Raw genomic sequence first — 72089 nt, 5'->3', positions numbered from 1 at the left:
ACATAAATGTGGAAAACTACTGATTTTTGAAAGTATATACTTACTATCATTTACTACTCACTCAGGGTGAAAGAATGAAAAGGAAAAAGAAAACCCATAAAGGAACTCATGGGAGAGACAAACTTGGAAACTTTGTTTTACCACCTTGGAAAGGAGAAGTCTCATAAAAAAAAGAAGAGAAAAAAGAAAGAAAGTCTGCTAAAGTGGAGAGACTTATTCCTTGCTCAGCTCAAGTCTCTGTTCCCCTTGCTGGCTGAGTGGCTCTGATGGTTCTTTAGTCTTGATGTAATGATGCCAGAGAGGCGCCTATATCTGGAAATGAGTACATTTCCACCCAAGGACTTTTTAAAGTACCTTTTAAAAAAATACTTTTTAAAGTACTTTAAAAAAAATGTTTTGATGAATTTTCATTAAAGTCTTATTTGCCCTTGGAATATTCTTTTCTAATAAACTGCGCTAATTTCTTCTGCCTAAATGAAATCACCCAATTATGTAGTTAGGTATGAGCTTTGAAAAAATCCTGGGTACAGAACATTATTATAAATCATTTTTGCTTCTCTTCTGTCCTCAGGCATTAAAAATAAAAATGGGATAATTCTCACTGGTTCTCAGACATCTTCAGCAACATACTGTCAAATATTATGGCAAAGGAAATGGTTAGATATCCACAGTGTTCACAAATATAGGCGTTCCCCAAACATCTTCTAACACAAAAATACAAGTACCAAATATACTGTTCCACATCTGAAATATTTTCAAAAACAACTCTGGCTTGCATCTGTGGTTGTGACTTTCACCCAGGATAGAAATTAGAGCCAAAAGGATCAATCAGTTCACTGCTGTTAAGAAGACAAAGTGTCCTAACAAAAATGAGAATTAACCCAATGGAAAAAATATGCTTACAGAATTATTTTAATGCCTCTAAGTTTAGCATTTATTTTCATCTTGTATTCTATTTCCCTCATTTTATCTCCTCACTGCTTCCACTTCAAATTATTTTTTCCTAAGAATCTGATGATACACTTTAGGATTTCTTTTCTTTATTTTTTATAATCAATTCTTAAATGTGAGAACCAGGCTAGAACATGTTCTCTACATCTGTAAAAATTCCCGTGGTTTAGCAAAATTTCACTTCTCTTTAGAAAGGTGCATTCTTCTCCTGTCTTTTTGGGCTCCAAGACTAGATACGCAGATAGAAAGCAGGTTAGATAACTAATTACCAGCAAATGCATCCTAAGGATTCTTTATTAGTCCTACATATATGTCATGTACTAAAGAAATAAAAACATTGTATAATAAATCTTTGTCATACAATCAGATCAATCTTTGGCTACAAAAGCTGATATAAATTGCAACTTTAAAACATTTATTTAAAACTCAAGTTGTATGAAAGTGTAGAAGTATAGGGAACAGAAACAAATAATAGTAGGGAGATAATAAATGAGCAAACAAGAAGTTTTGTAGAAAAACCTAGAGGATAAAGCATAGAAGTACAAAGAAGTATGAGAAAAATGGGAATATATAATGAATTTAAGATACTATATATGCTATATTTGCATGGAACTTTTTTTGTTTTGAGACAACATCTTACTCTGTTGTCTAGGCTGGAGTATAGTGGCACAATCATAGCTCACTGTACACCGCAGCCTCAAACTCCTGAGCTCAGGTGATCCTCCTGCCTCAGCCTCCCCAGTGGCAATGACTACAGGTGCATGCCACCACACCCAGCTAATTTTTTTTATTTTCTGTAAAGACAGGGTTTCACTATGTTGCCCAGGCTAGTCTCATATTCGTGGCCTCAAGTGATCCTCCTGCTTTGCTATCTCAAAATTCTGGGATTTTAAGCATGAGCCACCATGCCTGGCCTGCAGAGAACTTTTAAAAACCTGCTTGTTAACAAGATCTGGTCCAACAGTTTTTACTAGATTTTTCCATTCTTTCTCGTATAGCAATAATGTGTCCAATAGTAGATAAAGAAAAGAATACTGTTTCTATATTGATGGACCAAGTTTTGATTTTTATTGATGTTTACTTTTCCATGCACTATTTCATTGTGGATAAGGCAAATTTTTTTCCTAAATCTAGACTTGTGGGCTGTTTTGGTCGGTAAATTGTTTATTAAGTTAATGAATGCGTGAAATATGGCATATAATCAGCATATAAAAAATGAATTAGATAGGACACCTATTTCTATTGTATATGTATGTGCATGTGTATTTTTTCTTCTTTTGAATACCCAATTATTAATATTTAGAAATGTACTGATTGTGGTAATATGCTGGAAATAATATTTCCCCAGCGTGAGTTTTGACAAGAGATTTGGAAAAGAACAGGTGGTCTTCTTGCCAGATCACAGGTGCAAAGAAGAGGGGACATAGTTAAGTCAGAGTCGAGGGACCAAGGAGGCAGGTGTGAGAGACAAACCAGCAGCAAAAAGGGTCATTGGGAGGAAATGGATAGATACAGGAACTAAGAAAGGAAACAGGCAACGAGAGAAAGTAGACAGTGAGAGGCAGGCCCTGCTGGGAGACAGCTGCAGAAAACATCTGTAGACACTTCTCCATCACCCCCAGGAAGGAGGATCCCTGCCGCAGAAGCACACTGAAAAGGCTGAACCACTTGTGGTATTTGGTTGAAGGGCACACACAATGCTCCATGCACCAGCCTCTAATTACTCTATGACAATCCCACTTCCACCGCCCCAGTGGAAAACATCTGTCAGAGCAGCATTTAACATTGATTGAGAAACATAAGGAAATTATTTGATTTCCTCTCTTTCCCCACACCGTGCCTGCCTTATTTCACCCTCATTTGTCTGATGAGAAAGAGAAAAGTATTTCTTTTTCCAAGGGGAGATAAGACTCTGATCCATTCAACACGCAGGTGTTTTGCTTTGCTTTTTTTTTTTTTTTTTTTTTTTTTTTTACCTGAGGTTAGAAAAATTCTGCCAACACCACCCTGTCAGACTGGCACTCACTACAACAACTGTTATGACAAAAGCACTAGCAGCTAGAAGGGTTCACTGTCTAAAGTGCCGGTACTGATGGCTGGGACGACCGCCTGGAAGACTGAACAAGTCATTGGAAGATCAACTGCAAGAACGATCGCTTTTCCTGCTTTGCTCCCTGGAACATCGTATCCTTCCTGCGCTCCACGTTATCCCATTTACGGCTCATTCGGGGTTAATGGAGCAGAGAGAAAACATTGAGAAGTCGGAGACAGAGTGAGAAATCTTGCAAATGGAAAGAGAATTCTTTATTCTGACAAGTGGAGTTCATAGTTTCGAAACAGAAAAATTGTGGTGTAGATTTCTGTGCACACCTCCCAACCCCTGGCCCATTCGACTCCTTCAATCGCGTGGACACTGGCCCTCGTGGAGGGAGTGCATTGTGAGGGTCAATCGCAGGAGCGTTTGTGTGGATGGGCGCTGTACAGAGCAGAGGTCTCGGGTCAGTGATGAGCTAAACGCTGCCGATGGTGCCACTCCTGGAGCTACTGCTTCCGAGAGCTGGTGCTTTTGAAGTGTGGCCAGCTGAAAGAAACAAGTGACCACAGAAAATATAATGGAGCCCATAAGAGGACTGTGCACAAAAAACGCACCTATACAATTACCTGATTGTTAGGCTTCCCATTTAATTTCAGAGGTCTCTATTATCTTGACAATGACTTGCTGAGCAGTGCTAGAAAGTGACTAAACGTTCTATGCTACTCAGTTTTTCAATTTATAAAATAAGTTAATAAAAGCAACGTGATATAGAATAGCATTCCATATAAGCAGGTGTCCTTGAAACCATTCACTTTATTTAAGAGATCAAATAGATTAGCTTCCTATTGACAGCCTCGCATGCTATCACAGAAAGTATCTATGAAGGACAATAAAATACCTAGGACATTCATAAAACCAAAGTTTAGAGTTAGTTGGCATTTGAGAAGGCCCCTTCATCTCTTCCCTTGCTCAGGCCCTCAAATTAAGAAAGATCAAGGATTCCGATTCTCCAGACAAGCAAAATCATCAATTTCTTCTTTCCATGCATAGTCAAGAAGTCACAAAGGTAAATTCACTGTGACCAAGACCCAACTTGAAAAACCGAGGCCAATAGAAAAGATAAACTAAAATCTTGCCCCATAAGCTGTCTAGTTATATTCTTCTTCCATTCCAACCACCTTGGGCTCAGTGCTTAATTATCTGGGACATAAGAAAAGAAGAAAGCTTTTTAAAAAGAGGAAAGAAGAACAAGCCCAAAAAAGGAAAAGTAGAAGAGAGAATAAAGAATAATAGTTTATGGAACACAAACCATCACTCTCATTTTTTTCCAGCCACATCTATAATCACAAACTACTTCACTCATAAAGACAAAAACTATTCGTATTATTTCTTATGAATATCCCCATCCAAACCAACATCTTCTCACTCCCACATAGTTTTTAATGAAATATGCAGACACAGTAGATGCTTTGTAATGTTATCTGACTGTAAGCTCGATGGTTTGAATGCAGTGATTACTCTTGGAAACAAATATCACTTTCCCATAGTTTAGTTTTATATAAACTTGGCAGAAGAACAGATTGAGAAAAATATAACTCTTGGAATATACTGAAACATAGCAACTTGCATTTGTATTTATTCATGTATGAGACTTTTTTATCTTTTCCAAAACTTGTTTTACACTCCTGTACAACTAATCTCATAGAGTGAAATTTCATTTGCACATAGATTTATATAAGTAGATTTATATAACTGATGTAAGTCCTGTCACCTTTATTAGATGGGAATTTTTTTTTATAGCAATGACTTATATTGTCTTTTGTCCCCAATTCCTAAGAAATGCTGTTTGATCATTGTTTAAGTCCAGTCTGTTAAAGTATTTCATCTCTTACCATTGCTAGTTTTATATTCCTGTTTTAGGTCTTTTGTTTGTTTGCTTTTGTTAATATGAACCATCTGTGCCTCTCATCCTGTGTTTTTAAATAAGCTGCCTAATTATAGGGTTTAAAATTTTTATATTTTACCCTCAAGCCTGCTGTTGGTCATTTTTGTCAAAATTGAATGCCTGCCCTTTAAAAGGTCATTTCTAAGGTTTAAACCTGTTGGTTTGTGTTATTATAGCAAATCTCACCACAGAATGTTTGGTGTTGTACAATAACCACCCACTCACTGCTGTGTATAATGAATAACAAAGTCAAAAGGCACTGTTTCCTCTTAGTTGTAAAGATCAACTTTTAAACATATACACATTTTGTGATTTGCCTTTTCACATTTTTCAAGCAGCTAGTACGATAATACTAAAAAAAAAAAGTTTACAAAGGCAACCCCTACTTTTTGAAAGGTATTATTATTATATAGGAAGTGTGGTAAGACAATGATGAATTTCACTAATACACTCAATAAATTATTTCTCTAGCCATAATTTACCTTGGCTTTGGAGATTCAACAACTAAATTATCCTTTATTTTTATTTGACACAAGATAGTGGTATATTATGCAGTGGAAAAAGAATGTATGTTCTTGCTGAAAAGAATTGGACACAGTCTAAAACATATGCATAATATAAAAATGCATATATGAATACAGAGCAATAAAAATAAATTTTGGAAAAAATATTAAAAAACTGTAAAGATAAGAAAGCATTTTTAAATCAGGAACAGGGATTACTTACAAGTATGTATTAAATTTCACCCTGATTTTCTAGGAAGCCAGTGCTGAAAAGGGGTATTTAAAGGGGGAACTACTATGCTTCCCAATCCCCATTTAATCTTTTAAGAGACACACACCATCACCTTTTCCTTGATAGCTGCAGAGTTCACAGGGGTTCTAAAAATAAATGCTGGAATTGCTTTTTGGTGTTGATAACCATGACCTAATGGGATCTAATGCTTTATCCTGGAGAAATGAAGGAAGAAATCCAGTAGTCCTTAATATAATTCACTGCTCCAATACAGTCTCCAATTTGGGGAGGTAGTCACAAGAGTAATAACAATAATGTTAAACATAACAAGCAAATAGCATATTGATCTACATATTGTAAGGATGTTAACTATGTAATTGTAGACAGTGAAAGGTAACCATCTCAAGATAATGGTCAGATATTTCAGTTTATTACTTTTTTTGGTACTTACTCTAAAAGGTGAAACTAAAAAATAATTCCACTATTTGTTTTATTTTTGATGCCCTAGAAATTACAAATATAAAAGTGTGTTTTAATCTTTAGTTACTCTGGAAGGTTTAAAATGTAGACAATGCTCCAAATATTATTAGAACAATGAATACAAAAATTACCATTAGAACTAGTTTACAAGAACATAAACCTTATGTTTTACCCAATGAGTGGCATCCTATGGTTATTTTTATTGTTTTTATTAAAGTGTTGTAATGGCAACGGTATGAATTTGGAAGCCAGACAAACCAGGTTTGTAACCTAAGTCCAATACACATTGTCTGACCCAGGGCACATTAATTAACTACTTGGTATCCCTGTTTCATAGCCTGCAAAACAGGGTTATGATCCAGACCAGGGGTCCTCAAACTCTTTAAACAGGGAGCCAGTTCACTGTCCCTCAGACCGTTGGAGGGCCGGACTATAGTTTAAAAAAAAATATGAACAAATTCCTGTGCACACTGTACATATCTTATTTTGAACTAAAAAAACAAACGGGCAAAAACACCCGCATGTGGCCCGCGGGCCGTAGTTTGAGGACGCCTGATCCAGACCATGAAGACTTTTGTGAGGGTAAACTTATATGTGAAATGCCTCTCACAGACTCTTATACACAGTTGCTGTTTAAGAAGGCTTATTGTCCATAAACAACCTTTCTACAATTACATAAGATGTAACAGCAGAAATATTTCTTCTGAGCTTAATTCTGGAGATTATTTTACTGATATTGCTAGTGATAAAGGCATTACGAGTAGTAAGAGGAAGTTTTATTCTTTGTCATCACTATCAGTGGAATTCTATTTTATTTTACAATTCCTTTGTTTGCCCTCTATCTCACTGTTAGCTTCTTCCATTTACCGATCATCTCCAACCTTTTGTCATAATGTAATCATGAAAGAGGAGAAGGTGTAAAGAAAACAAAGGCATGTAGGCCTAAAAGAAAATCCAGCTGCCAATAAACCAAATATTTTCAGCAAATCAACATATTTTGAAACTGTGACATTTGATGTTACTTCAAAAATTAACCTTTTAGCTTTTTTATTTGTGGTACCAACAAACATTCTAATCATAACCTTTGCCTTCAAAGACATGGTAAAAGTCAAAAATAAAGTGGGTAGGAGGAATATCTTTGTACACTTTGGTTTTTAAAAAGTGCCTTTCTACTTTGACACATCAAAAAGGCCTCATCAATTTATCTGTCTTTATTCAGCAAGAACATATACCTCTCATTCTAAAAGGGTCTAATTGAAAAACCAGTTTTTGCTGTTAAAATGCTTGCAGATAAAACACTATCTCTGTGAATAGAATATAATGTTAACATGTAATAATGGTGTCTGTCAGTGGTTCTCGTGGACGCCTTTTATTTTAGAGGAAAAGAAAGCATTGTGCATTGCCAATAGTAAACTGTGTATGGTAATTTAAATATTTAAAACATAAATCCAGATATAATCTTCTTATATAAATATAAAATCAAAAGCATATGAATTAAATATATTCAAAGTTGTAATAAAAATGAAATTAACATTAATTTCATGTACTGTCTGATGATGTTTTGCTTTAGCAAAATTACCAGATCCAATATATGTATGTCACCAGTGGCTAGAACACAGTTACTCCTAAGTCCAGTATAAACTATACAACTGTTTTGTGTAATGAATTAATTTTTTCCACTACTTTATGAGATGCCTATTGGCCATGTAAAAGGGATGGTTGGTAGTCAACTGGACAGAGGAGTCTGAAGTTCAGGGAAGTGGTTTAGGCTAGAGTTTATAAGCCTATAGTTGCACACAATTTCATGATATTGTGTGAGATCATGGGAGAAATGGATGTAACAAACAAATGAACGTAACGAATAACTTTAACAATAACTACTAGCAAAACGAACTAGTTTTATCCAAATGGTACCTGGTCTTAGTGACGTGTATGTGTGTCATGCTGAGCCACAATTTAAGAAGAATGAGGTCACATGGCTAAAGACTTATGATAGAACTTGTGATAAAATAATGATCCAAATCCACCAAAAGAAAAACGTGCCTCTGTGAGTCTGGATCCTCTTTTTCTGTTTACCACTTGTTTACGGATTTCTCTGTACCTTCAGTTCAGATTAGTGGGTTGTAAACTCTATGAAAAGGGCACTAGAGTACACAGTTGTCTCAGTGGTGGCCGTGGGGAATGGGCAGAACAGAGGGAAAATTGTGAGAGGCACTTTAGCTCTCACCACAACCTCAAGTGTGCAGGACTCTGCCTGCTGTAAAATATTAAAGAGCTGAAAAATATTTCACTTAAAGAATTGGTTCTGCTGCTAGAAAACAATAGTTCTTTTTTTATGTCAAGAAATAGAAACAAACTTGAGTTATTTTACATAATCCACAGTGTACTATAAGGAACCATGTCATAGAAACCCAGGACACTCTGGAGTCCAGAAGGGCAACACCTTATAGCACAGCAGAATCTTTAACCCACTGTTCTTAATTTGGTTACTTGTCAATTGCAGGCTTCACCATCCCTGTTCACACAGCTAAAGACAGACCCGCAATCTTTTCTCCTCTTTGTCACTTCTGCTTACACCGAGTTCTGCCTCCTCAGAACTTTGGCTTGTGATCGTCACTCAGGATTCCACATCTAACTCATGACACTTTTTAGCTTTGTCTGCCCTTCTTAATTACTAATCATTTCCTATTTCCCAAATCAAATTCCTAGTAGACAGAATATGCTAGACCCTGAGTACCTTAACATACTAGGCATTGCTCATGCCACTGGAGCCCTCCTGGAGCCATTTGGCCAAATCAAAGGTCCAGAGTTCCATCATCTGCACAGGTCAGATTCCTCAACAATCACCATGACACGTAAGATTGACCTGAGACAGGATCATAATTTGTTAGGCACCAGGATTGACATCTATAACGATAAACACAATTTATTCAACATATACCCTCAATGAGAATGAAAATAAAACCTGTATTTTAAATAATTTACAAAAGCACCAGAATTACTCATGGCACAATATCAGAGAATAGCTGTAACGATAACTACTAGCAAAACATATTAATTTTATCCAAATAATACCTGATGTCAGTGACGTTTACATATGCCATGCTGAACTATAATTTAAAAAGCAATTTATAAAAATCAATGTAGTGTATGGGTAACCCCTTAATGAGTTCTGACATATTTTCTATCCCAACTGGAAGAGATTTAAGTTTCTCAGATTATGGCCATATGAGATCATTAGGTCATATTCAAACAACCAGAGAAATCACAGCTGCCAAAACAAAAACAAACAAACAAAAAATGATGCACTATATGAATTTCACAAAAACACATCATATGTATTCCTTTTCATGAGAGTGGTTGAGGACGAACAAAAATAAATCAACTTTTTAGCCAATGTAAAAATCAATTTTTAGCAAACATTAATGCTCTGGTTTAAAATTGCCAGCTGGGGAATCAAATGTGGGAGCTTTTAACTTAGACTTAATAAATACAAACATTTCCATCCCCACAGCTTCCAGGACTTCAAAAAATGTTGGAATCCTGTATGTAGCAAAAACAAACTTCAGAAGAAAAGATAACTTTTAAAATATTTCAAATCAAAATAAATCTATTTGGGGCAGCGGTTCCTTAAAGGTTCTATTTTATGTGAGTGGTCATTAGGCACCTGGAATGTAAAGTGTAGGGCATCAAGTCTCTACATACTAATAAGTCTTCTCAAGCAGGTGAGAACTCCATATTTAATGAAGGCCAGATTATTTTAATTCATTGTGAACACCAAGGCTCAGTGTTTGAAGCATTTCGATTTCCTTCTCCTTCCCTAAGGAGTTAGGTCATATTTATTAGTCATTGAATTCTGTGTACACATTCAATAAGAAACTTCTACCCTATTTAACATATATTTGTTCTATTCACGCGAAAGATTGATATATAGAATTTGGCATAATTAGCCAAGAGCCTGAAAAAAGATACAAACAAATCAAAAGGAAAATTCAGAATGACTTATTCATGTGCTTGGGGAAACTGAAATCTAGAAAAAGTGTAAGTCATCTGTTGATAAATTTTGCCATGCTAGTATAAGTTGTTATTGAAATTTTTTTCACCATTACATTGAATAACAGCAATATCCCTACATCCATTTCATTATACTTTTATAGGATCAATAAGGCATTTTTAACTATGCAAAGAAATATTACATGGGTAGCATAATCCCACCTATAGGGACAAGTTATGTACATATTTTTATGTTTGTGGTTCATTTTAAAAATACATATTTAGGGATAAATAAAAGGAAGTACTGCATTACCTGGTCATTACAGAACATATGGAACTCATTATCTCAAAAATGGTATTCAAGTTGGAGCTCTGAAAAAGTTTAAGGGCTTTGATGACTTCACAAATTGACACCATTACAAGTTATTTAAAAGGTATTATTCCTGATCATGGAGAATTATAAAGATAGTACCATCAGCTCCTTCCAAAATGTATATTTGCCTCCTATTACCATAAACTAATAGCAATCATTGTATCTTAAAGTTGAAAAGAATGTTACTGATTTATATTCTCAACTTTCATATTTTACTGATAGGAAAAAATTAACTTTCAGAAGGGTATATAATTTTCCCAGTGTCAAATAAATGGTGGCAGAGCAACATAGGAATCTTTGAATATTTACCTAAATGAAATTTACAATATAGATGGACTGTTGCTAATTCAGCAAGCATGCTTCAAAAAAAATGAAAATAAAAATCACAGAATATTTCTTTTGAGGAAATGGTCTCATGATGAATAGATATCTACTTAAGTGGTAGTAAAAAAAAAGGTTTTCTACATTTCTTATCTTTTAACCTTTGCATTGGAATTATTTTGTGATGCTTTACATTAAAACAAGTGGGAGGATAAGCATTCTTCTATATTCAGGTCATGTGTTCTTAATTTTGCTATCTGGGAATGGCCTTAAAAGATCATTGGTCCTGCTACCAATGTAGTACAAGGGAGAAGAGGTAAGCATTAATTACAATAACATAAAATGCAACAAAAAAAATCATTATATTTGCCAGAAATTTCCCACAGACAATACAAACCAGAGGCATATACATAAAGCCTAGTCTTCAACCTTGATTGTTTGGCCCACTTGTATTTTCTTTTTATAAATTGTATTAATTACAAACATTAAAAAGTTGAGAGATTTCATAAAGTCTGAATTTTCAAATTCTCTTGAAAACACAGGACCAGAACTGAATATTTAAATGGTAGAAATCCACAGGAGGTGAGTAGCTATCCCTTTAGGCAGACTATATCCTCTCCAGATAGCCCACAGTCCCCACCACTCTCTATTGTGCACTCAAATTAACTGCCTGGACCTAGATTCCTATGAGATTGTAACCTGATTTAATAATCAATACCAATAACTACACATGGCAGGCCCGTTAGTTCAACTCCCTAGAGACATTGTAGTTAACTACATCCATTAGGATATTGTCAACAGCAAATACAATTAATACTCAACTAGAATTGATTTAAACAATATAGTGCTTATTTTTCTGCATGTCAAGAAGTTCTGAACTCAAGGTTCTCAGGTTGGCTAAGTCAGCACCTAAATGATGTCCCAAACAACCAGAATTTCTCAGCTTACAGTTTTGTCATCCTGAGCATATTGACTTGGTCACTTTAACTACCTTCTCCCACCATTCCAAGTTCAACAGCTTTGTTATTGGTGTCACAACAGTCAACAAAGTCCACAGTGATAAAAGGGAGGGTCTCCTCTTTTGTTATCTCCTTTCATCATTGAGAAAATATCTCCCTAAATGTCTTTAGTAAAATTACCCTCACATCTCATTTTCATCCCCTGTGGATGAAATGGGAGACTGACTTCCCCTGAAGTACCTGAGTATGGTATTAGGTACAATTCTCCAGAGAAATATAACCAATAGGATATATGTGTGTGTTTGTGTGTGTATCAAAAAAGATTTATTTTAAGGAATTGGCTCATGCAATTATGGAGAATGGCAAATCCAAAATCAGCAGGGTGGGTTGGCAGGCTGGAGACCCAAGAGCCAATGCTACAGTTTAAGTCGTAAAGCCAACTGCTGGCAAGATGTCCTCTTGCTGAGAGGAGATCCATTTTTTGTTCTATTCAAGCCTTCAATTGATTGGATGAGACCTATGTATATTCTGAAGGGGCCATCTACTTTACTCAAAGTCTACCAATTGAAATGTTACTCTCATCCAAAAACACCGTCACAGAAACATCTAGAATAATGTTTGACCACATATCTGGGCACCATGGCCCAGGCATGTTGAAACATAAAATTAACTAGTACACTAAACAAAACTGCAACAATCAAGGAAGAAAAGGTAGCAATAGAGGAATGACTACAGGATGTTAACAGTGATTTATCTTGAAAGACACATCCATTTGTTATATTGCTTAAATTTTGAAGAATCAAGAAGAACAATCAAGTTGAAATAAAATGTTAACTTCTTAAATAAAATCCACATACATCAAAATTGGCACTGAAATGAGCCTCTTAATGAGGAGTGATTTGGGCCATATGCCCAACTTGGGAAGCTGAGGTGGCTTCAAAAATGACTCTTTGAATCTCCTTTTATTATATGGAGGTTGATTCATTGCCATTTTCATAAAATCGTTCTTACACAATGAAAATTAAGTGAGTCTTAGTGCATTTCATCATTTGCAAGCACCACCTGGAAATTTAGACTCAGCTTTCTATCCAATCACACCCACTTTAATTGCTGTTTTACCCTATTAATAGCATTTGAGAGGCAGCATAGCATAGTAGTTAAAAGTACAGATTCTGAAACCAAATCACTGGGAATTAGATTCCAGTTTTCATTTAACAAACATGTAACCTTGAGAAAGTTATTTAACCTCCCTGTGCTTCAATTTTCTCAAAAATATTTGTTTATTAATTTAAAATGAGTTAATATATAACCGCTTAGAGCCTGATGCATTAATATGTGTTTTGTATTATCTCCCTTATAAAATTTTTACTTTGTAAATTGTGTTATGCTTATTTTTTTTAAGCAACACCACAATTTTTCAGAAAAGAGAAAGGGAAAACATTAAGTAGTCTCTCCAGAGATTGAGCATTCATTTTTCTTCGGATGTAGAGAGAAGAGAGCTCTCTCAAGATGGAAAGGGGAAAATACACAGCAAAGTGCAACAACTGATTTTAGAGAGCAAAGGGAGCAAGTTTTTAAGAGGAGGAGAAGCTGCAGGCAATTGATGTGGGAAATGAAACAATTCTTTGGTTCCAAAAATAAATTAAAAATAAAGAATGGTTTTAGGACCAAGAGAGCAAAGAAACTTAAAATGATTTTCTATGATTATGCGTTAGTTATTTACTGCTATACAATATTACCACAAACATAGTACTTATAATAGACACATTTGTTATCTCATAATTTCTGCAGGCCAGCAGCCCAGGAACAATGTAGCTGGGTCCTCTGCTTCAGGGTCTCATAGGGCTGTAATACCATTGTTAGCCAGGGCTGCAGTCTCATCTGAGGCTCAAATGGGAAGTGATCTTCTTCCCAGCTCATGTGTTTGTTGGCAGCATTAATTCTTTGTACTGCCACGCTGAGGGCCTTAGTGTCTGGCCAGCTGTCTGCTGGAGGCTACCTTCCCCTTGCCGTGTGTCCTTCTCCATATGGCAGCTCTCAGTATGATATCTCGCTCTTCAAGGCCAGCAAGGGAGATAATTTCAATCCTAGCAAGATGAGCAGTACAAGCCTAAGTAATGTAATTGCTCACACATAATCACATATGTCTTGTCATTTTTGTCATTTTCTATTGGTTAGAAGTCATGAGTCCTAACCATACTCAAAGGGAGGTGTTTACATATAGACATGAATACCAGCAGAGAGATCATGGGGCCAGCATAGAGTCTGCCTGCCTCAAATTACTAATACACTTTCTTCTTTCCCACAATTCCAATTATGTAAGGATCATGCTGCCTTTTCTCTTTGGCCATCAGAAAGCCCGAAGTCATTACTTAGCTTCAGTAATGATGTAAGGTCAAATAGTCTGTGCATCTGCAGTGAAATTATCCCTGACATTGACATTCCTTATAAATAGATGTTTACTGTTTCCATTAATTTATACCCTTTTTATCCTTTTATTTTAATATATTTCTATAATTTTTTAAATACTCATAGAACGAAACATGGAATCAATAATTATGCCATAAAGATGTTGTTAAAAAGAGCACCTAAGCTTTGGAAAGTCGTTAAACCACAATACTGCATGAGCTTTTTTGGTTTTCTCCATTGGTATTGAAGACATCTCCTAGGTTAGGGGTGGGGAACCTGTGACCTTAAGGCCATATGTGACCTTGTAGGTCCTTAAGTGTGGCCTTTTGACTGAATCCAACTTTTACAAAACAAATCCTTTTATTTTTATTAATACATTTTTGGTCATCTTTTATATTTTTATTTTATTTTTAAAATGAACATATTTAAAATACCAAAGAATTATTAGGCATCTACCCAAAAGAGCATAAGACATTCTATTATAAAGACATCTGCACCTGAAGGTTTATGGCAGCACAATTCACTATTGCAAGGACTTGGAAACAACCCAAGTGCCTATCAATTCATGACTGGATTATTAAAATTTGGTATATGTTTACAATGGAATATTACTCTACTCTAAGAAACGACAGCAAGCTAACACTGCTTATATTATCCTGGATTGAGCTTAAGCCCATTATCCAAAGTGAGGTGACACAAGATCATAAAAATGGGCTCCACATGTACTCGCCATCACATTGGTACTGACTGACTATCAATATGGTGCTCAAAGGGTGGTGGTGTTCACCAGGGGCTCGGGGGTGAGGGATAGACCCACATCTGAGGGATGTGGTGAACAATGTGGAGGAGAAGGCCATACCTCTAACCTTTGCTAGGTAAAGGCAAAGTTATAAAATCTAACCAAAATGTTATAAAAAATAAACGCATTTATTGGGTGTCGGGCAGATGGAGGGGAGGGGATGGGTTTATATATATACACATTATAAGTGCATTGTGCATTGTCGGGGAGATGGACACTCTTGAAACTCTGACTCGAGGGGGGAGGGAAGGCAATAGCAATGTATGTAACCTTAACATTTGTACCCCCATATTATGCTGAAATTAAAAAAATAAAATAAAACACAAAAGAATAAAATAAGTTTCAACAAAATAATCCTCCCAGATTGACAGGCTAATTAGAATATTAGTAAGCCATAAGGGCTAAATTGATGGCTACTGTACTCATGATTTAGTTCTAACTTCCCCCTCCTGACAGGTGACACTACCACATGAGGCTGGTTGGTGAGTGTTTATCGGAGTCAAGTACACCAGTATGTTAGCAACTTTTGCCAATGGTGCATGGGGTTTCTGTTTAAACTGGAATTTGTGAATAGTTGCACAGCTCGATAGTATTTTTCAATTCTCTCTGCTGAAGAAGACCAAGAGGACGTTGAAAGAAGAAAACAGATTTTTTAATGGGGATTAAAGGAATTGCAATATTATCTTGTTTCTGCTAAAGATAAGATGATTTTCTTGCTTTGTGGTACTGTACTATTAATATCAACATTAAAGAAATTCAATGCTCATCAGCATTATGACACTCATAAGGACCAAAAATATTTTAAATTAGAGGGAGAGGCATGAAAGCTTGTATTGCAGAAATTAAAAGATGAAAAGCAAAACCAAAGAAAATTCTTTCAAGTAGAAATAAGACCTAGAAATAATACCACTGAAGCAGCTTATAAAGCAGTTTACATACTCAGGAAAAAAGGGAAGCATTCAGTGATGCAGGAATTGTGAAAAAATACATTGTCAAAGTTGTAGGATGCTTAGACCTTGATAATGTTTCAAGGTACAAACAATTGCCTCTTTCAAGGAGAGTCATAACTGATTGGCAGCATGAATTAGGCTTCAACTTAACAGAACAACTTCATGCAATAGGAATATATATATATATATATATATATATATTTCAAAAGGAAAATATATTTTATTCAATTGCTTTGAACTAATCAACTGACACTACTGACTCAGGGCAGGTTTTATACTTCATTCAGGTCATAACAAAAGATTTTCTTTGTTACAAAGAGTTACTTGCTTTGGGCACTCTTGCAAACAGAACACGGGGAATAGATATCTTCAACAACTTTCAAGATAAATGTGAAGTTGGAGTGAATTTGGTAAATTTAGTGAGTGTATGTACAGATGGTACAACTTCCATGACAGGAAAACATGGATGGTTTATTGAACAGATAAAAAGAAATTATTAACAAATACAGATGCTATTATTTCTGTTCATTGTATCTTGCATCAGGAAAATCTCTGTGTTAAAGCTACTATTTTAAGTGACATCTTGCAACAAGTTATAAGTATTGCTAACTATATTCATGCAAATGCAACATGGCACTGTCAGTTTTGTAACATGCTATAATGTTGAAGGATGAAGTATTCAGTGTGGGTTTGCCATATCATTCAAAAGGGCATTGGCTATTACAGAGATAGGTGTTAGCCAAAATTTTATCTCTACAAGAACAGATAGTTAAATTTTTTGAAGAACAAAATAAACAATGTGAATTACTGAAAGATTTATATAGGCATTCAGCATTTCTGTGTGCTATCATGTCAAATAAAAATGACTTGACTAATTGCTTTGCAAGGTAAAACTAAGTCAATATATGAAATGTGGCCAAAAATCCAAGCATTTAGAAAAAAGTTATGTTTTTTCAAAACACTTCTTCTCCAAAAGGAAATTCCAGATGAACATTTTCCCAAGTAAGCAAAGGTCATTGATGAGCAGGATGGTATATAATCATTTAAGGAATACACAGCTGTTATAGACCTATTAATTAGAGGATACAAGGAACAGTTCACTGACTTTGACAAACATGACAACACACTCAAATTAGTTTTTCAGCCTCACCTAGTTGATATCATCAAGGCACCTAAAAAACTACAGATAGAATTGATTGAGCTCTCAGTAGATGACATTTTAAAGTCATTGTTTAATGCTAAGAGAGATCCTATTGAAATATGGAAAAATGCAATATGATACCCATGCCTTTGGTAACATGCCCGAAAAAATGCTTTCTTGCTTTTCAACCATTTATTGCTGTGAATCTACATTCTCCTAAGCCAAATCAAGACACCCCTAAGGTCACAAATCACTGACACCCATCTATAGGATCAATTGAAACTGAGGACCTCCATGCTGCAACCAAATAATCAATTGCTTTCCAACGAAAAGCAGACACAACAAAGTCCTTAAAAGGTTAGTTAACTTTAAAATTAACAAATAGTTTTCATTTTTTGAAATTTTTAAGTAATAGTAGTTAGATTTTTATAAAAGAACGTCCATTTTTAAGTATATCTAATTGAAGTTTCTTGAATGCTACCTTATTTGATTACAGCTAAATTAACCTGGCCATCCAACATAAAAAGGTTCCCCACCCCTGTCCTAGGTGAAAACAGATTCCCACCCCTCACCTTGGTGCCACTACTAATCTGCCAAATTAAAGCGCAAGTCATTCCATTCACTGCACTAAGTCAGTACAACTTTCATTTAATCAACAGAAATGTCCCTTTCTGTTTGCCTTATAAAAGCACTCTCTTAACACTTAAGCTAAGAAATCTAATGCAAGAAATATGATTCTATCAGTATTCAGAATTAGTATGAAATGTGCTTCGGTTTGTAATATGCATTCTATAAATATGTGCATGATTCAAGGCAGTGGAGGAGAAATGACACTGTTTTAGAAAAATATTACTTTGAACTAACTTTCATGATATAGTTGAAGCATTTTTGACTTACTTAATTTTGATCAATATTAGTATACAATTTTTAAAAGAACTTTCGTGGCAACTTTATCAAGCATATTTTTATCTCATGTTCTCCATGTATTTCATTCAAATCATGGGAATGAAACACAAGAATAATTAATATCTTTGAAGACACCTATAATTTTTATGTCAGCTCCTTTCAGCAGTTTTGTTTCCTGGTGAATAATAATTTCACATAGTGAGAAAATGAGAGACATTTAAAGGTATGCTTTCATCTTGTATTTTTCTCACCTTTCTGAAAAAAATAAATGAACTAATCCCTTTCTGGTGTTAATTTTACTTACTCATAGAATCAAATGATACCCCTTGATGTTCAGTGCAAGTTATAGTTGTGTTTGATAATGGTGATTATAATCTTCTCTGAGGAGACTAAATTATTCAGTTGCATGGGTTATTTTACCTCACTTTACACAGAGGCAGATTAAGAAAGGTTTAAATTATCTCTTTCCTGGTAAAGGACAGTTTCTTAATAATCAGCAACCCAGTTCCTATGGCCACATCTTCCCAATGTGATGTAAGCATCCTGATTTATAATAGGGTAAGGCTGATCCAACACTCAGCAATATGCAGGGAATGTTCTTTAGAGTGTCCCTGTGATTTTTAAGAGGGAAGAGTTATGTGCATGCCAAATCTAGATGTCTTTTAAAGAGGAAAAAGGACACCACAAGCCTGCCTCAGAGGGCCAGAGACAGGGGCGGGGAGGAGGTAGGGGTGGTCCACAATAAACCCAGACGTGCCTGCTTTGGGAAGTTAATCTCACTGCCTGCACTTCACATGGGACTATTTGTCAGCAGATTGCTTTCTGTTCATTATAACTCTCATATTCAGAAAGAAGAGAATTGGCCAAACCAGTAATATAAATGCATTGTATGCTCTACCCTCCCTCTTTATGATTAATTCTACCAGTGGTACAAATTTGCATGAATGAATGTCAGTGTGTTTTCTGCCCTGAACATTTCCTGCTGGCTTCAGTTCAGCCCTGCTGACATTTATTACAAATAATAGCTAAATATTCCTGATTTAATAGCTGCAGTGGCCCCACATCTGAAGGTGATGTCTGTAATAAAAGCAGACAAGACGAGCTTATAACAAATACTAATCAGATTGTGTTTGCACACATAATGGATAAGCCTCACAGATATACCCACAAAATGTAATGGTTGTTTGTTAAATGCAGCTGCTAGAAGTCACAGTTCAAGAACATATTGGTTGCTTTATTTCCTTTTCATTTCTCTCCTTTCCCCATCTCCTTAAAAGTACCCAAGGCCGCTGTGCACAATCAAAATTGAATATTATCCCCTTTTTTATCTGGGAAAAATGGGACACTAAACACAGAAGACTGCCTGTGTCCTTTTATTCATCTTTTGTTGCTCCTTCTAAACAAAGGGCATTGTCCCCTGATAAATTCCATTTTCCGCCTCTTATTCAAAGGTAGTTTACACACCAGCTACGATGATTCTCACACAATGCAGTGACTGGCAAAGATACAAATAACTTTCAAAGTTCTTTCAACCTGTTGACCCAGGTGTCCCTTCTGAAAGATATAAACTAGCCTTCCACACCTCTTACAATTGATAAAGGAGACTATAAAACCTGAGATTACAAAAAGAAGACACACACTGCCTACTAAAGGCAGGTTTAAAAGGCCTTTGGGAATAAAAGGTTCGTTTCTCTTTATCCTACCCAAACTTCACAAGCCTCCATATGAAAATTGAAGAAGGTCAAATTAGCATTGTCTTTACCTTGACATTTAAACACTTAAGAATTTTACTCACTTGGCATTAATTGTGAATAACTTTATGAAAATACAACTTTTTAAATATATTTCCAGTTTCCTTTCCAGGGTAGACTTTACAGAAAAATTATAATTAGAGGTGATTACAGCCACTAGAATTTTTAAAAATATTCCACTGCAATACATTATTTGATTGGCAGACATTCCCTATTGTACATAAACTATTTGACACTTCAGAGCAAAAGTATTAATCACGAATTATTTTAAGGTCTTTCACATCCTGAACCCAAAACGTACATAACTTAAAGTTTCAGCACCATGGATATCACTAGGCTGTAGGTAGGAATAGAATATCGTGTCCTACTCAGGCTCATTTGAAGATGTCCCAAGCTATGGCTTCTAACTGCTGCCATCCTTACTCTCCTCCCATCTTTCCAGTGGGCCATAAAGGCAGTGAATGGGTCCTAGGCCAACTGATGCTTCTTCTCAAACCCCGCCTTTGTGCTTCTACATTACTACCCGAGTCTCCAACAATGGTCCCATGTAAATCAAAATAATGTATAGACAGTCAAGAAAATTTCAAATATTTTGATAGTCAGAAATAAATTTAAATTGCCTGCCTTATCAAATTGCTTGGTGCAGTCTCCCAATCAGAATTTACTTTTTCATTGTGCTATTCAAAGGGAGTAGAAAATTAGGTAAAAACATATCTACGGTCACCAGAAATTTCCACAAGAGTCACAGATTTAGAGAATGTTAGACCTCAGGAGGGAATATAGAGATCATCCTTATTTTACAGATGAGGACACTGATGCCCAGGAATTGGAAGTGACTTGCCAAAAGTCACACCACAAATTAGGTCAGAATTCTTATTGTAGTCCCTGCCTTAAGTTCTCACTCAGTGCTTCCACCATTACACTATTCTCCACTCACCCGTATCTTGTTTTCTGGTTCACGAGAACCAATCGCCGACTGTTACTTGCTTCATCTCTCCTAAGCCACAAAGTTTAATCAGTAGGTTTGCTGGATTCTCAGTCTGTTAGATCCATTTGGCCAAGCATATGGCCCCTGTATTGTTTTGTCTTCCAGCTATGTGGTTCACAGATAACCTTGATGGTGCCATTGGTTTTTAATATGTCCCTTTTCCTTCTCAATGAGAAATCCTGCTCAGAATGACAAAGAAGGATTTCATATACATTCCTTCATTGTAAATTGTAACCTTTTCATGGCCCGTCTTTAGTAGGCAGGCATTTAGGTTGCTGAACTTTGTGTCCTCATCCTTGCCCTAGTTTTCTCCCATTTTTATCACTAACAATTAGGTTCCTTGCAGAGATTCCAGTTCATATGCTTAGAACATTGTGTTCAGATTCCTCTGTCTCCCACTATTTGCCTTCACATATATTCAACTTAATCTAAATGGTCATTATGGTTCTAGGTGCATCTTATATAAATCTATCTTAGCATCTGTACCCTTGCTATGCCCTGTGCTAGTAATACCATTTCCCTAGCTCATTTCTGTTTTGTTCTGATACCACCTCTTCTTTGAAGCTTTTCCTAAATGCCAACCACATGTGATCTCTTTGTACTCTAAGCACCTAATAATGTCCTTCTTGTCACTTGTGTTTTCATAGCACTTATATACTTGCCTACCTGTATTACAGATATGTGCACCAGGTGCCCTAGACCATGTATTTTACAATTCACCCTTACACTGCACACCACATAGCTCAGGGCCTTACTCTTCATTGGAAAGAAAAAATAGTTTTATATGTATGGTAAATTATTTATTAACCAGAGCCATATATTTTAATTGTTAGCAAAAATAGTCCTTGTATCATAAAAATAATATATCTTTGTAATTCTCTGCTAAAACTGAAAAGAAGCATATATTACTCAGTGTTCTAAGAGCTATATGAAAACTGAAGGGAAGGCATAAAGAATTTTATGCTCCAGCATACTGTTTTTAGCATAAGCTATGTGCCTAAAATCAGAAGGTTAAATGAGGGAAACAGGAATCATATGCAGGTAATCTAAGGATGGACCAAGCTAAGGAGCGTATGCAGTTGTGGGTCACATCAGTTGTGGGTCGCATACAGCAATGATGTGACATACAGTCCTCTAGAGGTGTTTTCTTTTTTTAAATGAACATATTAGGCTTAGCTAGAGGTCCAGTGAACTATCCACCACATGACAGAGCTGACTTAGAGGTGTTTTCTGATCAGAGGTACCCTCAGCGGACCCAAAAGAGAGGCAAACCCTTAAGTCTCCCTCCAAACATACCCAGCTTCATGGTTCCAAGGAAGACAGGAGGGTATGTAGTAAGGAAGGACAAACATTCAGATAATCCAAAGTCTAGTATCTATAGCCAGGTTCAGAATTTTAGCAGAAAAGAGATCTAAAGAGATGAGATTATTCCAGCAAAAGAATCCAAATAATCACACAGGCAATTTCTAAAGCCTAGCTTAAAAAATTAGGCAAATGGCAAAGAAAGAGAAAAGAATATTGCGTTTAGACAGAAAGAAAAGCTGAGCAGCAAGGACTCAGGAGCAAGTTGTGATGGGCATGGAGTAATCTGCATCCACTCTCCACATTTCCCTTAGCTTCTGTGTTATAGAAAGGTGCTCTAGAACACATTAACTCTTACAACCACTGTAGAAGCAGTTATTTATTAATATTATTCTTTTTTATTTCAGTATATTATGGGGGTACAAATATTTAGGTTACGTGTGTTGCCTTCCCCCTTTCCCCCCTCCGGGAGTCAGAGCTTCAAGCGTGTCCATCCCCCAGATGGTGCACATTGCACTCATTATGTATGTATACTCCCATCCCCTCCTCCCTCCTCCCATCTTCCCAACACCCCATAAATGTTATTCCTGTATGTCCACTTAGGTGTTGATCAGTGAAACGAATTTGCTGGTGAGTACATGTGGTGCTTCTTTTTTCATTCTCGGGATACTTCACTTTGTAGAATGGGTCCCAGCTCCATCCAGGAAAATACAAGAGGTGCTATATCACCATTGTTTCTTATAGCTGAGCAGAGCTCCATGGTATACATATACCACATTTTATTAATCCACTCATGTATTAATGGGCACTTAGGTTGTTTCTACATCTTTGCTTATATTTAGTTAAGAAACTATTGATTTGGGCCTTAAACAATGTGCACAACTTTTTAAGAGGCAATTCACCTTACCATGGAGCAGTCACCCAAACCCATGCTTCTCAAACTTCAATGTGCTTGTGAAATCATCTGGGGGTCTTATTAAATTGAAGATTCTGATTCAGTAGGGCTGGAATGGGCCAGAAATTTTGCATTTCTAATAAGCACCCATGCTGCATGCTAGTTTATAGACCAAAACTTCATTAAGAAAGACCTAACTACTTAAGCTGGAGCCTGACATACAGAACAAGCATATTTTTAAATAACAACTTGATGTTTAAATTACATAATCCATATACATAACTTATACACATACTGTATGATTTAAATGTTACATAATCTGCAATAACATGTTATATTATTTTAGAGCTCAGAATATATATTGTTACATTCCCTTGACAACATACAACGAAAAATTTTGAATCACTTGTTTTCCATATTTGTCTCTTGCCTCTGTCTGCTTATATTCTTTTTAATAGGTTCCAAATGAGAAATGTTCACTTCACAGATTTTAATTACCTGAAATCCTTTTTTCCTTATTGATTACCAAGAGTAAAGTGGTTTTTTGCATTAACCTTTCAAAATGTCCAATTTAATTTATGAATACAATATTTTTTCAGCTCAGTGTACAGAGATGATACACATTGTTTCATATCATACTGCTTTTATGAAAAGACCATTTTAATTACCCCACAAAAATGTGCCTTGGATGGCAAATTCTGAAAGCTCATGAACAGAACTGCCCAACAATTTGTTGGAAGAGCACATGGCGTCTACAAATCCATTGTATCTGTGGTAGACAAGGCATTCTCTCAACTGCTGGGGAAATTTGTTTTGACATCACATTAGGATTAAATCAGTTATGCACTATTCCATAATGGCTGCCTTTATTTTGTATTTTTGAAAACAAAAGCTTGATTTTCTGGACTCCTACTAGCGAACTAAACATTGGCATTGAGCCTGGAGACATCTCAGTGGGAGGAAGGGGGCTGCTATTCATGAGGTCATCCTGAGGCATCTGAATCCAGGGCTTCCATTATTCCAAATGTGGTGGCTATTCTGGGAAGCTTCAAGGTCACCTAACCAACACGGCTTGATTGCAATCCCTTCTCTGATGCCTTCGGCAAGTGTTTGCTCCATTTTGCATTTTCCTGGCTTTGAAATTCACACAGCAACTTTATCCCCCCAACCCAATCAGAGGGCTTTCAAGCAAGTCAATCTGCAAAACACAAAATCAGGGGGAAAAGAAGCTAAATCAAACTCAAATAAAAAGCAGTGATAGAAGGCTTCAACAAAGTCCACACAGGGAATCAAGCCTGCTTTTAAACAAAAATATTGACATAGCAATTTAAAATAAATACCAGCTTCATATGCTGAACACTTTATTATTGGCTCACAGGACTGCAAATGTAAGGAACATATTCTTCTCTGAAACATTGCCAAAGGCAAACCTCTTAAAAGCCAAACATTGTGACATGTTCTTAAGTAGCTTGCCATCATGTCGATTGTTGCATTTGGTATAACATAACGCCTGCACGTTCATTAAGCTTACATTTCGCAATTAAGGTACATATGTTTTCTTCTCCAAATGTCTGAAAGCCAGGTGGAACAAGTCAATCGCTCTGGTGACATTGAGCATTTCTACAACAATGCTGAATTCCAGCTTAGTATTTTGCATAGTCTGCCTATTATACAGGAAAACAGAATTGCCAATATGTCCTTTTGTGTAAAGCTGTAAAAGCTCAGAAGATCTTAGCAAATACTGGCTATGTTGCTGCTAAGGTACAGGAAGCAGATGTCTACAATTATCCTGTTAAAAAAGTTTCATTGTAAAAGACCCTTCAAATAAAGCACTGCTGCTGGTAATTGTACATTAATTGGCTTCATTTCTCTCTGAAGGTCTAGCAGAGCACCACCCTCTGATTTGCTACCTACCAAAGCACACTGTATGCTAAAAATATTGGGGAGGGGGTGCTGTCCTTGTTTCATTGCTTTCTAATCTTTAGGTAAAATGGCTAGAGAAGTAAATCAAGAAGATTCTATGCTGATAACCAATATTTCTTCAAACTTTTAAAAAGCAAAATAAAAATGATTTCCTTATGACTTGGGATGGGTAATACCTAAGGATAAGAGGCAGAAACTGAGTAAAGAGGCTGACCTAAAGCTAAAAAGGTAAGTTTCAGTTCATTGGAAACAATACCGTGAGCACTTGGGCAACTGATATGTTAGCTTTTCAGTAGCTAAACAAAATATGGGTTTTACAAATAAATCCTGGCAAAGCTAGAATTGTGTGACCTCCCCCAATCTACCTCTCTAGGTAGAGCACAGTATAACTCTCATCATAATGTCAGGAAGAGCTAATTAGCTGAAAGCTACATCTCAGGTGAAAGGGCAATGGGAAGGCAAAAACAAGGATTGCTTCAAAATCACTCTCTCTGTGTCTACTGGACAGGGGTTTGGGAAGATTGCTTAAAGTGCAAAAGCACTTTCTGATATTTCTGACAGTTAAAGTACCCTAAATTGGAATGCACTCCGGTATAATAGAATCAGGAAGAAAAAAATTGCAAGGGAGTGTTGATGGTTAGGAAGGTGGTTAGTCTTTGCTGTAAATGCCCATGCTACTTGAAGTATCTTTTTAAAAAAAAAAAAACTTTGAAAACATGAGAAAAACATGATGTATGAAGCTTTTCGTGTTTAACCACTCACTGCACAGTCTACCCAGCCTCCCACATTTACACCCAGCTCAACAGCACTTTTTCCTGTTTCTCTTTTGTTTTAGGAAAAGGTTTAGAAGGATATTGGTGATTTATGATTCATTCTAGATAGCAGAAAAGGCAGAAATAGAGATAGGTAGGGCCTGAACATCTGAGGAACTTATGATTTACCACCAAGGACAGTGAAGTTGAAAGAGCACTGAAATAGGAGTCTAGTGATCCTTTGGTTACTAACTAGTGTGCATCTTGGACAACCCACTTTATCTTTCTTTGATTTTCTTTCTTCGGATGTAAAATGAAAAGACTTGTCTACATCTAGTTTTTAATTCTGCATGGTGACTACAAGATTACTACTCCTGCATTTTTTTACAGTATTCTTAAATACCAGCAATCTCTTGTTTCTTCTGTAGCAGTTTGTCACTGACTAAGGGATATTTGGGATCTAATTACCTAAATCTCTCCTAGGTACCCTTTATTCAGAAATTTTCCCCTGTAAGCAGAAGAGTAATACTCAATAAAAAGAATAATTTTGGAGTTTCAATAAATCCAAGAAATGTAAAGGAAAATAATGATCCTGGAACACTAGTGTAGTTTGCAGCTGTCAAAACCATCTCAGGTGTTAGATGAAGCCCGCACAACATGAAGTCTTCAAAGATAGTCAAAGTTTGGGAAGACTTTGAAAGTGTTGAGGAGAATATACAAAGTGATTCAATAAGACTCCAGAATAATTCATGTTAGAACTACATAGTTGAGGTCCTAATTTATGGTAAAACCCCTTAACCTGTATCTCAAGTATGGGCCTACTGGGTAGAAGCCACTGTCCAAGGTGCTGAATGAAAAGGAATATAAATAAACAAACAAAAAATGTGGACCCTGCCAGCTAGAGATGACTATTTTGTAAAAGCAAATGTTCAGCCCAAGAGCTGCTTGCATTCCATAGTCAGTCATCTTGAGGAAAGTAGTTAGAAATTACAGAGACACTGGTGAAACAAATTCAGTTAATCAAATTAGCTTTCTAAAAGGACTAACTCAGAAAGTCTGAGTAGAAAAACTGTCAACCCATTCCAAACTAAAATCAGACAATTTAGTCAGGGTGTGAAAGCAAACCAATGTCTGGTTAATTTAACAAATATTTCACTTTGAACAAATGTTTGGCTTACGCTAAGCTTCATCTAGAAAATGAGACCTGGCTTATTTCATTTTATCTGTTCTAAAATAATAAGAGGGATGATTTTTAAGCATTTTTAAGCCAGGGATGATTTTTAAGCATCCTTTTCCAGTTTAAAGAAAAAAATCCTGTGATTATGTATCTAAGATCATAAATTAAAGAAAGTGATTTCAGATCATCTAAACGCCATGAATAACTTCAGGGTTACACATGGATAATATATTACAAAACACATTTGTTCAAAGTCCTATGTAAATTATTTCCATTCAAAAATTATAAATACTTAAGTGCCAAATTCAGCCAGGTTTGGAGATGAGTACGATGTAGTAGTACACACTTGAATCTTTACATGAAGAATGCTTACTTCAATAAACTGACATTTCTTTTCTGGGATTACTTAGGTTATTGGCACTAAAAATATTCAAAACATAATGTTACTTTATAGCCAATTTAAAAATTGTATCACATTTTAGTACTTTCTTTGAAAAATGGATAAAATTATATCAAATCCATATACTTTACCTAAAATTTCCTTTTCTTACATGGTACATTGGGGATAGGAGCAAGGAAGAATTGCTGTAAGAAATGCAAATTGAAGTAGACAATGTTTGCATCTTATAGTTAAGGTTATATGCTTTAAGTTACATTATTTCTAAATATCTCTAGATATAGATCCTTATATCAAACCATATATTTCTTTTAAGTTAGCCTTGTTCAGCTGTCTAACCAAGAAGTGAGATGAAAATCAACTATTTTCTGCCACTCAATTCTAGAAGTTTCTATTAATTTAGAAAGATTGTAACTGAAATGATTCGTTTCCTGAATGCTAAAATAGTATTTCTTATGGGCTTATTATGAGTCAAAGCCAGTGTGGAAAACTACAAAATTATTTTGAATTAAACTAAAATCTGATTTATGTGAATTATATTCATTAATATCAACTTGGGTTTTTCATGGTAAAATATCACTACTGTTTCTATATGCTGTTTGCATACTTATCATGTTGTACTTAACACAATATATAAAAATATTTGGGGTAATATAAATTCCAGTGCCTTTAGAAGAAAAGGTTATGAAACATATTTAGATTCTCCAAAAACATGTACTAAAAAGAATGTTTAATACCTTACCATAAAATCTTGTCATTGTCTTTATTGCAAAGACTTAACATACTAGGCATTTCCAATCATAGAATTTTAGAACTGAAAAACAGCTTAGAGATTGTGTAATCTAGAATATCCAAGACACAATACACACTCACTGCCATTCATCTTTCCTGAAGCCAAGGCAGCCAGCACCAATCAATTTCAGCTCTCTTTTCTGCTGAGCCTAGTTGTGGCCTGAAATGCTTATCCATGCAGCACTCTAGGCTGCCCTTAGCAATCTGTCATAGTTGGCACAGAAGATGAAATATATTCACACATTTTACTCCAGTCCAGCATCCTCAATATACAAATAAAGAAAATGAAGTAATAAGAATATAAGTAATTCCCCATTTTGCTGTTCCATTAAGTTTGCCATAGATCCAGGATTAAAACAGATTTTGAGCTTTTGTAGCTGCATCTTGTTGCCTTAAAGAACTTTTTTTATAGTAAGAGCTAGGAGATTTGAAATTAGCATATTTTTAATTTAAAAATTCATTGCCTTATTTTCATCCCATTGCAGCTGCTGATTTTCATATACATAATATGTTGTTATTTTTTCTCCTGCTCTTTTTGTAAGCCAAAAACATTTCCTAAGAAAAGAACATTAGTCTACCATTTGAAATATATATATATTTATATATAATTAAAGAAGTTACAGTTTGTGACAACTAAACTTCAAGAATTCATGGGGTCAGTCAGTCCTGGAAGTTGGTTTTCCTATCTAAAACATCTCAGATTTGTTTTTCTACTGACCAAAAAAATTCTGGGTCTGTTCTCGTTCACACGATGTTATCCCAGTTGGTTACTCTGATACCTGAAGTCACTTTATCATCACCCAGAACTAGAATTCCCTTCCAAGGACTTTGGTTCATTGCTGACCAGGTGACACTTTGGCTCGGGCCCCCATTTTCTCCCCATATATGCCCTTTTCCATCTTCCTATTCTGCCACCCAAACATGATACAACTCCAGCACTACAACTTTTAAGCAAGCTAAGAAGCTATTTGTTTCTTGTAACATCAGTCATCCGTCCATTCAATAAAAATTTACTCAGTACCTATTATATGGCTGCTGCAGTTCTAGGTGCTAGGATTTAGCAGTCCACGAAGTAAAAATTCTGACATCAGCAAGTTTACATTCTCATTTAAATTTTAACAAGTGAATATACAGCACATCAGATGTTGATCAGAGCTGAGGAGAAAAATCAAAAGGTCAGGGGTACAGGGATTGATGGAGGAGGCTCGCTATTCTGGATAGGCTGGTCAAGGAAGATCTTACCGAAAACTCAATATTTGATCAGAGACCTCTGAGCAAATAAAGTAAAAGAAAGTAAAACAAAAACTCCAAAAACAAGCTGTTTATATCTGGTAAACAGCCTCCAGGCAAAGAAGTCCTTGGCTACAGGTAATACTGTATTTAAAACCATGAGAATGAAAAGAACAATAAGAAACTGTGCTCTAAACTTTAAAGTTCAGGGCAGTAGGGACAGACTAAGGAGGAGTCTCTAGTGAGGTACATAGGAGACCAAGATAAAGTGGCATCCTGGAAATCAGTTAAAGAAAGTGTTTTAAGATTGAGGACATGCTTAACTGTGTGAAATGATACTGAGAGGTTCAGTAAGACGAGGACAGAGAATTGACCATTTCATTTATTCACATAAAAGTCAGGCATTCTTTATGAGAGCTGTTTCAAGGTCCGTGAGTGGGTTCAAAGATGAATGGGAACAAATGGTCTAAGTCATACATAGAACAACTCTTTTGAGGAGTTTTATTCCAAAAAAAGAGCAGATACATGTGGTAAAGGGAAATTTGGGGGGGGGGGGTTATTGTTGTTTGTTTTTAAGATGAGAAGGCTTATGTTTGTTCAGAAAGTTTAAATGTTCATTGAAAGGATCTGGTAAAAAGCAGGCAATGATGAAGCAGGAGAGAAGAGATTTTCTGGAACAATGTCCTTGATCAGGCCAGAGAGGTAGAGGTGTAAGAGCAAACAGCAGGGGATGGAGGTGGACGAATGGAGGTGTGACCACAGCTAGAAACACGTGTCATCCATAGTGGACAGAGGCAGAGTGTACATGTATAGAAGCAGGGAGTTGATGGACAGAAATCCTTTCTCATTACTTTTCTTCTGTGGAATAAGAAACTAAGTGATAGCTGAAAATGAAGAGGAGGAAGAAGGAAGTGTTGAATGGTTGAGGAGAAAAGGCTGTCTCCTCTCCTGTCTACTTAACAACCTGAACCAACCATCCCGCTTGCCCGCATTAATAGAAAAGCACAGGGAGCTATCCACTCTTTGCTAATTATACACACCACTGCTCCGTTACATAATCAAAGGTTGACTGTATGTTTCAGAAAGATTGTTAAAGGGTTAGCTTATTACTTTCACCTTGAAGACAGTTTTCAAAAATCACTCAGCACACAAATATACATTGTCTCTCCCTCTCCATCCCCAACCATTTCCTAATTATAACCACATGATTGTAGCGTCATCTCTGACTTCACTCAGGACATAAGCATCCTCCTAAAACAAATTCAAAGTTCCTCATAAATGCATTCTCTTGGGAGTCAAGAGAAGAGGAAAATCACTTACTGACCTTGAATCCTTCCAACTCATATTCTTTATACTTCTTTATCCCTTTAAGTCCCTTAATCACTACTTATTTAAAGTTGGGGTCTGATGACTATGCCATAGAACTTTAAAGGCTGGACATAAATTAAGAAAATGTAAGTGATATCATAATATAAAACCTGCAGCAATGAAATGAATAATTGTTATTTTCATGGTATCATACTGAAATGTCAATAGAAAGCAGTTGACATCCATGGCTGTTTCCAATACCGAAATAAAGCATTTCTGTCTTCATTTGGGGAAGAGGAGTGAAAAGAACAAGTAGGATTGAAAGAGCTGTTCTGGGATGCTTCCGAAACCTCTAAATTCACCTCTCCAACAAGTGAAATATTTGGCTGAGATGTTTTGGGAAACCTTTCCCGACCAGTCCCCACTGGTAGAAGCCTTTTGGAGTAGCAGGTCATACTTTACTTAGGGCAAGACAGTTCCATATACAGAAGAACAGAGAAATAGTTCTACTGAATTCAGCTGCACACTGGAAGCTAGGACTGGAAGATCTTAGAGAATCAGAGGATCCTTTTTGCCAAACTTTTCTTAGGGTAAGCCTTACATATTGGTGACTTATTTGCCATGCAATACTGTGAATGACTCATCAGCCTGATTGCCTCAAAACTAGCTGACAATTACTCGAGGGATGGGAGTTTGATAGCCTGAGAGCATTCAGAGGCAGGCAGAGGGGAAAGCAAAGGGCACTGTAGGGAGCAGCTGGCAGAGCTTGTGACCTTCAGTGGCAGGATTTGAGGGAACATAGAAACAGAAGTGCAGAGAGGAAAAGTAAATGCAAGCATAAAGAAACAGAAAGAAAAGGGATATGAGAGTCACAGAAAATAAACATTTAAAAAGGAAGAAAAAGGAAGGTGGAATTGCAATAATAAAAACATTATTAATAGCTTATATCTTCCCCTAACATTAAATGACAAAATAAATGTTTAATTGATTAGATAATTAAGTGCTAAAAATCTAGGGGGAAAAGTATGCAACTTTTCCCTTATACATACAAATTTAATCTCCTGATAGCTATTAAATATAACTCTTTATCCTAAATTCTATAATATTGCTGAGCCCATGAAGTATATTATCAAACAATATGGATCTAGGCTTGTCCATTGCTTCTCAAGTCTTTCTGGTTATGACATCGAAGATCAGGAGCTTGAGGCCGACAGGGCTGGGAAATGTGGAACCTGTATGCTTAGGCGGTAATGTAGCAAATACATAAGTGAGGTTTAATCCTTTGACTTAGGCATAACCCAAAGTGACTTGCTTTGAACAAAATTTCATTCAGGTCTTCTATATTAGCAAAAAAACATTTATATGTCAACACAGTCTGTTAGAAGATATTTGCAATATAGGTACTTGGCAAAGAACTAATATCCAGAATATATAATGAATTCCTACAAATCAACGAGAATAAATCAAAAGCATAAAAACCCAATGAAAAGATGGACAAAAGATAAACACTCAACCAAAGAGAAAATCTAAATGACAAAAAATTATGAAAATGATTCCTTAGGAAAATGCAAATTAATATCATACTTAGAATGGGTAAAATTAAAAAGAAAATTTTGGCAAGAATGTGGAACAACATAACTTCTAAAACTGTACACTGCTAATATAAGTACAAATTGCACAACCACTTTGGAAGACTGTATCTTTTAAAGATAAACATATGCAAACCTAAAGCAACTTTGCTCTTAGAAATACATATCACAACTACTTGTAATAGTCAAAAGCTCTAAACTACCCAAATGTCAACCAAGAGAACGTATAAACAAAGTATGGTATATTTACACAATAAATACTATATAGCAATGAGAATGAACAATCTGTAATGTACACAAAAAATACTGTTAGCTCTCTCAAACATTATGTTGAGCAAAAGAAGCCAGACACAAAAGAGTACATACCATATGATTCTATGTTTGTAAAGTTCAACAACAGGTGAAACAGGTGAAACTAACCTCTGCCATTAGAAGTCAGGACTGGATTTATTTTTGGTGGAAGGAACAGAGAGACCAGAAAGGTGCACAGGGGGTTTTAGGGGAGTCACTAATGTTTTAGTTCTTGATAGGATATTGGTTGTCATCAGTGAAAATTCACCATCTCTACACTTATGTTTACTTTTATCTCTGTATATTATACGTCAATGAATATATATGAAAGTTAAAAATGCATATGTATTGGCCAGGCACAGTGGCTTATGCCTGTAATTCCAGAAATTTGGGAGGCTGAGATGGAACTATTGCTGGGGCCAGGAGTTCAAGACCACCCTGAGCAATATAGAAAGATACTGTCTCTACAAAAGAAACAGAAAAATTAGCTGGATATAGTGGTATGCATCTGTAGTCCTAGCTACTTGGGAGGTTGAGGCGGGAGGATCTCTTGAGTCCAGGAGTTTCAGGTTGCAGTGGGCTGTGGTGTCACCACTGAACTCTAGCCCAGCCTAAAAAAAAAACACAAAATAAAACAAAACAAAAAACATGCATTTTTGCATTCCTCAAAATTTACCAATGTGTAGTATTTTTAAATCAAGTGTTCTTTTGCTTTCTTTGATGTAATCAAGAAAACGTTGGTACAACAGGTTTATATATTGGCCTCTACCACTCAGTGACAACCACATATTCCCTGAGATACCTGTTCCCCAGTTTGAGGAACATGGAAAGAAGTTCGCATTCCTTACCGTAAGAACAAAAGCCATTCTGGTACAGTACACAATCTATTCTCTTCAGCCTTATTTTCAGCTACCCTTACAGTTAATATGATAGCCATGTCAAAATATTTGATATTTGTTATAGATGTTCCATTGTGTCATGCCCCCAAATCTTTGCTTTGCATTTAATTGCCTGGAAATCCCTCACCCACTCACCCACATTCTTTTCCTGGATACCTTATCATCCAGCCCAAATATCACCTCCACTCTGAAAATCCCTTGATCTCCCCAGATATAAAGAATCTATCATTACTGTTTTATTACTGTTTATATATGTGCATACATACATAGGCACATTCATATTTATACATACATGTACATATATAATAGCATTTAGCAAATTGTGTTATAATTATTTTATAGTGATTTTTTCCCACTAAACCTTGTCTATCTGGTGATAAGATTCTTTATTATCTTTTCTCTCCATTACTTGGAGCCAAAGATAGTAAGTGCCTAATAAAAATATTTGTTTAAATAAATTAAAATTTGGCATTCAAGTTGATTTTCAGCATTGATGGCTACTCTGTACAGTGACCCTCAACTCATCACAGAAGTTTCTGGGGCTACTCCTCTTGAGGATCTGCATACCATATACTCCAGGGATTTTTCTGCAGCAATCAGGAAGTATGACCCTCCAGCCCAAACTGTATTATGTTCTCTGATGTCAGCAGTTGGTGCGACATTTTGAAAAACTAAGGCAACCCTAAGTTTAGTGTGTTACTTTCCAGCTATTAACTACACACTCTACACACTCCTCTAATCCCCGATCCCCCACCAAGTGCATTTGTTTTATGTAAAAAGGTAGATATGAGAAAGCAGAACAGCCTAATGATAAAATTGCACTTTGAAGTCAGACATCTGAGACCACATGTTGGGTCTGCCTTTCTACCCCCAGCATATAAGCCCTTTGAGTTCAGAGATTTTTGTCTTTTGATTTAACTGCTATATGGCCAGCACTTAGACCTGGTCTTAGCATAGGATAGGCACTTAATGGTTATTTGTTGAGTGAATCTAGCAGATTTTCAGCCTCAACAATTAACAGTCACACCTCTCTTCCATGCACCGAACACCTGGCATCCCCAGACTAGCGATGCCAAAGTTGCTATGCAATTTGGACTCCTTATAAAGAAAGAACATGTGGAAAAATATATATCTCTGTGCTACCAATAAAAACAAATACAAATAGTGGCTATGAATTTCTATATTCTGTACAATTTCCAGATTAAAAAATGGAGAAATATGCAATAAATATGTAATCTGGTTTTCAGAATAGCCTTTCCAAATTTATGAAAACTAAAACAAGGGTTATACTTTTATTCACCAGAAACTTTCTCACATGGAAATCATAGTGAGCAAAGTGAAATTAATTATAATATTTATCTAGTCATGCACAGGTAGAGAGGTGCAGAGAACATGGGTGGAGTCAGGCCTAAATTTTAATTCAGATCTAACCCTTATCAGTAGTAAGAATGACCTTGGAAAAGTTTCACCTGCAAAAAGAAGATAATTATATACCTCACGCAGTTTTCATGGGAAATAAAATAATGCATTTAAAGCTTTAATACACAACCTGGCATAGATCAAGTTCTTAATAAATGTTAGATTTTATCTTTATTGCTAGAATGCCATCTTGATAAATATTATATTGAAGTTTTATTTTTTTTAATTTTTCATATTTTTAGAGAAAACTCATCAGCATACACATTTCCAGGAGTTTCTGAATCTATTGATATAAAAAAATCAGAAGCTTATTTCATTCATGAGGTAAAACTTGGATATGAAATCATCATCCAATCTTCATCCATTATGCTGAGCAAAATTATTTTCCCAAAGTGATCCACCTTTAATCCAGTCATAAAGAGTTAGCTGTTCCCAATTTTAATTGACAAATCTAATTACTGTGATGAGTTTATTTATAGTCACTACTCAATATCTATTGATAGTTTCTTGACCTTGAAGAATATCATCCAATTAACGTGGCAATATGTGTTAATGGATTTTTAAATTACTTCACAGTGGATAAAAGGTAAAAGGAAAAAGGGAAATTCACTTTGAGAGAGAAGAATCACAATTTATGAAAACAAGCCTTATACACCAGTCACTGAATATGCATCACTAAGGAATTCCTTGGTATTCATCCAATATTATAGGGAGGAAGTTATGTTATTGATGTGGTAGTAAATATTTTTGGAATTCTTTCAGGAAAACAGACCCTAATTTCAGGCAACACAATTCTGCCCAATTCTAAGGACAGCTGTTTTGTTTGTGGGTGGGTTTTTTTTTTTTTTTTTGAGAATTTGTTATATTTTGATTCATTCTTTCAAAATCCAAAGCTGATGGGAGATTGATTGATAAAAATCACCAAATCCCTAAAATACATGAGAGACAAGGAAGCATTCTCAGAAAATTTCAGAGGAATGATGGAGGTTCAACCAACACCCCCAAGGGCAGAAGCTGTTACCCTCCCGTTGCTGCTTTCCCCGATGCCCAGTCATGTTCTCTCCCTGTTCTCTAGATTTCCTTCACTTTGTATTTTAGGCCTCATTTCTGACACAGAGTTGGAATCATAGACTATCAAAGCTGTAAAGACGCCTAGATATTATTCACCCAACCTCTCATTTGCAGAAAAAAATAATTCTGAGAAATTGAGAGTTGAAATGACATCCTTGACCAAGTGATTCATACTTTTGTTTATTTCTCTGTTCTTCCCCCATTACATCATAAGTCTTTCAAAGACAGGGGCCTTATCTTGGGGGGGGGTGGTAAGGACTGAATTGTGTCCCCCTCCTAAAAAAGCTCCTGTATTGAAGTCCTAACTCCCAGTCCCTTAAAATATGACTATTTGGAGATAGGATCTTTAAAAAGGTAATTAAGCTTAAATGAGGTCATATGGATGGGCCCTAATCCAATATAACCGATGACCTTATAAAATTAGGAAGAGAGACCAGGGATGTGTACACATAGATGAAAGGCCACATGAAGACACAGTAAGAAGTCAGCCACCTGCAAGCCAAGGAGAGAGGCCTCAGGAGCAACTACATCTGCTGACATCTCTATTTTGAACTCCCAGCTTCCAGAACTGTGAGACTTTTGTTTAAGTCACCCAGTCTTTAGTATTTTGTTATAGCTGCCCTAGCAAACCAATACAGGGTGTTTGTGCTCCTAGCACCTGGTACAGTAATTAGCACAGTGTAGCTGCTCAATTTACAAAGGAAGGAAGACGTGGATAAGAGGATGAAAGAAGGATGGAAGGGAGAGAGGGAAAGGGAGGGAGTACCTTACAGACTAAGAGTAGTGGCTTCAGGACCAAAAACCCAATGTCTCTAGGCCCTTTTCACTGCATTGAATGCTATGAGACTTTCTCAATTCTAAAACCTGGTTAGCACTTAGCTTCATATGTGCCTTGCATATACTTTCAACCTTTCATGTTTATTTGTTATTGCGCACCTGCGGGACAGTAATTTTATTGTGCATGGATCTCAAATCTACACGTTTGAAATCAACAGTTATATCTGAAGAGAGAAAAATACACTTAACACCTGTGAAATTCCCATTTTGCTTTAAGCGGTTTCTTAAGAAATACTTTACATATTGAGCAGAAGTCACTTAGCCAGGCTACATCTTAAGAATTTGCACAGTTGCCACAAATTATTTTGCTCTGACATCTAATCTTTTAATCACAGAGGTGGAGAGGAAAGAGAGGGATATTTAAATATTTGCTTTATGTTTAGATGTGATGCTTTCAAGACAATATATAAGAAAGGTAATTGTGCCTCCGGAGTTTAAGAAATATTCATTTTCCTGGCATAAGATAAATTGGAATGGACTATTACATTGAGAACCGCCTCTAGGACAGTGAAGTGTAGCAAACTAACTGCCCAGTGAGGTTCATTGGATGTGAAGATGATGCAATCAGATGCACTTGCAAGCACAGTTCTGGAATTGTTCTGTATGAGTCTGAAAGATACCAACTTGATAACCTATTTAAAACTATATTTTTAATGCTTTATTTTTTCCATCCAGTGCAAGAGTTGGAGAAGGCTGTATACTCAGGCCTAGTAGGAAATAGGACAACAGAACTCGATGCCAGGGATTAGGAAAGCCAGACTGTTCAATGGCTGGCAATCACATGACGTGGTCATCTTCCCATTCTATCTTTAAGGCACAGGTGACCCATGCATTAGCGCATCTGTGACATCAGGGAGATGCCCTAAGTGCCTATCTGGAGGAAAGCAAGTTCTTTAGTGCTGTTACTCTATTCTTCTGATATAATTTTGCCCCGGTAATTCAGTTACTTTTGCAGTTATATCAACTTTATATCTCATCCTGTCCCCCAAATGCATTAAGCAATTCAAAAGGGAAAATTGTGTATGTGATTATGTACGTCAGTGTGCCTGTATGTATGTGTATATGTGTACATATGTGTTTGTGTGCATTTCTGAGCATGTGTGTGTACGTGTGTGTCTTTATGTCTCTCTTAGAGACATGGGAAAGAGAAAAAAGAAAAGACATGATTGACCCTCCCATTAAAATATTCCCAGACCTATTTAAGCATTCCGTGCATTCCAACCACAGAAGCCACCAAAACCATCATAAATCACTCTAGTCAAAAACTGAGTAATGCCGGTTTTGCTACTGAATCTATTTTTTTTTCTTACAAATTACCGTTTGAGTTTTACACACTTAACCTCCTTACCTTCCCTAACATACCTCCCTCTGCCTTGCTTTGCCTACAAAATCTAACCAAGTAAATTCTGAGACCCAAGTAAATTGCTTTTTCTTTTCAGCAGAATTTTCCTTTTCAAGTGAGCCTTCCATTATAGCCTACATAGTACACAACCTCAGGTTTACAAACCTGGCAGCAACATAAGTGGGTGAATAAGTGTAAACACCTAGTATCTACCTACATTTCTCATTTTTCTCACACTTGATATAGACATGAATACAAGAAATAATTTTCCTCCCTAACTATGGAAGCAGGATGATAAATAGCAGCCGACACTCAACACTCATGTGGGACTACAAGAGGGAGTGGTGGGGACTGTGGCATACTGCAGAGTGATGCCACTTCTAAAGTGACAGCAGCCACCCAGCTGCAGACAATGTTGTATCGTAGGAATATGGGCAGAGGATATCCAAATCTGCTGAATTGTCAGGAGAAGCCCAAATCTGGATGTTTATGTAAAAATCCCTCAGTTTTTAAGCACTAGCAACAAATTTTGCTACCTCTTGAATACACATTCATTTAACATGTACTGCCTTATGTCGTCTCTTGTTATTGTTTAAAACAGCAGGATTGTGTAGCACACATGCTCGACAACCAAACCGTCTGGGTTTGACTTCTACTCCACCATTCACTAACTTTGTTGTCTTAGAAAAGCTGCCTATGCCTCAGTTTCCTTCTTTGTCAAATGCAGATAATAATTGGATCCTTATGAAATTAAAGGAAGTCCTCTTGGTAAAGTAATCATAATCATTTGAAACACAGGGTCATCACTCAACATAAAATGGTTGTTTTAAAATCTTATACTGTATTATAATTTGGTATATTTCTTTGACACCTCCTCCACTACTAAACTGTAAATGCCTTGAAGGTTTTTTTTTTATATACAATGTAACCTTTAACATAGTTTCTTTTTAGAGAAGGAGCTCAGTTAATATCTTTTTTTGTAAGCCTGAAATGTAAAAATCTTAAAAGGATATTTAAAGAAATTGACTGGAAATCAAGGTCACGCTACTGCTTGTCCTTGCCTTTGTTCTATATATTTAAATCTACTGTAAGGCCAGCACATTGCACCAGTCCATGTCAATTTGTTCTATGATCGGTTATAATGAATGTTTTCCAAATCCCAGACGTATAATTTCCTTTTTGATATATTCTATCCAGTCTGCAGTACAACAGACAGGAACTATTCCTGTCCTTTTCTTTTCTCCTTTAAAAGACCAGGAGAGAGTTAGGGTTAGATAGAACAGTAGGTACATGTAGGGCAGCCTTGTGTGGCTGGAGCCCCTGGGTCTTTCTCACCTGCCTTTACTTAAATTTACAGAGGTTACATCACAAAAACTTGACAGGGTGCTTGTAAAAATGGAGCCATTATTATCCTCATTCTTTTCTTCCCCTACAACCCTTGTTCTCTTTGAAAATAAAGAGTAGGTTCTAGAAAGGGAGTGTTACAAAATGGAACCCCCATATTTCACAGCGTGAAGTTCAGAATTCTGAGGCAGATAACACAAATAGAGTTTTACACTATAGACTAGGATAATGACTGCACATCAGAACTTTGGGAGGTAGGCTGTAAGCATATAAAGTTAAAGGCATGTCTAAGTCCAATCTAAACTTCTCTTTTCCTCAAGTTATATTTAAAATGTTGAACACAACCAACACAAACCATCTGTCATTAAGCAATCAAAAACTTTCTCCCGAGTCTTGATGGATTGAACGTTGCTGCAATGGAATGGGGACAGAGAAAGTGAAAGTTTGAAGCGTTTTAAAACGTGCTGATATTAATATTGATGTTTTTCAAGGGAGATTTTTTAAAGTTTAAAACAATAGTCTTGAACCTTGGACCACCTTGTTGTGTAGAGCACATGGGTTGTACATGGGTTTTTTGTGGAAGGGTTTGGAGGTGGGAGAAAATGTGGAAAGCACAGAGTTAAAAAGGAACTTAGGGTTTTGGAAGAAGCTGAGTCAATCATCAAAGCTTAATGAGGAATTATATAAATCAGGCAGAGAAACTGCTCTTGAAAATTTAACTTGAGAAAAGGTGAAGTTTTGGAAAAATTAACCATAACACAATTTATGGTACTTATTTTTTTTTTTTCAAATAAATATTCACCAGTTGTCTACCTTGAGCCAGACATTGGGCTTGACTTTGGAGAGAACAATGCAAATGAGACACTATATCTGCTCTTAAGGAGCCTTTTAACCTGGTACGTGTGTAGGGTGCGTGTGTGTTTGTGTGTTGGGAGTGAGCTTAATAACAACAACAAGAAAAGCTAAAAGTAATAAAGAAGACTATAAAGATAAAAATCAAAGGACATATTGGTCAGTTACAAACGGGAGAAGGAGTAGAAAAAGTAGGAATTCTTCATGTGAGTGAACCCTTGAACTGAGCAGGGGTTGCTAGGCAGATGGCAACTGACAAGCATCACTTCTTAAAATTAAGGGCCTAAACACTTATTTTGCTTGTCTTTTCACAAATTCCAAAGCTCATGATTGTTAAGTTATAGGGAAAATCATCTAGCTTTTGCATATGTCCAGGTAATGTTGTGGCAATCCTATTCTTTCTATTCTAAAAGTCACTTTAGTTTGTAAGGAAACAATGGACAATACTTTGCAAAACATATCCAATAATCATACCACCTAGCTCTCTGGTAAACTCTGTAGACCTCAAACACAGAAAACACAAGTCAAAGATGGAAGAAAACGGGCTCAATATGATTGGAAGACCGAAGATTTAAACAGGAAAGGATTTATTAAAAAATATTCACTAGATCTCAGGCTCATTGGGAACATTTAGGAAGCAGAGACACAATTTATGCAACCAAGAATATATTCCCAAATCAGGCCACTGACCCACTTAATCTGGACACCTTGTCTGCCATCTCAAGGCACTGGACTTCGCAGCTTTCACTGCTAGCTCCATTAGCCCCGAATACTGAATGAAAGTGCCAACAGCACTGCTCTTACTACCCTGAAATTTAACCTTCTTGCAACTGCTACTGCTGCCAGCGAGAACTCCTCAAAGTGCCCCCTGTTCTGAGGGGAGTGCATCTAACTTGGCAGAGCCTAGTTCATGTGTTCCTGTATTAAGTGCAAGGGAAGCTAGGAAAGCGAGTATTCAATATTTTCACTTCCTATAATAAGGGATAAATATACCCCTTTCCAATACTCATAAGGTAAAGGCAACTCTCATATTTAGAAATAGGATACAGTTCCCGGCAACCAAGAGGTATCTTTCTCTAGCAAAAAGAATATAGAATCTGAAGTTAGCCAAATCTGAACTTGAACGTGATCATTTCTTCTGCCTTTATTAGATATGTGGCAACTCCTCTTAGATTCAGGTTCCATATCAGTCAAATAGGAAAAACAATGACTACATTTCTGAGTTGTGGGAAGGAATATATATATATATATATATATATGTGTATATATATGTGTATATATATATATTTAAAATATGTCACATATCCCTGGAATATAACAGGCATTCAAAAAGTGGTAGCCATTGTTTTTCATGGATTAGCCTAGACTTTTTATCTCTTGTCATCTCTCCTTAACATCCTATGATAGGATAGAGAATTTATTTACCAAAAATATTTCTTGTTTTGCCTATCTAAAGAGGATAAAAACAATTCTTTAAAGCTCAATTCTGAAAGATTCAGATCCACTCAAGGATAGTGTAGAGAGGTAAAGTGGAAAAGCAGTCTCTCTGTCAATTACCTGTCATTAGCAATTTCCAATGAAACCAAAATTTGCTGCCAAAAAATCATACAAAGGGCCTAGTTAGAGGAGGGAAGAAAGGGGGCATCACGAAAAGGAAACAGAGGGAGAGAATTTGTCAAACACTAGCACTTCCTCCTTGTCCTCCTGTCCTTTGTGAGAGTGGGTAGACATTGCTCAGGCATCTCAATGTGCACCTGAATATTTGCTAAGCACCCGAATCTGCACGCAGCTGGGAATAGGGCAAAGATTGCTTTCCTCAACTTCTCTCTGAGCTGAGCATCCATGGCAAGGGCTCTGGAGGTTTTGGAAAGGCCTAGAACAGGCTGCAGAAGTAATCTCAGGCAGGGCTAGGTGATCACTCCAGCAGCCCACGAGGGGTTATGAGAAGGAGGTGGCACTGTGGCCACAGGTTTTCTGAAGTTAGGCAACTGCAGACAGAATACCTTCTAGGGACCAAAGCCCACCTCAAGTGTCACACCAGGGAGCTGGCATTTAGGGACCAGCTGCACTGAGTTTTATCAGGAAGCCAGTGTTAGATGGAGAAGAGGCAACGGCCAATGATAAAGGTGCTTCAAATTCTACACAAAGAGCATGCAATTTCTTGTATGAGCAGCTATTCCTTACCCAGACCCCAGGCTTCAGGAGGCACAGGTGAAGGAGAATGCAGGCCACTATCCCTTTACTAAAAGTAGACATTGACCATAATAATTATTGATTGTGACCTGAAAAAATGTATTTGAATGTACTAAGGTAATTTTACCGCAAAGATCGAGCTTCTGCACTCCCCAGCATTATCCATGGATATAGAAACAAACAATAATGTTGATAAGATATTGGAAAAAATTGAACACTAGATATTTGTATGTTGCTAAGTTGAGACTGTTCAATACAAAGCTTTTATAATTATTTCACTGTTGTTTATGAAAGAAGCTAGAAGAAGGGAGGGTGAATAGAGGGAACATAATAAAAAACTGTAGGTAGTCAGCCATCAATGAATTGAGAAAATCTCATCTAACAGAACAGATTTTATCTGGTACTTGAGCACCTTTAAATTCCAATTTCAAAAAAAAAAAAACAACTAAGAAAATATTTCTGTGGGTCCTGAATCAATTTATGGTTCAATGCCTTTCAAAAAAATTGTATCATACCTGTACCTTGTATCTACTCCAATAGAACCATCATAACATTGAAGCTTAACTCTGTTGATTTTTAGCCAAGAGCTATGCAAATTTTGACTGGCAGTCTTGTTTATCCCAATGTACTGCTAATAATAATCATTCACTTTAATAATGGCAATAATTTGCAGTATACAACGTGTCTTGTCTCTGAGAAACTCAAAATAACTTCACATTTACTATGTTATTTGTTCACAGGCATTTCCTGTCAAGACCTAAAAAGAACAGGAAGTGTATTGATTGTGCTATAGAGAAAGGCTCTGTGAGGTTAAGTCTTAGTTCAAGGTCACAGGGCTAGTCTGTGGCTGACTCATGATAGATATCGCTAAGGGTAACTACATAAACTAGAGTTGAGCTAAATCCAGTTCTAACACATTTGATCAAGGTCCACGGCTCTGAAGCAGAGACTGAGTCTCCTTGCCAGAGTCCTGAAGTGTTTGCCCTGGGTAGACCTCAATCTCTCTTTCTAAAAGAGCCTTAAATCAGCCCATCAGTCCCTGTGTCATTTTATTTTCTTCAAGTTGTTGACTTCCAGGTCTGCATCAAGTCAGATGTTTTGGCCAAAACAATGGGCAATTTTGCTCCTAGTGATTCTGATTATAAGTAGTTGCCTAACAATGAAGTGTTTCAAAGGAAATACTTTTTTATCACCATATTTGAAGACAACAAAGTTCCTATACTGTGAGATCCTTGTAAAATTACTGTTAACACTGTTTTAGTCAAAAAGGTATGATCAAGTTGGCATCTAATTGGCTAATGCTCATTGATTTTTTGCCTTTTTTAAATTTGACACTACTTGTCATCTCAATGCACACTTAGTATTTCAGATACTTACTTTAGTCTAATATTGTTGGTTCATTGGTGCTATTACCAAGATCTCCTTCAATATGTCTTTGCTTCCCATTCTTGCCCATTATTTACCAAAATCTACAATATCAACTCTATTATTTTGCCACTTGCCTAATTTCTATTTCTATAATTAAATCATAGAAAATTTGGCCACGAGCTGAGTTTTCTAAACACAGTACAGATTCTTTGAGTACAAATTTTAGCAAGAAAATGATTATGATAAGCTGATGAAAGGGAGTTTGCTCCTAATTAAAACGGATTCTAAAAAAAAAATTACTATAGCTCTATTTGTTAAAGGGACAAATTTTTTTTAAATGCTTGCCAAGAAAGTGAATGGGTTTCCTCTGTAATAAATGAAGGAGCTTCCCAAGTTTTCCTAAGGGTTTATAAAGCAATTCTCTATAAGCATCTCTCCTACCTTTGTGGTAGAATCAGTGTAGGGCAAAAGGGAGAACTGAAGTCTGTAACGTTCCATCTTCCACAAACACAAGAGCAGGGACCAGCAGAATGCTATGTGTCATATTTATGAGTTGTGATAACAGGGAATTTCACTGCACTGTCCGGGGTGACATTAACAGCCAAGTCCTATTGAGTAATGTTAAACAGGTCAAGGGGCAGTGTCACATTCTACTTACTCAAACAAGGGCTGACTTTCTCTCTTTATAAATTATTTCCTAGGAATTTTCTACAACCTATATTTCTTCTAAGTTGTACAAGGAGAGGCAGCGTGTAGGGATGATCATTAGAGTTCCATTTTCTAATGCTGGCTCATTCTTCGGTCACTGAGCATCAGTCTCTGTATCAACACAATGGGGACAATGATACCCATCCTGTCTCTCTCAGAGAGCTGGAAGGATAAAGTAAAATATGCAAAGGTGCTTGGTATGCTATAAAGAACCACTCAAACACTTAGCACATATAGCACTGATTTTTTTTTTCATTGTACTCTAACTAGGAGTACATTTACTCTCTTTTCTCAAGGAATGAACAGCACTTTTCAAACCCTAATAAATGTCAAGGTTATAAAGGTACAATACCATTTGTAAAGTTCAGCTAAAAGGTAAACAGGGCAGCTTATTAGCATCCACAAGAACTGCAAGTTAATGTTAACCTAATAAATATCCTGAAAATACCCATAAGATAGTTCATCAAACCAAAGAAATTTATCCTTCAAATTAATGTCACACTCTACTTGATGTACCCTACTTGGTTTCTTGAGCGTGCTGCTAGTGTATTCTTTTTGCAGTCTTTTATGATGCCACCATCTTCAGTGATAGAGTCTATCTATCTGGTACATGAGTGAGCTTTGAACTCAGACAGCCTAGGTTCAAATTCCTCCTACCCAGGTATTAGCCATGTGACTTTGGACAAAGTATATAACCCCCTATGCCTTAGTTTCTTTAAGTGTAAGGTAGAGAAAATAATAATGCTTACTTCATACGATTCTTATACAGATTAAATGAAATAATGCACAGAAATGACACAGTATTGAATATACAGTACAAGACTCAAATATTATCTATTATTAATATTGATGATGATTATAATTGCTAATAATTACTAAATAATATTAGAACATATTTGTGCATTAGCAATCTTCATAATCACTTTAATATTTCATGACCTACTATATCAGCATCAGCTGTTCCAGAAAGAAATAAGATGTTTCAGTGAAGAAAATTGTAAACAGGAAAATTCTTCATCACCAGTTTGCTATGAATAGGAATAAGTTGGTTACAATCATTTTCTATCTCTTTTTTTTTTCCCTTAGTTGTTGAGTATAATTGTCCAGTGTGGCAGAACTCTCAGAAACTTCCAAGCATTAAAGTAGGATTTTGAAGTGCTGTACATAACCAAGATAGGTATAAAATATATAAAAATAACTTTAGGACAGCCAGGAATTGGAAACACATTAACAATTGTATCTGACAAGTCGCATAAACTTGAGTACAATGCCTGTATTCTAAGTTACAAGTGACAACAGTCACAATTCAGGCAGCAGAAGGTGTCCATTTTTCATGATTCACAGTCTTTAAGTCACGTAAAAGCATGATATTTCCTTCTAGGGGCAACATTACCATACCCAGTCACACACCTCCCGAGGAGATAATCGACAAACACTACGTTTGGAGATTAGTATTCTGCCCTTTCTTTAGAAAATAAAAAGGAAACAAAATTGTTCCCTAAATGTCCAGGTCTAGAAAAAGTACTTCCATTTGGTAAACAATGTGTGCCCTGAGAGAAAAAATAACCTGTATGCTAAAATTGTAATAGCCACAGAAAAAATTGATAGGAGGCATATTTCAGCAAATCTTGAACTTGGTCCAGTTGCTAAAAAATTATTTCCTCTTTTAATTTAGAACCTTTGCACTTACTACTCTCTCTACCTGTAAAACTTATTCATCCCCAGCCAACTCTTATTTTAACTGGGTTAAACTCTCTTCGTCATTTACTTCTTGGCTTGAATATCATATTGCTTCTACTGAGAAACCTTCTCAGACGCCCCATGTCTAGATGAAACACCTTGCAAAGTACTTATAAGATACTCTGTACTTTCCCTATGATGGGACTTTGTCACACCATGTCCTATTTACCCACTTACCTATATGCCCCACTAGATAACAAGCCCAGAGAAGCCAGGAGTCATGTCCACATTGTTATCATTGCATTCTAAGCGCTTCTCACAAGGCCTTGCACTTTCTAAGTTCCTGTTTAATATTTATCAGGAAAAAAAAAATGAACGTTCTCAAATTTTAGCACTGCTTCTGAAGTTATTATGTGTTTTGTAAATAATTTGTTTTTTTTTCAAGTAAATATATAATAGCCCATTGTTATATGGCTTGGTCTTTATTATGGTTTTATATTTTTCAATGCCTAAAACCAAGAGTCTATTTAGTAAATACTTAAAAATAAGCAGAGTTAGCTTCATTTTTCCCTTTGCCAGGGAGGAAAGCTTTAAGGACTTGCAAGAGCACCTCAGCCATTTTGCATTCTCAGATACCACAGGGGCCACTTACTTTGGATCTTAGTCAGAAAATGCAGGATATGAAGGAAGGATAAATTAACTGAGAAGCAGACAAATGTCTTGGCTCTGGTATGTCTCAGTCAAGACCTGGCTTCTGATCTTTGCAACCCATGTAAACAGAAAGCCACTTAACTTCTCCAATTTCCATACGTGCAGAGTTATAAGATTGTATCAGGGGATTTCTAAGACCCCTTCCTTTTCTTCAGAGGATAGAGACAAAATAGTTATAAGAGCTTTGTCAGAATATGGCACTGCTCTTGCCTGAGATGCCCCCATTTTTCTACCCAGTGTTTGCTAGCATCCTCACTTGGTAAAATGAAAGAATAAAAAGGTGGTGTTTGTGGTTACAAGCACTGGTAGAATTCAGAGTTAGTGAAAATAACAGAGTAATGATGAGAAAGCTTTATAGCTTTGAAGACACATATGTATTCACAGCTTTATTGAACCACTAATAAGCTTATTAACCGTCCTGTTGTTTAACAGGATGCAGTAACTACTTCAGGCCTTTAGAGTTTTCCTGGACCAATTACTTCTTTCTGTGCACAAAGCTGAGTTCTACATGAAACTAGTTGATCTCAGCTTACAATGTTATTATGCAAATATGTTTTCCTTACTTCAGTTTGATTTCATTTGTGGGTTATTATAAAGCAAAACAAGAAAGAACATAAAGTCCAAATCATTCTTGATGATTGCTTCGGACTGGCTTTTCTAGTAACTGGTCTTATCCTGCTCAGTGATATTAAACATAAATATGAGGATCCTCAAGTGTAGATAGGATTAGTAAAGTGAGTTAGGGAACAAAAATGGAAGATCTGACACTCTCCTCAGTGAGCCATTAGCTATCTTGGCATATTCTTAGAGCCCAAAGCGATTTCCTCATTTGTAGGAAGTATGTGTAGGATGGACACTATAATAAGTCAGAAGGTATGATTTGCGAAGACACCTGAAAAATACCCCCTCATCAAAAATCTGATATGCTACAGGAACCAAAATCTTACCATAATAGAGTTAGTTCTTTGAGTTAAAGGATTTCATTTCTATAAAATTTCTTGCTTAGACAACATTTACATAGTAATTGAAGGAATACATTTTAGCCACTTCTAACCATAAATATAACAACATAAATGAATATATCAGAAAGATCCATTCACTTAGCAAGGAAGTATTTATTAATATACCATATTAATTAAGTTTGGAAAGAAAGGAAGGAGGCAAAAAAAATGTAGCTCCAGAATAGAGTTGCCGCTGATCAAGGTTTGAATATCTGAGAAAGGGAATAAAAACTAAAGCAGATAATGGGCACTGAAATGCACAGGATAGATTTTCTACTTTTTAATGTTGATAATGTTTGAAGAAATAGTCATGGCCTTAAAGTAGCAGTCAGTGCATTCATTGATTCAACAAAAGTTCCTAATATGTGCCAGACACTGTGTTAGGCACATATAAATCAGCAGAAATGAGAAACTCTGAATAGGGAGACAGTGTACATAAAATGTGCAAGTGTAGGAACAGAAGCACATATAATAAAATGCAGAGGTAGCCCAGAGGAGATTATAGTCAAATATCTATGGTGCTTGAGTGAGGTTGTTGGGAAAAGCATTTTTGAAAGAAATGACATCTGATCTGAGTAATTAAAAAAAATAAAAAACAAACTCATGACCAATTAAGATCCTTCCAGGACTTGTTCTAAAAGAATGCTGAGTTGGAAGTGATCTTCTATTGACCTCCACATGTGCTTCAGATGTTTTACGGTCTACAGAGGCAAAAGGGAGTGGGTAGGGGCAGGAAAGACACTGGAATTTTGAAGTGATCTGAGATTTCTAAAGCCTTTAAAGGAGAGAAAATAAATTAAAAACAACGGTCCCAATTTCCTTATAATTTTTTGTATCTACTAATTTGGAATGCCCAATCTCTACAAATTCCACCATTACCACCACCATTGGAAATTTATAAGAACCCACAAAGTGTGTTATATGGAAACAGTATATTCCCCAAGGTTCTTCTTTGGTATCAATAAAATCAGGGAGCCACAGGTCTCTGGGGGACACCCAGAACCTTCATATATAATCAAATCTCCGTGGAATTTGATTATTTTTGTAATAAATCTGTTTGTTCCACTCAGGGAGAAGACTCACAAAGCAATGCTGCTGGTGTCTTTAAGTTTTATATGGGTCTTAGAGAAACTGCTTAATGACTTTTTTTACAGCCCTTTCCAACTTAGTCTCCATAGGATTCATACATGAGCCCAATATGGGCTGGATAAGAGATGGACAACATGTTGAACTTGGGGTTGGTTCTGGCCTTCTCTGGCCGGTTCACTTATTACAGCATGCTCTTCCTTCTTTTTCCCTCAGGACAAGTTCTTCTAAAATGTGTCTCAATGTACAGAATAAAGGCCCATCCCACCAGTTTTCCAAACAAATTACATCATATTTATATCTCATCTAGAACCCCCTCCATACTTGTAAAATTGTACAGAGATGCAGAATAGCATGGTTCAATAACTCAGTATAATTAGAATATAAAATGACTGAGGGCTGAATATGAGGATGGGGAGGAGAAGCAGTAGAAGGAGATGGAATCATTTAACTCAGAAGGGCTTGTTCATGAATGTTAAATACCTTACACTTACCTTGAGGACAATGGGAAGCAATTTATACTACTTATAAATAAAATTGTATTCAGAGGATAGCTGGGGATGAGGAAAGGAGAGATTAATCTAAAAGAAGAGAACTTCTTATCTCCTTTTAGAGAAGATAAAAAAGTCCACTAATACAAAATAAGATAGAGAAGGCAGTTCTTCTCACCTAATCTGATTTTTAAAATATAGCATTGAACATAATCTTTATTCTTACAAAGAGCAATGAGTCTGATTTTCAATGGGTGTAATTCATGACTTCCTCATCAATTTTTTAAGAAAAATGACTACACCTTCCAAAGATGATATATGAGAATTCAATACACAGAAACACCAAAATTGGAAGCCATTGTTAAACATAAATAGTTGAATTATCTTCCTGGATAAAACTGAAATAGTCTTACTATACATGTTAGTTCAATATATTCCCTACAATGTATTTGTATGATTCATCTCTTATTTTCTAACAGTCACATTATTTTAATGCCTAAGTGATCATTATCTCTATGTAAAGAAGAAAACTTGTTCATCTACTATAATGTGATTATTATATCTTATATATTTACATTAAAATATTTTTATATTTACATTAAAATATTTATTCACCTAAAGAAAAAAAATTAAATAGGTTTACTCGGTGAATATATTTTAAAACACATTATAAAAAAACTTAAACAAGATTTTTATATACTCAGGGAAACAGTAGCATTAACACATTGCACCTAGGACAAATAATTAAAGTCACAATCTCTTTTTGAGCCTTTGTACAAGAAAAAGATGGATTTGAAGTGAATATCCATACGGGAAAAATATAGTTTTTCTTCTTATGAATTTAAATAGTTTTAAAAGATTTATAGCTACCTCTTCTTAACACCTTTTGTGACTCTGGTCCCAAAAATATCTTAATGATCCTTGCCTATTTCTAATTCACAACCAAAATGTAAACAAAGGGTCTATTCTTTAACCAACTCCTCCCCCATACAAATAGAAAATAATAAACTACAATGTCACAAAGAATGGATTAAGTAAAGGAAAAAAATTGTGCCTCAATTTTCTGTTTCATGAATATAAATTTCTCATTTTGCTCTTCACAATTTTTCTAGCTATTTCTCCTTTTTAATCCTTATTGCCTCCTCCTTTATCAAATTTCCGGCCATGTGTTTTTGCTACAATAAAACGTGCATCAGTGATAACATTAGAAAATGTTTGTGATAAAATTAAAAGTGTATTAGTTTCCTATGGCTGTTGTAACAAATTACCACGAACTGGGAGACTTAAAACAACAGAAGTTTGTTCTCTCAACATTTTCACCTGTCAGGAAATGATTGAGGTGCATCAAGGCTGCACGCCCTCTGGAGGCTCTAAGGGGGATTGCATTCTTTGCCTCTTACTGCTGCTAGTTGGCCATCCACTTCCCTTGACTTGTGTACACAACACTCCAATCTCTGCCTACGTGGTCACATTGCCTCTACCTCTTTTGCCTGTCTGCTCTGTGTGTCTCTTGTCATTGGATTTATGGCCCACCTGGAAATCAAGGATGACCTCCTTATCTCAAGATCTTTAATTTAATTACAGTTGCAAAGACCCTTTTTTCCAAGTATGATAATATTCACAAATTCCAGGGACGAGGACATGAACATATGTTTTGGGGGCCACCAATCAACAAATGAGCATGATAAGTAAGTGAAAAATAGAGAAACTACTTATTTGTACATGAGAAATTTTAGTAAATGGAATCATTATCACTTATATAGTCAATGGAAATTTAATGTATCTAGAAAGAATGAAATAAACATGTATCAAACAGCCACTATAAGCCAGGCAGAGGGAGAATCTGGTTTTGTATATCCTGGGACTGATTTTTAAAAAAATGATAAAATTATGAATACAAAAGTAGGTGTGAAAGTGAGTATATATTTAGAATGAGGAAAGGATTCATAACAAATTACAAACTTTTAAATAGCTGACAAATAGTATACTATGAATATAATAAAATCCAGGAAAATAACATTTTATTTTTATCATTATTATTAATTAACCATTTCCATAATTCCTCTGTAATACTTTTTTTCTACATGGATGGCTTCATTCTGTTTGATTCCCTCTTAATGCAATTATTTGAATATTATTTTGTTTTTTGTTTGTTTGTTTCTTGTTTTTGTAACAACCCATTCCAAATGAATTGACTATCATTTTGAATAAAAAGATAATTCAGTCTTTTCTCTAGCATGGTTGGTGGAAATTCATTTTGTTGCTATTGATAGCTTAGAAGGTTTTTTCCTAGCTTTAGCACAGAGGGAGTTTTATATTTTTGATGTCATTTTATGTTTTACATGTTTACTATAAAAACCATAGTTTTATGGGGTTTATATTCTCTGTGGGAAAACTCTTGGAGAATCTTAGAACTTTGACTTCACAAGATAGGCCTCACTCCATGGACTTGCCTAGGTCCTTCCTGCCTTTTGTGAGCTGGCTCTGGAGGAGAAAGAGGATAAGCAGCCACAAACCAGGGCCTTTAGAGCCCTCCAGTACAAGCATGGAGGGAATAGCATGTGTTCAGATCCTTCTCCTTGGGAGTCACAGATAGCACCTGTAAGAACAATGAAATATGCCAGAATCAAGTTTTCACTGGGCAGTTGGGTAGATGTGGAGATGCTGGTAACCCCAACCACCCATAGCCCCAGGACCACCACCTAGAGCACGACCCTCAGGCTTCCACTATACATCCCCAGAGGAGAATGTACTGAGCTTTGGAAGGGGGCTGAGCAAATGAGGAGCCCTACAGCTTAAGCATGGGCAAGTTTCATCTCAAATCCACTTCTGGAGTCGGGTATTAATATTATACTCTCCACAGATGGATGGCTGGCTAGATATTTAGATAAATAGACAGACAGATATAGAGATAAGTTTTATCTTTCAGAATTACTTTAAAAGTTTAAATAGGTAATTTAAATCAGTTCAAGCTATATATAGAATTACAAACTCCAATAAGATATTACTAATGTTACTTCCAAGTTACAACTGTATAAAATTTGAATCACACATGTTGGTGAGTCTAAGAGGTTATGACTGGACTTTGCATTAACCTTTGAAATCTACTAGAGAAATAATTGAGATCAATTCCCTTATTAATATATAATCAGGAACAATTGTTCATAACTGAACATATATGTGCATGTATGCTTTAAATATAGCACTAGTTTTGTTTAACACTAAACAAATATCAATCAGAATGTCTTGAGTACCAAGTAGAGAAATGCTCATTTTTGTATAATCTTTTGCCTGTTTCCAAAAGAATTTGTAACCTATTACCATAAATCTGATCCCACAGTTAGAAAAAAAATTACTGAGAATAGTAAAATAACCATTTAAAGTGCTGGCTTACAATAGATCACTTTGGCATGTAAGGTACATAGTATAATTCCTAAGAATAAATCAGTAGAGTAATCTGCTTTATGTTTTTTTTTAAAAAAGAAATGGCATTCTAAGATACAGCTGCATAGACTATATGATGAATATTCAACATATGAGAAACTGACAAATTTATCTTTACTCCATCATTAAGCATTTTTGTGACAAGCTGGGTATTCATCCCATTAGGGGTCTTTTTTGTGTGTGTTCTTTTTGTCTAATGCTTGCTCATGCCCTTTCCTGACATCTTGCAAGACTAGCCTTTTCTTTTCTTTTCCAAATTTCTGATTACCCATATTGTTAGAAACTCATACTCAGAGAACTTTTCTCAAGATAGGAAGACAAAAGTTTATTCCACCATCAAAAGCTTGATCTGATAGCTTCTCCCTCGGCATCCCTAAAAAATGGTATAAGAAATACATGTAAGTTTTTCATAGGCAAATGTATTTATAATTATTTTTGTTCATGATGAATTCTGCCTCCTTTGTACCTTCAGATTGCTCTGAATTCAGGAAAAGATGCCTCCTTATTGTATAACAGAATCTGCAACTTTAAGGATTTTATCTTCTCAAAGTCAAACATTCTCATCTACCTTTCATCTCTGCATACAGGACGAAACATTTGGGTGGTTCATGGTTTATCTAGTTTTCTATAACTTAAGAATGATATTCACCTAAAAGCTCATACAGCTCATTGAAATCAATTTCCCAAATGGATTTCTGGTGTTAAACTGGAAAATAGCATATGTAATAAGACCAAACTTTTATCTTTAAAATACCTAACACACCATGCTCACCGAGAAGCTTACAATATGAGATTCTTTGTGTAATTGTTGAAGTTGGTGAACCTATGCACTAGAGGATTCCGCAATTCTTTTGTAAAAACCTGACAATAAAAAATATTCTCCATGTGAAAAATATTTCATATTAAAGTACATCATCAATGTAACAGCAGTCTTGGCTTCTTCATTTATTATGTATTCAGTGCTTTCTTTATGTATCTCACTGCTCCAGAGTTCACGACCAAACATCAATACATGTTAACACATTTTCAATATTTATAAGCCAAGGGCTTAGATCCAAGAGTTATCAATAATGGCCCTGCTCCTTCATTCGTACTCACTAGCATCTCCATTATACTGCCTACCAAGAAGCATCCTCAGGAATTTATGCAGACTAACATTTTAAAAAACTCTAATTCAAATGTGCTTTAGGGTTAAGATTGCCAAATTTCTCACTCATGCTATCACTCTTCCCCTTTGAAATACTTTCCCTAGAAAGGGCTTTGTTTGCCACACGACAGAATATGTAAACAGGTGGCTGAGCTCAAAATTATACTTGCATAATGATCATACTGAAGTTAAATAGGAAATAGAATTGCCTACTAATATAAATAGTGGTGACTGGTAAATAAGATAGATAAATGTCAGAAATGCATGTTTGCCTGAACAAAGATGAGTGATCAATAGCACATATTTACCAAACATATCCACCAACAAAACTAAGCCTATTTTGCTCAACATCAAATAGAATCTACTTACTTTGTTAAAAATTAATGTGATGATCTCAGTAAAATGGTTTTCCAAATGGCATTGATTTCTCATTAAAAATCCATGCACGTGCAAAAAAAGGCTAATATTAAAATATTTTATTTATATATAAAATGCATATTAGACACAGTTTTGTAAGTTATCTAATCAGAATTTGATTTGTAAGATAATTTAAAGGATTCATACAAGCCTACTGTACTGAAAGAAGATATATTTCTCCTTTGAAAATACTGTTTCAATAAAACTTCAATTAACAATGCTATGCCAAGAATGGAAGGATGAACCCTGGCTACTGGAGAGTTTGTTTCTTAGAAAACATGTTTTTTTTTTATTTTAATTTATTATATTGAAGGATCTTTATAAAATATTAGGCTGCTTTTTTTTATTAGACCAGAAATTATTTCACTATTGAAACTTACTTGATATATGCTTCTAATATATAGATTCCTGATTAATTAAAATTTTACTGACTGGAGTCCAAAATGGGCACCTGAATTCTAGTGTGGGTTTATTCCCATTTAGAGAGGGTTATCTATGTTTAAAACTGTGGTTTTAATTATTCAATAACAAGATACTACCTTGATGATAGGTTATCACCAGCAAGTATCTGCCAAATAATTACTAATTTTTGAGTGTTCTAGAAATGCAATTGACTGCCAGAATCAGAATCGCAGCTCCAAATGGATGTTTCTATGCCCTATTTCACCTTACATTCATCCACGTAACATTCGTCCATCTCCCACACCAAATATATTCTCTAAATAAAGAAATGTATAGCATGTGTCCTAAACCAAACAATGTTGAAGGTGAAATTTCTGTTTGCCTGACAATGCTGTCAAAATTGTGAGTCAGTGAAAAATGCTAGAGATGGCTACGAAAGAAGTTTTAAGTTACCCCTTTTGGGTCAATTCTTCCCTGAGAGGATACTCCCCTTCATCCCCAACTGGGTGAGTATCATGTATTATTAATAAATACTTGCATATACAATATGTTTAATCCTCACAATTTTCATAGTTGATCTGCCTATTTATTATGGGCATTGCTTAGAAATAATTAAATATTCCAACATCACACTTGCCTAACAATTTCATACTGCTATCATCCTAATGAAAATCAGGAAATAAAGTCTTTCATTAAAAACTTCGAGGAATCAAAAATACAATTTAAAAATTGTATACTAAAGCTCATACTCTTACATTGGGAAATTTTATTTTTAAATATCACCCAGTGACTATTTATTTCTATTCTTGACAGAATTCTACTAAGTTTATCATATGACTTTTTGAGTTCACAGTAGATTAAAAGCAGAAAATTTTAGAAGGAAGAAGACACACATTGAAGACAGAAAAGTCAGCTGATTATAGACAGAGACAAAATATATATGTGTGTGTATACATGTGTATATACATGTACATTTATTATATACACACACATATAAAACAATAACAAAGAATCACAGTGGTCATTTAACCTAAGGTAACAACGACCTATTGACTCAAGAATTCCGAAGAGTACCTGTTACACAGTATATACTGATGTTCTTCCATCATCTATAAATGGTTTAATTTGGTTTATTATACTTTGATGTAGGCAGAGAAATGAGTGATTTTTAGAGAAAAATTTCAATAGAAATGGTTTAAAAGTATTGTTTGATAATAAAGCTAAAGCTGTTATAAAATTTATTTATAAATAGTATTCCATTCACTGATGATAAACATTAATTGCTGTATGCATTTAACGTATTCATATATCACATACTTAAATACATCAGCATACACAATCTCATGCACACACTTTGTAACATAGGCTATTTTTTAAAACTAAGAAAACAAAAGGATATATTAGTAGCTTCGTGTCTTTCTAGAATAATAGAATAAAGATCTTGTCAAGACAGAAATCAGTCCGATTAACAAATTCCAAGCCAATAAGGGTGCACTATTTCTCAAGTGAAAAATAGAGAATAGATAAAAATAAGACAAGAGAAGAAAAGAAAGGGTGGAACAACTGGCCTTGCAGCAGAAAAAAAAAAAAAGCAATGACAAATTACAGAAAAAGAAGATCCATGTTAGATAAAATTTATATTACACAAAAGAAGATAACAGAAAGGAAGTTGGAAAGAAGGGAGTAAGGTCCACTGTATTAGGATGGAAGCAAAGAACCAAGATCAGGGCCTTCTAAAATGGAAAGTTGCTAGGCTCCGGGAAATCTGACTTATGATGAAAGGACTGTTATCACTGTGACCCAAAGATGAGCCTTCAGACCTCCTCTGGGAAATAGAAAATTACTACCAATGAATCCTCCAGCCAACAAAGTAAAACTCTCTGCATTTCCGTTGAAAAGCGTATAACCGTAAGTCCAAGTATTTTGGCTTTAGGAACAATCAGAGAAATTCAACTGCGAAATGGTGGGCTCATAAATAAACTTGTCATAAGTATCAGAAATTGGCCTGCAAAAATGGAAGATGATTAAATTATTTTCCTTAATCTTTCTCTCAACTCAAATAATTTCTTTCCTTCCCTTTTGCCCTTTGTGTGGAGGACAAAGCCTATCAAGATTCATGCCTGCAACACAAACACAACCATCTCTCCTCCAGGTCCCAACCCAACTGTAGATCCATCATTTCAAATGACAATTCCATAGGAAATCAATATTTTGAAAGGAAGATTGCTTCAGCTACTGCAGTGTGGACTGTGGGTGCAGCCGGTGAATTCAAGAAAGCAGACCCATTTGTAGCTGCTGCTCACTCCAGCAGGATTGATTGCAGGTGACTTCCTCAGAGAGGAGAGGGAGGAGCTATTTATTTCTTCCTCTCTTTTCAACGTGTTCCTCTATTCTGGATCAAATTACAACAGTCCTAAATTATAAATAGCGGTAGGAGATCAACAAACACCCTGCTCCACTCAAAATGCTAAATAACAACTCCACCTGTTGTTTAAAGTTGATGTTCATTCCATTCAACATATGCTTTCCTTACTAACAGTGGCTGTGATTCAGTGATGGTACATTACAGGATGCTCCATCTGAAAAACTGCACTAATTCCCCAACTCACAAAGCTCCTTGGAACACTGTAATCAGACACAATCTAAATATCTTGAAAGCTTAAACCCTGAATTTTTTTTTCTCGATTTCAAAATTTTAAACCAATATTACATATTTTTAAGTGCTTATTTCAAGTAGTTTCTTTCATTTTTCTGAGTATGTGTTATGCATGATAATTGAAGAAAAAAATTAAGATTCAGGAGGGAAGAAGAAAAAGTATGATCACTGTAAGTCCATCTCCCAGAAATAGTCATTACATCGTAATCTATTTTCTCTAATATTTTTTCTATGCAATTGTTCTTACACAGTAAATCTCATACTGAGGAAGCAATCTAATATTACCTTTATAGAACTTTTAAAACACAAACATTCCCCATAGAGAGAGTGATCATTAATATCATATTTCAGGATTACATAATAATTTATTTTCTACAAGTACCATAATCTACTTAATCATTTTACTACAGCTGATATTTAAGTTGTATCCAAGGTAGCATTTTGCTGTTAATCACAACTCTGAGATAAACACTAATATGTATTTCAAAAATCCTTGACATATATTGATAAATCACTTTCTAAAAGGGTTAAGTGCTTTCTCTTAGATACATATTTTTAAAATAAACCTCTTTTTACTCATCCCTGATGTAAATCATCAGAACTGTCCAGATATCTTTATGTCAGTGTAAGAAATATGTTTTCTCTAAGAGGAGTTGAAATAGAGGATGGTTCTATATTACTGAGTAAATCAGCCTAGAGCAAAGTGACGATCAGTTTAATCTCCAAAAATTTGTTTTATAGCACATGAGTTGTCAGACTCTTTAAGACCAACGCTTAATATTGACCCACAAAACTGTATGCAGTATTCTTCGCTCTTCCCTTGGCACCTTAAGTGTGAAGCAAAGAAGGGAAAAAAGAGAAAGAATAAATAAAATTAAGAACTGCTTCTGACATAATAAATACTTCAACCTCAGATCCATTAAGGTCAGGAAGAAAAAAAGAGCTAACAATTATTAAGCACATGGTGAAAATCAGTCCCATTCCGTATTAGTATGTGCACTTTCATTTGGCCAATTTTCTAATTTTAAGAAGAGGCTGAAATAGTGTAAAGTGGAATGAATGGCAACATGACAGCCAAAAGCCCAAAGTTTGAGTTTTGGCTCTAACAAGCTCTATGGCATTGAACAACTCAGATAACCACTCTGAATACATGCTAGTGTCCTTTGCAAACTGCTTGGTTGGGAAAATTAATCTCTCTAAGTTCCTGTGGCATTTTAAAATTCTGTGGTACTCAGTCCTGATTTATATGTAGCAGGATAAAATCTGTAGATTCTTTCTCTCATTTTTCTTACTGTTCTCTGCTCATATACCCAGAGATATTCATTGTTGAAGGTGTAGAGTGGAATACAGAACAAAGAAATAATTCAAATGGATTTTTGAATGGATTTTTTTAAACACATAGCATAGATTTTGTTCTGAAGGTCAAAGCTTTTTTTTATTTGCATGATTCAGCCACCCAAGAAGGGAAGGTGTCTACTAGGTTTCTAAAAACCTGGTTCTGCTTATCAGGAGCAAGAAGGGACTCAGGGTGAAGGGTTTATACTGCACTGCTTTTCAATGTTGGTCAAAGCCCACAGGTAGGTCATGAAATCAATCTCCTGCATCTGGACCAGCTCCACTTTTTTCTAATGAAATAGAGTCGGGTACTTTGTAATTAGCAAGAGCAAGTTAAGTGACTTCTGGGGATGTTATGGAAATACATTTCTCGCAGAGGATTTCTATCAAAACATTTTGAATAAAACCTGTTTAGTTTATAAGCCACAGTGGGTGGGAGGAAGAAATATGCTTCTGTAAGTCCAGTGGTATGGAGCTTTGGATGTGCATTTGTGGAGAGGGAGAAATAACTTGGAGAGGATTGGGAAAGAGGGAAGCTACATGCAACCGTTGTGCTTCACTCTTCCTTCTTCTGTTGAAGGCTTGAAACCCAGAGAAGTGGAATCTATAAAAGCAACCAAACAAATGTACTAAGAATATGAAGACACAAAAGCTCCATTTCTGTCTGGATTTCTGGAAAGAGGCAGCCTAGCAGCGTGATGCTTGCCAGCATAAAACCACTGCTTTGGGGCATAAATTACAGCAAGGCAGGTCTAGGCAGAGAAGAATCTTGAGATTTATGCCCATTCTATCATCCTTCCTGGAAGCCTTTGAGATATGAAGAGAATCCAGTAAGACTCTCCTACCCAATGAGGCACAGAGGTTAGGTAAAAATTAAGATACAATGTCCCTGAAGGGTAAGTGGTTGGTTGAAGAGTGAGTGGACCTACAGAGCAGAATGAGCTTCCCAGAGCAATCACTGCACTTTGCCAACACAGAGAGGACAGATGGCCAGTTACTGACTGCATCAGTGAACACAACAGAGCCGCGACCATATTCACTCCATCCAATGTCAGGAAGATGTGAAAGTACCGAGAGCTTCCATCATCCCAGGGAAGAGAGAAGGAGAGGAAAGAGCCTTGAAGATGAGTTTATACAGAAGATACAGCTTTAACTGGAAGTTACCTTGATCTGGCAAAATTGTTTTCCATCATAGCAGAAATGGTGACTTAGAATATATGATAAATTCATTTAAACAAATTATAAATCTGTTTGTGACTTTTTATTCATTACATATCTCTCTTAAATTATATTTGAAAGATTTTTTTAAAGCACAAAATATCTTGTTTATTTTTAAACCACTTTTAGTACATAGGCTGATATCTTCCATATAATTGTTGCTCAATAACAGGTGCTTTCAGTATTTCCTGATATTTCATTGGCATAGCATATCTAGAAATTGGAATCTCTATTGAGTGCTGGGTAAAATGGATGAGACTAAGCTGCCCAGAGTCTTAGGCCACCCCATGTCTCACCGACATATTTGAAGACTAAAGGAACAAATCAGTGATAGCATACTGACAATCATTTCAAAGCATTGGATCTAGTGCATTACTAAATACAATTCACACAGTGGATCAAACTCATTCATCTGATACTATACATGGTACCACATATATAACATCACATTTGCTAAAGCATACACAAACATGTTAGAAAATGTCAGTGGCTCCTTGTTTATTACTGCAGTCTTGGGGATGGGAGGGCATATTTTAAGTCTTTAATATCTTATAAACATTGTAAACATTTGATATACTTAGAAGAGTTCTGGTCACAAGTTTCTACAATGGTCTCTGATCCATGTGGGTCAGCAAATCAGGCTGATGATGCTACATACAGTACAAGTCCTCAAGAGATTAATTCAGAATTTATGCCAAATATGAGCCATCATTTCTTAAATGTTTCATAAATAATCAGCAACACTTCCCTACTTAGCAATGACTCCATGAACAGAAATCACCCTCATACACAGAAATGTCAGAGGTCCCATTGTAATCAATTACAAATAGGCTATATATTACTTTTTCTACAGCTTCTAAATGCCATGATAATTTTTCCTGTTTTAAAGTGTGCTCTTACTGCATTTGAGATTGTTTTATTACTCTAAAAAGCCATTTGAGTCATTTTTAAGTCTAAAAGCATGTTTTACTCAGTGACCACGTTGATTCTTTGATCTCTGGTGAATAAATAATGTTCATTTTTAATGACCTATTATTTTTCCAAAAGATCATGAAAATTCTGAAACAACTTTTCTGCTGGAACGTATGTCAGTCAAATACAAATAAAGATACAATATAGAATCTTGGCTAAACACAATAAAAATATTATATCATGAATTAGATAATAGAATAATTTTATTATGGAAGTTGACTTCCCCGATCACAATGGCAGGAGTAGGATCAAAGAGGGCATAATTTATTTTTAATTAGTCAAGAATTTAGCCATGTGTATTTACTTATTTCAAATGTATGCTCAAATTGTTGTGAAAAAGAAATTTACTCTTTTGAAGATGGATCTTTATCTGAACCCCACTTCAGCACATTACGTATATATTAATTTAATATAGGTATTCGTATTGGCGTCAGTGGTCTCTGGACACCAATAATTTACAAGGCTCTGTTCCAGTGCCACCTTCTCCACCTTGTGCCCTCCAACTCAGAAATTATACTCTGCCTCTTCTCAACTCTAGCAGCACAACACATCTGGACCACTATAATATGTGTCAAAATGATTCAAGTGTTAACACATCTATGATATATGTTAAAATGATTCAAAAAAAAAAGCTAATAATATTCAAGAAAAGAGAGTATTCATCCCAAAATGGAAGGAATATCAAAATATCTTAAAATAGTCAATAAAGATTTAAAATTTTAAAGCCATATTTAAGGTGTATTTTATATCATTTACATTTTCAAAATCTATTCCTAATGGAACCAGAAAGCTAAATATTGTTAGAACTAATGGAAATAGAAAAGTGCTTTAACCATCATGGTGTTAAATCTCTCACTTTAAGGTCTCAGATCATGAATATGTTATTTATTAATATATACACCAAAGAAGTAATCTACATACATATTTGTGAATTGATAGCAATGTCGCTTGTTCTTTTGTGAAACGTAGACTTTTATCTTATTTGTCAACATTAAAATGCCTGTACTAAACAATAAAGTCATTTGTAATGAAAAGTGTATTTCTCAAAAACAAGAAATGCACTGGCAATGCTTGATGGCATGTTTATAACCCTTTAGCAAATACAACAGTTCCATATAAGGTTGTTTACTCTTCATCTTTATTCCTTTCTCTTTTTCATAACAATGAGTTAAACTTTCATTGCAACCAATGAACAAGGTTGGATAATCTTAGTGCAAAAGTTATAAAACGCATGTTAAGGGTTTAGCACAGTGGCTAGCGCCCTCTAAGGGCCCAATAAAAGGTTGCTATAATAGAAGTCTTACTTGGTTGCACGTGACAGAAATAGATTTAGAACTGCCTGAAGGGACAAAAAGGAATTATCCAAAGCACATTAGTTTATTTTATGAAATCCAAGAAATAATTGGACCACCGAAGTAAGGGATAAATAAAGAAGCATCTGGACCTTAGAAAAAAATTGAAAATGAAAACTCCAACACCCACTGTCTTGGATACTAAGTTTATCCTCTTTTCTCATATCAGCCTCATTCTTTCTAGTTGCAGAATGCCTTTCTCAACATACACTCATCCTATCAACAAGCAATCCCATTCCTACATATTTACCCAAGTGAAATAGAAACTTAATTTGTACCAAAACAAAAAACCCATACACAAATTATGACAGCAGGTTTATTCATAATCTCCCCAAACTAGAAACAATCCAATATCCCTCAACTGTGGAATGAAGAAGCAAACTGTGGAACATCCATATACTGAAATATTACTCAGCAATAAATTATCAAACCATGATAAATGCACGAAAATTGATGTTTCTTAAACAGATTTCACTAAGCAAAGTGGGACTCAAAAGTTTACATGCTACATGATACCATTTCTCTGATGCTCTTGTAAATATAAAACTATAGAGACAGAAAATAAATCAGAAGTTGTCAGAGATTACGTGGAGGAGATTCTCAACTACAAAGGAGCAAAGAGAAATTTTGGGAGATGTGGTAACTTTTACATATCTTGATTTTGGTGGTGGTTATAAGGCTTTATGCATTTCCTGAAGTCCACGGAACTGTACACTAAAACAGTTGAATTTTACTTTGTGTAAATTATAATTTAAAAATTTTTGAAAGCAAAATACAAAAATACAAAAATAAATTAGAAGAAAGTGACAAATATTGAAAAGAAAAAATACTGGGAAGACAATTCAAGATACACATTACAGGGAGTCCCTAAAATAAAAAATCAATGCAAGGACACAGAACAAATACTATTAATAAAAACTACTATTCAAAAAAATGTTCTTGAAGAAAAGATTTGAAAGTGCATAGGGAAAGAATACATATATACCTGTCAATTTAGTCTCAGAACTACTATCACTAAGGTACACACTAGTAAAATTATTGGACTTTAAAAAAATTATTTGGTCATTTGTTAAAAAGAGTACTTGTCTTTAAGGTATAAAATTAGATTATCACCAAACTTTGGCAGCAATGATTTCTGCCAAAAGAAAAGGGAATAATGTATTTGAGAATCTCAATGACAGAATATGTGTTTCAAGGATTTGATATCTAGCAAAATTGTCTTTCAAATATAAAAAGTGTAAGACAAAATATTATCAATATTGAAGAATTCAGAAATGTTCTAATGAATCCTTTCTGAGGAATCTATTGGATAAAGAATTCTAGCAACCAAAATAACTACAGAAATATCAACATAAGCACTGATGGTGAGCATTACACTTATAGCTACATTTAGAACTATAACTAAATGAGAGTTTACAAAGTATGTAATTGTTATATGCTCAGCCCTTGTAGATATAGTTCAATTACTAAAATATGAGCAAGGAATGAGGACCACATATGCAAAAATCACTTATAACTATGTTTTATAATCATATTGATAATGATCATATTAATATTGTTCTGAAACTGTTTTATGTGACATGCAGGATACAGAAAGTAAGATATTATGAAATAATTCTATCATCTCCTATGTTCTTGAAGAGAGGTTAAGTAAAGACTCTGCAGTACTGAAATTGAATTGAAAATATCAACATAAACTTATAAAGTATATTACCTTAGTCATGTGTACTTAAAAGCATATGTTTGTGGGAAGATGTGTTTCCCAGCTCTGTCTACATATTTAATTTTATTTAAATGTCTAAAAAAATGACTATCCCAAGATAAACAAGCATCCCTAACACTCAGATTTTAATTTCGAAGTCCAATTTTCCCCTAAAATAAATGCAGAGTTTGATTTCTTGGAGAAAGTTTGGTTCCAGAGTTAAGACAGGAAATAGATAAGCATAGAACATCTTGTCAAACCAGTAGAAAGTAAGCATCAAAAACTACTGGAGTCATGTCAAAAACCCTCATGAACCAAATGGAAGAGACTCCCACTGGCCAAAGATGGGACAATTTGAGCTTCAACAAGATAATTATGACAATGAATTGAAATACATCAATGAGTTCATGATGATGGGGAAAATGATTATCAATCAAAATCTTGAAAACTGGTAAAATAAGGGAAATAATTAAGCATCTATTCTACCTTCCCTATATGAATTGTACCACTGGGTAACTACATAGTACACAAGGAGTAGCATCTCTTCATAAAATTATTTTTAGCTGATAAATGAAAATAAAATACTAGAATTAGACTATTACCATTTTGCAACCTTTAGTGAATTGATTTTCTAAGGCATTAAGGCAACACCTAAGTGGACATATAGGAATAACATTTATCGGGTGTCAAGCAGGTGGGAGGGGGAAGGAGGGGATGGGTATATACAAACATAATGAGTGAGATGTGCAACATTTGGGGGATGGTCATGCTTGAAGCTCTGACTCGAGGGGAGAGGGAGGCATGGGCAATATACGTAACCTTAACATTTATACCCCCATAATATGCTGAAATTAAAAAAAAAATAAAATATAAAATAAGAACTATGAAAAAACAAACAAAAAATCAATAATTGCTAACATTATAATAAGACAGAGAGAGAACCCAGGCATATGTGCCTCCTGATAAAAAGTGATGACCACTAATAGGTTTGCTAAAGGAATCAAACTTTAGTCCCATCAAATCTGTAGTTACAGTTGCCACTCTGCAGGAAATCAGAGGGTGGAAGTTATTTGTTGAATAGTATAGAATTGTAAGTATGAAATTACCAAAATCCAGCTTGGGAAATCTATAGGTCAAATGATCTAAATTCCTCATCAAATGAATTTCAAAGAAAAAATAAAACAAATAGCCTAGATATTAAAAGATATAGGAGGCACAGCCAATATGCAAACATTTAAGATATCAGTTACTATTGGGGCAGCCAGGATTGGGATAGGGCACATGGATGGATTGATTCTAGGATGGCAGGCAAAATTCTGTTTCCTAACTCTGGTCATGGCTACAAAGTTGTTCACAGTATATTAATTCATTAAGTTATGTGTATGTATGTGTGTGTAGTTTTATGTATGTGTTTTATTTTAAAACTAAAAGGCATAATTCATATAAAAACCTGACAAGTAGATTCAAAAGTTTTTCTAGAGATTGTAAATAAAGAATAGCAGAAATAGTTTGGGAGAGAATAATCTGGGATCACGTTCTCAATCAGTTATAAATATAAAGCTTTGGTAACTATGCATAACACTAGGAGAAAAATAAATAAAGATATCAATGGAAACCAAAATGAGAACACATATTTATATATATATATATATATATATATGTGTGTGTGTGTGTGTGTGTGTGTATACATATATACATATATATGGGTAAAGAATTTAATATCTAGGTCACTTGTTAACCAAACATAAATTTAAATTTCATTTAAGATCAAAAAGGGAAACCATAAAGGAGTTAAATGAAATGTATCTTAGGCTAGGGAGTTAGGAGAAAGAATTACTTCTTAAGAATGTCATAAGACATTGAGAGGAAAAATGGCAGAGTAAAGATGACCTCCTGGCTTCCTGCTGGCAGAGAAAAAAGTGAAGAACTCAGTCTGCTATGCACGAGTGGATCTCTCCCCTGCAAGAACAGCGTTATGAAACTGTAGAGAAACAGTGTGGAACACACAACACCGGGGAAAAAAGATGAATGGGAGATAGGATCGCAAAGTCTGGAGAGTGCAAGATAAACAATAAAGAATAGAGCATGGGACAACTGCACCCACCCAGCCAGCGAGTGCAGTGGGATCTGACCCACAGGAGAATGTCCTGCTTTGCCACTGACCTCCACACCCATTCAGACAGGGACGTGCCAGAAGTTGGTGGAAAATCATGGCAGGAGATGTTGGGCTCTTCCCGCTCTATGGAGCGGGAAGCATCTTGAACTGCCTGGAGCTCTGTGCTGGGATTGCACTGGGCTGGGGAGACATTGGCCTGAGCTTCTGAGCTAATGCTTGAGGGAGTTAGGAGACAGACAACTCGCCTTTGGTGGTCAGTGGGACCAGAACAACAGAGGTGAACACTAAAAAGGGGCTCTGCCCTGGAAACTGCTATGGACAATTAGGCCAGTTCAGGGCTGGTCAGAAAGAGCAAGACCTCCTACTGGCAGGCACAAGATTCCAGGAGGGCCACACACAGGAGACAATGAGCATCCTGTTGACTCAGCTCCCGAAGCTGGCATCCGCCAACACCCAAACAGTCGCCCCCAGCGCTAGCACTCTGCAGGTGGGCGGCTGCAATTTTGGGGGTCCACAAGCCAGATGCTGTGATGTGTTATGGTTTCAGGCGGCACTCTTTCTCCAGCCTGGGGACTATCATGACAGGCTCCACCCTTCCACAACCTATTGTCAACTAGCAGGGCCCATTTTGATGGGAGAATTTTGAGTGCTTCCCCAATTCTGGGAACCTAACACCTGTAGGATTCACAGGCACTGAGGCACTGGGTGAATTCAGGCATCACTCCTACCCCTCATGCTGAAAGTGATAGGCAAGAAAAGCCACTTTGCTTGTGTGACTGGCATGAATCTGCATGGCCTTGGAGCAGATCAATAGCTGACAGCCCGGTGACTGGGCCTGTCAGACCGACTTAGGTCATCTATTAAGATCATAACTCTGGGATCTGATCTCTGTGTCCAGGAGGCTGCCAACAGTGGGGTTCACAGTCAGGGAAGGAAAATCCTGGCCAGAGGCCACAGCAGGTACACCAAGTAATCTCTCCCATCAGGAGCAGCCCCCCAAGTGTAGTGGAAGAACCCTGAATAACATATTAGCATCTCCCCCTAGCAGCAGATCAAGCAACCATAGAAGCACACACATCCAAGTTGGCAGGCAGCAGCTGCAATCTGTCTTGCTCCTATCACCACTTTAAGGGAGAATAGGGTCCAAGTAACCCTTTGGAGTGGCAAGATTCTTCCTAAAGATTGGGCCATTAGTATTCTTCACCAAGGGACCAGAAACCAACACAGAGGCATCAGATTACCTCTATAACTGGCTCCTCCACATAATCAATAATCAATGACAGAGAGGGTAACCCTATAGCTTAACACAGTGCCCTCTATCCCAAGCTACTAGAGAGCAGTGGAGTTATACACACAATTGCGATTCATCACATGCGAGCTTAAGCTGGGGGACCAAACTCACTAATCTCCATTGGCAAGAGGTGAAGACAACAAACTGGCCAGAGATAACCAAACTTTCCTAAATACTTCTAAGGCAATACAAGACCAGTGCATCTCCTCCCACCACTGTTAAGGAACATCCCTTGGGTGCTTGAAGTTAAGGGCACAAACCAGTCCTAGCACTCCCAGTTCTTAGTCAGTTACCCTGATCAGAAAGAACACAGGGAATATGAAAAAGCAAGAGAGAAAAGTCACCCCCAAGAGAAATCATGAGACCCTCAAAATCGGATACTAATTTAAATGAAATTATTAAATTGACAGATGAAGAATTCCAAATATGGATTGTAAGGAAATTCAATGGAATTAAAGAGAAAATAGAAACCCAACACAAATAAACCACATGAACAATACAGGAAATGAATGAAAATTTCTCTAAAGAAATTGAAATATTATGGAAAAAAAACAGAAATCTTGGAAATGAAGGAGGCATTCAAGGAATTTTTAAAAGCCTTAAAAATAGAATAGATTACACAGACAAGAGAATCTCAGAACTTGAAGATAATACCTATGTGCTAAACAAATCAGATGAAGAAAAAGAACATAGAATCAAGAGACAAGAGCAGAACATATAAGCAATGTGGAATTATGTAAAGAAATCAAATGTAAGAATTATAGACATCCTGGAGAGGGAAGAAGAAAATACACAAGGGCTGAAAAACCTATTTCTTGGGATATTGGAGGAAAATATGCCTGGCCTCACCAGAAACCTAGATATCCAGACACAAGAAGCACAGAGAACTCCTGGGAGATTCAACATGAAGAGGCAAACACTCTTAACTGTTCGTTTACCACCTTCAAGTTTTTATTTTTATTTTTTGAATGGCACCATTATAGCTTAGTAATTACCAGCCAGCTTTACTGTTCTTGTAGTCATTGGTAACTCTCATTGCTGCATATGCAGTTACTAAGTTGGCAAATGCATTCTTTTCTATACCAAAGATATAAGAACATCAGAAGCTGTTTGGCATTCATGTGGGACAATGTTCATTTAAAATTTTGCACAAGTTACATTAACTCTAACACCATTTGTCATAACATAAAGAGAACTTGAGACCTCTTACATGAATTTCATCAATTTTTCAATGTCCAGGGTGCTGAAAGGGTTGTTTTTGTCAAGTTCATCCAGCTTCATAGTTGTTTTTGAAGAGATGAGTTGATATTCTCATTCACTCACAGTAAGAAGTCCCACATGAAAATTTTAACATTATAGTCATCCCAACTTATCCACAATTTCACTTTCTGTGGTTTCAGTTCCTAGAGATTAACCACAGTCTGAAAATAATAAATAGAAAATTTCATAACTAAACAATTCATAAGTTTTAAATTGCATGCCATTCTGAATAGTGTGATAAAATCTCTTGCTGTCTTGCTCAGTCACACCCAGGACGTGAATGATCTCTTTGTCCAGTATATCCACACTGTATGAGACACCTGCCCATTAGTCACTTAGTAGACTACGGTCGACTAAGTTGTATCATAGTACTTGTGTTCAAGTAACCCTTATTTTACTTAATAATGGCTCCAAAGTGCAAGAGAAGTAATACTAGCATATTTTTATAATTGTTCAACTTTATTATTGGTATTTTTAAGCTCTTACTATGCCTAATTTATAAATTAAACATTATTATAAATATGTATGTATATGGAAAAAAAACAGTATATGTGGGGTTCAGTACTATCCACAGCTTCAGGCATCCACTAGGAGCCCTGGAACATACCATAACACTCAGTGAAAGCACGCACCATAGGACAGGCACTAAACAACCAACTAAACAAAATAACTCAGTCAGTTTATGTTAGCTAGCCTTTATCATTGACCACCCTAGAAATAACCCAATATACACTTGAAGGGAGTGGTCACAATTGCAGTGATGGAAGCTATATTCTGGTCCAACAGCTTGGAAACCTACTTACTGAGGCTAATCTATCTTTGAATATTGAATCTGCCAACAATGAAAACAAATGCTGATCTCAGGATATGGCATTTGTATTTGAGGAAACCAGCCAGCCATGCTTGGCCAGTTGGCCATATTGAGTTCCTTCTATCCTAGTAAGACCAACAATTGATCCTCAGAGGGATAAATACATATTTGAGATAAAGGTTTCCTTCCTTTACAGGGATGCAGCCAGCCTCTCCTTCCAACAGTGATTCAACCAGTGCCACTATTCAGGAACTTACAGATTGTTCAACCCACAAGCATGGAATTCCACACAATATATAGCATTTGACTAATGCACTGACTTTTAAGAGAAACAGGTATACCAGCCAGAAGCCTCAGCCCTCACCAAATACTGGAAAATGCTATAGAAGACAGAGCCAAAGCACTATCTTAAAGGCAGTATTCTACAAGAAAAGAGTACCATCCTTCAGGATGCAGTGTATGCATTAAATCAGAGACCTCTAAATGATCTTCCTCAGAAGAACACATGAGATAGGGACTCAATGGTGGAAGCAGGAGTGGCCCTACCTTGTCTCATTTCCAGTGATCCAAGGGCAGACCTCATGAAATACTCCTTAATAACACGAATTAAGACTTTAGTAGTATTTTTTCCTCAAAAAATTTTACAAAGTCCTAATTATAAAGATATCCTACTTCCTCTAACAAATATTACTAATTCCTATAATCATGCATACCTTCCAAGCTGGCTTTACAACAACCTGTTACAGAAAGGAAATTAATATAATTCCTTCTTGGAATCCATTCAGGAAGCATAAGCCACCAGCAGAAACAAGAGAACATGTGCTCATCTATAATTAACTTTTGAGTGTGGACCCTGAGGGCATGGTCTTAGAGACAGACTCCAATTTAGTCATAATCAATTTATCAAGCATATTAGTCATTCTGGAAACAACAATAACAAAATAAAATTAACTTGGAAAAATTAAATATTGTTTGTCATTTTAAGACACCAAACATCAAATAATATAATTTTCAATGAAGCTGATTTAATATGTAGCAGTAAGATGACCTTCTATTTTTGATTATCTTAAAAACAGTACCTCTTTATAGCACTCTGTAGTTTTCACTGGAGCCTCACAACAACCACAGGAGCTAGGTAGAACAAATATTATTACACTCATTTTAAACATCAGGGAACTGAATCCAAGAAAAGTTGTCTGACTGATAGTTAAGAAAAGAAGCCAGCACTTGAATACACATCTTTGGATGCATTTCTTTCTCAAGAAGCAAGAAATTAGAAAACAAATATTTGGAGTCAGAATTAGATTTCTATTCTGACTCTGTAATTACTAGCTATGGAAACAACCACTGAATTATCTACTCTAAGCTTCAATTCAACATTTTATTTGCTATTAGGCAGAAAAGGATAAGAAAGCCACGCATCGAATGTAATCTATTATCCAATTATCTGGGTATTGAAAATATACTAAGGGTTGTTCTTTAAATTGTTCATTCATGGGATTTCTCTGAAACATGATGTTGCTCTCTATTTTCCTTCTGTTACTGAGATGCTTCCAGGTCTCCTGAGAATTTAGGATTGTGTAATTGATCCGTCCACCACCACCCATCAGGACTGTTAAATTTGGGCCAGACACCTGGCACTGTCATGTGAACAGTCCTGCTGAAAGAATATGGCTCTGTTTTTCTACCTTTATTATCTTCCTTCTATTCCAAGGCATCTATAAGTAATGGCAGGACACCCCTGGAATCCTATTCCATCCCTAATCCCATCTTCAGTAGCTAAGCCCTCCAATTTTTGAAGTTGTATAAATATTAACCTTGATGATAAATCAGGCTAAGCCACAGAGTTCCTTCTCTCTTCCTCTTTCTCTTCTCTTCTACCCTTATTGGCTAGTAGGCTCCTCAACATTCTCTCATTCTCTAAGGAACATGGACTCTGCAGTTTACCAAACACTCCATGAGTGCCTTCTATGCTGTCGATAGTAAGGCACTGAGCATAGAAAGATAGTTAGAACCCAGTATCTATTCTTAAGGAAATTTCAGTTTATTAGGAGAAAGAAATAATAATATCTCTATAATTCAATACATTAAGTGGTTAAAGATAAGCTCAAGGTGTTATGGAAATAGGGAAGGAACAATTAACCACTCTGAGGGTGGAAATTATGTTAATAAAAGGCTACAAGATGTAATGAAATCTGATCTTGCAGCATGAGTAGGAATTAGCAGGTGAAGAAGTGTTACAGGTGCAAAACTAATATGAGTGATTACATAGAAGCATGAAGCCACGGGTTTTGTTCGGGTTACAAGCAGTCAGGTAGTTCTGGCACATAAAATGAGCTTCAGTTTTGGACATGTGCATGCATGGTACCTGTGGAATGATTAAGTGGAAATGTTTATCAGAAAGCTTAGGAGAAAAGTCAAGACTAAATATTTGGCAGTCACCCATAGTATAATAAGATTAAGAAAAATCAAATAAGGTAAGGAGGAGAGGGATAGTTGTTATTTTATATAGAGTGGTCAGGAAGTTCTGAACTTTTCAGCAAAAAAAAAAAAATCTTTTTCATAAGTAAGT

This window comes from Microcebus murinus, chromosome 11 (assembly GCF_040939455.1).
Source record: "Microcebus murinus isolate Inina chromosome 11, M.murinus_Inina_mat1.0, whole genome shotgun sequence".
Lineage (NCBI taxonomy): Eukaryota > Metazoa > Chordata > Mammalia > Primates > Cheirogaleidae > Microcebus > Microcebus murinus.
The sequence above is the reverse complement of the archived record's forward strand: the minus strand, read 5'-3'. Positions refer to the sequence as shown.